Raw genomic sequence first — 70,742 nt, 5'->3', positions numbered from 1 at the left:
CCTAGCTTTCAGAAAGTTCTGGGTTCAAATCTCAGTACCACACAACACACTCATGTATGCATGTATACACGCACAGTCCAAAACTAAAGGATACCAAAGAAAGCTAAGCTCAATGAGTCAAAGAGGTCGTGTTCTGTCTCATGGACTCTGCTTAAGAAAGCAACATAATATCTAATAGCAGCTGAGAAAACAAACACCAGACAAACAGTTCAGGCATCAGGAGAGCTCTGTCCCAGGAGAGCTCTGCTGGGAAAGACAATATATAGGACAGCATCTCAGCTTCCTTTCCAGATGCCAGGAGACCCGGGTATGCATGGTAATGACTCAGAAACTCAACTCTTTTCTGCTTTTAGAAGAGATTTTAATGATGAAGATGAGAAACTTGGAATTCATTACATAGGTCTTCTTCCACCACCAAAGATGGCGTCCTCGTATTCTCCAGAACACAGTAGGTGTTCAATAATTGCTTTCTGACTAAGTGCATGAAATGACTAATTTATCATAATCCACAACTGAGGCTGTCTCTCTGTCTCTGTCTCTGTCTCTCTGGCAAAACTTTTATTGGCACTAAATGGAACAAATGTGTGTAAATATTCATTATCCCCTCCCCCTCCCCCAATGGCCCAATAAATGAACATTATCTAAAGTCACAACTGACTGGCCTACTTAATACATTTCACTTAAGGAACACGGATGATGACAAATGGACATTATGATTATATATCAGGAAAAACAACAGTAAAGGGTCACAGTTCAGCACAAGACCCCCCAAGTAAGCAAAATGAAAAGGTTGGAACTTCTACTGGCAGTCAGTCAATAGATTATCCACTAAAACACCAATTAGCTAGTATCTTTTTCACTACCTGTTACAAAGATATGCAAAGCTTGTGTTTTTAAAGCTACATTGTTCCAAATACGAGGCAGTGGCTCTTTACCCATCTTCCTCTGGAGGAGTGAACCAGCCCGTCTTCTCATGCACCCGCCTTGCACTTTGATAGACCCACTGGGCTGTTCTTAGACGACATTGATTCTTATCTGCTTCGAAGTTCACCCTGGCCTTGCCTTTGACTAAGGTGGTGCTGATCTGCATGATGATCGATTCTACAAAGTAGGCGCTGCTCCAGCCCTTTTCTGTGAGCAGTTCCATACACATCGTACCTCCAACCAAGACATCTCTGTTTCTGTATCTCTCTCTCTGTCTTTCTGTCTCTGTCTGTCTGTCTGTTTGTCTGTCTGTCTTTCTCTCTTTGGATTTCCAAGACAGTTTCTCCTTGTAGCCCTGGCTGTCCTGGAACTCATTCTGTAGACCAGGCTGGCCTTGAACTCAGAGATCTCCTTGCCTCTGCCTCCTGAGTGGTGGGATTAAAAGTGTTCACTACCACTACTCGGCCTCAGTTTCTCATGAAGGTAGAAGTGATTATACAACATAGTAATGACAATCTGATGGGGGCTGTTAGAAAAACTGTGTGTGCGTGTGTGTTCCCGATGTGAGATATGCGAGTTCCCGATGTGAGGTATGCACATGCTTCTGTATGTGTACCCATGTGGAGGCCAGGGGCCAATGTGGGGGTCTCTCTTCCTTCATTCTCCATGCTAGTTTTGAGACAGGGTCTCTCATGGAGGCTGGAGCTCAGTGATTGGCTAAGCTCAACAATGAACTGCAAGACCCACCTCCTCAAACACTTCCCAAGCCCCACCACACTTCACCCCACCCCGCAATGCTTGGGTTACAGGTGTGTACTGGCGTGCTTGGATTTGAGGGGGGCAGAGGATCTGAACTTAGGCATCCATGCTCAAGTGGCAGATGTTTTATCGCAGGGGCTATCTCCCTAGCACCCTCTCATTGGTATGTTTGTACTGAACTGACTACTACTTACACTTAGGAAATGTGCTTTCCCTGATCTTCCTCCTGCCTAGTGCCAGAGTTGGCCACGAAAGCAAGGCTAACAGAGCCACACGGCAGCCGGCACCATGCAGACCTATGGTGCCCGCATCATGCAGAGCTATGGTGCCTGTGCCAGCAGTTTCTATCTTAAGATTTGTCCTTATTTGATGGAGATGAACATCTAACTGGACCACTGTTGGGTGGATTTTCTGTTGTTTGCAGCTGACAGCTTGCCTGATACAATCTCTCACTGGATTGCCTTGGGGTATTGGGAGTGATAACAGAAAAACAATCTATTTTTTTGATTTGCCAAAGAAGGACACTATGTCTTGAGCACCTGTGAGTTCCTGGATACTTTGTAAGCAAGGCACAATTAACATGCAGGTCTGCCCAAGTGGAATTGACCTGTCATGACACAGACAGATACTTGAGGCCTGACTGGATAGCAGTAGGTATACACCTAACAGAGGCAGGCTGGGTAAGCCTTGCTCTACCTGAAATGGACAGGATTCATCAAGCGCAGCGCCTGCTACGCTAGCATTATGAATTACCTTTATTTATTGGCAGATCAATTGACAGGCACAGTTTTTGTTTGCTTGTTTCAAAAAGGATCTCACTCTATAGCTCAGGCTGGCCTAGAAGAACCAGGTAGCCCAGGCTAACCTTGAATTTGTGGCCATTCTCCTGCTTTAGCCTCCCTAGTGCTGGGATCACAAGTGTGGACCACTATGCCAGGCTTTATAGATGGGATCTTGTGTAGCCTTGAGTGACCTCAAACTTGATCTTCCTGTCTCAAGCTCCTAAGAGCTGAGATTACAGGTATATTCCAAACAGGACCCCAAGGATAGTTTTGCATGCCAAAGCTCATACCAAATCAATATGAAAAACTACCCATTGCTACCCTAGAGCCACCCAGCTGGGAAAGCAAGTCCTCTGGGAGTCTCCAGGCTAAGCTGTGACCCTTACAGGGTCCTCACTGTATCTCCTCTCTTCCTGACTGTAAATGCCCGCTATGCCTTCAACATCTGTCTTCCTATTAGGAGGACTCTTCCATCTCTCTCTCTCTCTCTCTTTCTCTCTCGTCTAAGGATAACCACACCCCAAGTATTGGCTCTTAAACATAGTCCTTCTTTCCAGTCTTTCTATAGCTGTCTAATCCTCATAGCCAGACATTGTTTGGTCTAATAAACTCCCCGGCCTCATCCAGATGTCTGAACCAGCCCTGGCTCCTGGTTGGACTCTACTACAGCCTTCTTATCTGGTGCACCAGACTTTGGGTAACATCCATGGGCATTAAGCCTTAGGATCTCATTTTATAGACATGGGGACTGAGGCTTCTACTCAAGGGCACACAGGAGAACCCAGCCTCAGACCTGTTGGACCTTAAACCTGAATTACTTGCAGTCTTTTTTTGGTGAAAAATAAAAACAAAACAAAATAGAATAAAATAAAACTAAGTAGAATAAAATAAAATAAAATAGAATAAAATAAAACTAAGTAGAATAAAATAAAATAAAATAGAATAGAATAAAAGAAAATAAAACAAAATAAAATAAAATTACTTGTCTTGGGCCCTAAAGCCAGCTCCCCGGAGTTTCCCACCACACCTGAAAGTTCCTTCATTAAGAGATTTATTCCTGGGTGAGTGTGGTGGTGGCTCACACCTTCACTCCCAGCACTGGGGAGGCAGAGGCCCACAGATCTGAGTTTGAAGCTAGCCTGGTCTACAGAGGGAGTTCCAGTTACACAGAGAAACCCTGGTTGAGAGAGAGAGAGAGAGAGAGAGAGAGAGAGAGAGAGAATGAGAATTTTTTCTTGCTTAGACAAACATTGAACTTGAAATTCTTCTGATTCAGCCTCAACTCTGATCTTAGAATTTCAACTTACGGAAAGTCTATACTAGGATTCAAAATAGGATTAAACCCCATGCCCTCTCCTGGAAACACCTAAGTGCCGTTGTACAGAGAAGAGTCCTGAGAGAGGACAGTCCAAGGTGGATGAGAAAGAGAGAGCATAAAGATGCTTCACCTTGAGGCCCTTTCCCTGTCTTAGCTTCCTGCCTGGCTCCCAAGGGCCTGAGGGGCTCATTTCCCGGAGCTATTTTTGGGAGGGCAATTACCCAGAGTACTTTCTCCCCTTCAAGCACAGCACAGAAGGCTTCTGGGGAGCCATAAGAAGGCCAGGCAACCACAAGCGCCCTCTTCTACCCAGGGGACCCCAAATGCTGCCGTTCCCAGAGTCAGGCTCTTTACCAGATAAGGCTGAGTGTGTGGCAGACAGACGGGTGGGGGTAGAGGGGGCTTCAGATCCTATCAGCCACTGACTGGCTCCTGGTTGTCATGGTGACCTCTCCCGGAGCAACTCTCACATTGATTTGAGTGTTTCTGAAGATAAATAATGTCCGGGCTGACAGTGTTGATTTCAGCTGGGTGGGAAAAGCCTTCATGAAGGGACCATGTCACCACTAGCTTGGACGCTGCAGGCTTCCAGGGTTCACTATTGTTATTCCTGGCATGGTGCAGACGTCTGTCAGACCCACAGGAACAAACCTGCCCCTCCACATTCCGAAGCTTCCGTGCTGCAGAATCAGCAAGCATCGCAGCCTGGAGGCAAGAGATGCAAGAGATGATGGTTTCCTGTTTGGAGGACCATTGCAGACTCCTCTTCCGTGTCTCCCTCCCTCCTGCCTTGAAAATGGATCTGAATTGACTATTGCATCTCTTGCCTAGGTTCCAGGAGGAGAGGATGTTAGCTAATCATGATAACCGGGGCACAGACATGCCAGGGCATTGTGATTAGTGTCTGGCATGCCCCATTTCCCTCTGATACGATCACATCTCATTTAGAGAAGGGCTCGTTTTACACCTGAGGGCGCTGATGTTTAAGGAAATGAGTGGCTTGGCTAGGGTCACTGAGCAAGGCTGTGATGAAACTTGGATTGGAGCCCAGGTTATCTGAGGGTTGAGCCTGTGCTAGAATTAGAGTCTCTCCATTTTACTCCCATGGTGGAGCTGCCTAGAAATCAAGAGAGGTACAAACTGAGCTGCAGGGATCATGAAGGTGGCCAAGGACAGAGAGCCCACCCCTTCATTGTCACTTTCTGAACTAAATGCCCCAGGGAGAAAACCAACATGTCTAAATGTGGAGAGGCGCCCCTTCCGGGGTTTAATGAGCTGGAATAAATAGTAGCCTTCTAGAAGGTTCACATTGTATTTAAAATAGCAACGGGTGATTTCCAGTATGTGATGTACCGTTGTTTCCTTGTTTGTTTTCCCCTTTTGTTTTTATAATATCTTCTTTGTAAAAGGACCTCGGTCTGTGATGTAAAATTCTATAAGAAATGTCAGCTCTGAAGTCTTCAGTGGAACTCCAGAGACACTAAAATATGTCCCGCAGCCATTGTGATGACATTGGTGTCCAGAAGACATGCAGCACACCCTTGGGAGCTCCATTTGTGTCCCCTCTCCCCACCATCCTCCATCTAAATCCTCACACACACTTTGGTAGCCTTAGGAGGCAGAGGCTTTGAGGGGTGAGGAGGGTGGCTCTCTCACGAATGAGGCTGCGTCCCTTATCAAAGCCCTCACCAGACACCCAATATGATGACACCTTGCCTTTGAATTTCCTAGCTTCCAGCACCATGAGAAATAATCCAATGCTTACCAGCCTGGATCTATGGCATTATGGCGTTCTTTTATAATGGTGGGAAGGGTCCAACACATGGGGTGTTTACTTTGTGAGAATCCACTGAATGGTACAGTGAGCACCTGTGCACTTTTTTGTAGGATACACACACACACACACACACACACATATATGTATATGTGTGTGTATGTATGTATGCATGTATGCATGTATAGAATCTAAAGCTATGTCAGCCAGTCCTGGTATTGTACTTCTGTTATCCCAGTACTTGGTTGGGAGGCTGAGGCAGGAGGATCAGCGTAAGTTCAAGACTAGCCTATTTTATATATCAAATCCCAGTGCTAGCCAGGATTACATAGTAAAGTCTTGTCTGAGAGAAGAGAGAGAGAGACAGAGAGAGACAGAGAGAGAAATCAAAATGAAAAAGAGACAAAAGCCCACGGCACATTTCCTGTAGTCCCTGTCGCCCAGACAATGCTGCCAGCCAAACTCTCTGTGTGGTGTTCACAAAGAGACAAGGTGCAAGGGACCCTCTGCTTTTTGGTGGTGCTGAAGAGCTCTGAACCTTCCCCTCCAGCAGAGCTGTCAGCATCCCACATGGGCTGCCCCTGAGGGCACTCCCCTATGGTGAGCACTGCTTTCTAGAGGTAAGCTCTAGGGGATCTGGCCCTTCCTGCCATCAGCTTCTAGGGCCCTGCCAAATATGGTTTGCCTAGGCTGGTGCAACGACTTGACTTCAGTGTGCAGCTGGGCGTGTCTTTAGTGTGGAAAGCTTGCCTAGCATGCTTGAGACCCTAGGTACAATACCTGGCACCATGAAATGTAAAGTAAAAATCAAAGAAATTGTGGGAGTGTGATGGTTCAAATATGCTTGGCCCAGGGAGTGGGCACTGCTAGGAGGTGTGGCCTTGTTAAAGTGGGTGTGGCCTCATTGGAGGAAGCAGGTCACTGTGAGTGTGAGCTTTGAGACCTTCCTCCTAGCTGACTGCTAACAGTTGGTTCCTGGCTTCCTTTCCTTGAAGACATAGCACTCCTCCAGGGCCATGCCTGTCTAGGCACGGCCATTCTCCTGCCTTAATGGTAATGGACTGAACCTCTGAACCTGTAAGCGAGTCCAATTAAATATTGTCCTTTATAAGAGTTCCCTTGGTCATGGTGACTGTTCATAGCAATGGAACCCTAAGTAAGACAGGGTACAAGAGATATTTCTGGTGTATAAATGTGTGTGCCCACACATATGCAGGGTTCAGGCTAGCCAACAGATCAGAAAGCAATCAAAGTCTCCTTAATGACCTCTTGGCTCTAGCATACATTGGCTTTGTTGACCTTGTGTGACTTCCTTAATCACTCTGAGCTCTGTTTTCTCATTATAGAGTGAGGATGATAACTAGACTTACATCACAGCATGTATGAGGAAGGACTACGTGTCTAAGGGGCTTAGCTGAGGGCCAGGTCCACAGCAAACACAAACACACTGTGAATGCCTGGGGTTCAGGCTCTAGCATCCTGTGGGTGAGGCTAGTGTCCAGCCAAGGCTAAGAATTATAGTCTTCTCTGGCCTTTGCCCCGATGATTGCACCATGGAGGATGTGGAATGCTAATTCGCTTTGTTTTTCTCTCCTACAGACAGGAACAGAGGTCAGAGGTCAGTTTTCTGGAAAGGTCAGAAGAAGGTCACTCTCCTCACCACAGAGATCCACAGATCACATGCTCAGCACTGAGCAGGAGATGGCAGGTGGTCAGGTGTGACTTCTGTCACTGCGAGCCAACTGTCGACAAAGGAACCTAATCATATGCACTATGATGGAGGGAGAGCACAGATCTCTGCCCTGTCTGCATGTATAAAATGGGTGTCTTCTGAAGCTGTACCATCCCCAAGGCTGGGAAACCCTGTGTATCCTTTAAAATGTTGTGCTACAAAACCCAACACCAGGGAAACCAACAACATCATTAGAACCCGGGAAAAGTCAGGTGTGGTGGCACATACTTATGTCCCAGCACTTGGGAGGAAGAAGCGGGAAGGTCACCGAGTATTCAGGGTGGACCAGGGCTTCATAGTGAGACCTTGCTCTAAAAAAACAAAACCAAGCCGGGCAGTGGTGGCCCACGCCTGTAATTCCAGCACTCTGGGAGGCAGAGGCAGGTGGATTTCTGAGTTCGAGGCCAGCCTGGTCTACAGAGTAAGTTTCAGGACAGCCAGGGCTACACAGAGAAACCCTGTCTCGACAAAACCAAATCCAAAAAAAAACAAAAACAAAAACAAAAACAAAACAAAACAAAACAAAACAAAAAAAAAAAACCAAAACCAAAACCAAAACCAAAACCAAAACAAAACCCGGTAGGATTGGAGGGATGGATTGGTGGGTAAGCTTGAGGATCTGAGTTCAGATCCCAGGCCCCGTGTAAAAGATCTGGATTTAGTTGTGCATTCCTATAACCTCAGTACTGTTGGAGACAGGGGTAGCAGGATTGTTGGGACTTGCTGGCTGTCCCTTCAGTTCAGTTCACTGATCCAGGTTCATTGAATAACTCTATCTTAAAGGAACAGGGAGAAGATGATATAACAGGGCACCCAATGTCCTCTGGGCTCCTCATGTGTGTACCTGTGTGCCCCAAACACACACACACAAACACTGACGCTACCTCCACCACCACCAACTACAAAGGCAGAATTCCTAGGTAAGATTCCTACCCAGACAGGACACAGAGAGCAAATATTTGTGTGAGAAGATGTTGACATTAAACTTGAAATCTCAGAAAACAGGAAATTAGAACAACAACGAGATGCTACTAGACGGCAGTAACAAGGGCCAAACTGTAGAACACTGACCGTATCAAATGCTGGTGAGGATGTGGAGCAACCAGAATGCAGATGGGGTTGTAAAATGATACAGACACTCTGGAAGACACCTTAGCAGCTTCTTGTACGTACATAGCTTCCTTCCTCTGTCTTCCTTCCTCTGTCTTCCTGCCTCTGTCTTCCTGCCTCTGTCTTCCTTCCTCTGTCTTCCTGCTCTGTCTTCCTGCCTCTGTCTTCCTGCCTCTGTCTTCCTTCCTCTGTCTTCCTTTGTCTTCCTGCCTCTGTCTTCCTTCCTCTGTCTTCCTTCCTCTGTCTTCCTGCCTCTGTCTTCCTGCCTCTGTCTTCCTGCCTCTGTCTTCCTGCTCTGTTTTCCTGCCCCTGTCTTCCTGCCTCTGTCTTCCTTCCTCTGTCTTCCTGCCTCTGTCTTCCTTCCTCTGTCTTCCTTTGTCTTCCTGCCTCTGTCTTCCTGCCTCTGTCTTCCTTCCTGTGTCTTCCTTTGTCTTCCTTCCTGTGTCTTCCTTTGTCTTCCTGCCTCTGTCTTCCTGCCTCTGTCTTCCTTCCTCTGTCTTCCTGCCTCTGTCTTCCTTCCTCTGTCTTCCTGCCTCTGTCTTCCTTCCTGTCTTCCTGCCTCTGTTTTCCTTCCTCTGTCTTCCTGCCTCTGTCTTCCTTCCTCTGTCTTCCTGCCTCTGTCTTCCTTCCTCTGTCTTCCTTCCTCTGTCTTCCTGCCTCTGTCTTCCTGCCTCTGTCTTCCTGCCTCTGTCTTCCTTCCTCTGTCTTCCTGCCTCTGTCTTCCTTCCTCTGTCTTCCTTCCTCTGTCTTCCTTCCTCTGTCTTCCTGCCTCTGTCTTCCTTCCTCTGTCTTCCTGCCTCTGTCTTCCTTCCTCTGTCTTCCTTCCTCTGTCTTCCTTCCTCATGGGTTGGCAACTGTGCTGCTAGGTATTTAATCAAAGGAGCTGAAAAGTTAAGGTCACACAAAAACCTACCCACAGTCGTTTTGCAGCTGTCACGCATGATGGGCCAACCTCCCAAGCAACAAAGACAGTAAATAAATACGACACCGTGTGTTCAGATGATGGGCTTTTATTCAGTGACCAAAAGGAATGAGCTACCGAGCCAAAGGATCTAGGGAATCCTTCAAGTCACACGTGAGGGTCAGAAGCCATGCCGAATCATTCCACCCATCGGATGCCCCACAGCAGGTAGAGGTCTCTAGACAGTAAAAAGACTCATGTTTGCCAGATGTTGGAGGGGGAAGACACAAGCTGGCAAAGAGCAGAGGGCTGGGCTGGAGGGAGGGCTCCACGGTCAAAAGCACTGCTTTTCCAGAGGTCCTGAGTTCAAATCCCAGCAAGTACATGGTGGCTCACAACCATCTCTAATGGGATCTGATGCCCTCTTTCGGTGTGTCTGAAGAGAGAAATGGTGTACTCATCTACATAAAATAAATAAACAAACAAATAAATAGATAGATAGATAAATCTTTAAAAAAAAAAAGAAAGAGCAGAGGGCGTTGGAGACAGACAAACTATTTGCCATGATGCTCTTATCAAGGCCATGCGCTGTATACATATGCACTGTATATCATTTAACACTTGGAGAAGTTTCATGTGTCCCTGTGAGCCTTGCCATCTCTATAATTTATACCACTCTGCTTGGTGGTGTTTATAGGGTGGAGTTTCAGTAGACTTTAAAAGTTAAGTCTGTTGAAAACCAAACCAAACAATAACACAACAGAACTCCTGTGTCGCGTATGGTTAAGAACGTGGGTTTTGGCTATGGACTCTGAGTTGGAGTTGTGACTCTGACCCCAAGGCTCTGACTATCAGCAACCTAGCCACACTCCAAAGTGAGCATGGGAAGAGTGCCTGCTTTGTGGGTTTCTGTGAAGATTGGAAGAATGAACAAGTCTAAAGCATCTGGTGCAGTGCTTGGCACCTGTGGGAACCCAATCAATATTAGCTACTATGTAAAAATGTTTTAAGGAGCCGATTCCAATCGATTGGCTGCTGCTAGCTTTGGGCACCGCAGTCCTTTGCTGTCTGGATACAGGATCCCAGGCTTGAAAAGAATGACTTCTCCCCACTGTGGCAGAGTGGAAGCCCTCTTTTGGAGGCAGAGACCTCAAGTCCATACATGTTCTGAGGCCCAGAGAAAATGTTCTTGACAGGACCATTCCAACATCCCCAGCAGCAAAACCAGACGGCCTCTGTGCTTGAGAATCTTTTGCCTGAGTGACCTGGCAGAACCCCAGCCTGCATCCTGCCCTTCATCAACCAACCATTGTTCTGTGTCTGCTGTGGCTCTGGGGAGGAAAGCTTGCCTGGAGTTAGGTTCGTGCTCTGTCACAAGGTCTTTTTCTCCTGACCAGAACCTTGAGCACAGTGACAGGGGATGCCCTCCAGCAAGGGATGCTGATATGGCTGATATATGCAGTCTCTTTGGCTCTCACGCTCTCGTGTTCTCATGCTCTCTCTCTCTCTCTCTCTCTCTCTCTCTCTCTCTCTCTCTCTCTCTCTCACACACACACACACACACACACACACACACACACACACACGGCCTTGTTGCTACAATCCTGTAAGTCAATCCGTGGCTGTGGGGGCGCTGAGTCCACTAGGATTCTTAGTCACTGTGAAGTATAATTTGGACCCACTTGGCTGGCTTCAAAGCCATCTTCAATCTATAATGGGTTTGTGTGTGTTGTTGTTGTTGATGTTGGTTGTTTGGGGGCATGGGGTGGAGACAGGGTTTCTCTATGTAACCCTGGCTGTCCTGAAACTTACTCTCTAGATCAGGCTGGTGTTGAACTTACATAGATCCACCTGTCTCTGCCTCCCAAATGCTGGGATTAAAGGTGTGCATCACCACCGCCTGGCTAATCCATAATATTTTAATGTTCTCTTTTGCAAACAAAAAAGAGTCTTTGAGGGCAACGAATGATTAAGAGCCTACTTTCTCCTTCCCCACTGCACAGTGTCTAGGAGGTTCAGGGGTTCAACTTACATTAAGTGACTAGGGTTTGTCCAGAAGTGTGCATGCAACTCCATGCTAGCAGTTGAGATGCAATGGTGGATCCAAGGAAGAGAAAGGAGGGTGATTCTGGAACCAGCATCCCCATTTGCATGACTCTTAGTGGCCTTTGGTCACTTTGACAAAAGTTCCAGTTGTTCCTCCCAAACTAGCAGATAAGAAGAAACTGCCTCCTGCTCAGTGCCCCAGCATCTGTTAAACAGTGCTAGGCTCACTCCCTTGATTCTGGGTCTGGCATCTCAGGATGATGGCACAACCAAATCTGTGGTTAGATGCACTTGGATGCATCTCCACCTTGGCTGGAGGCAGGGAGAGGGTGCCACTGTCCTTGTTATATGGCCTGATCTCTGGACCAGCAGTGACATTTGTGGCCTCAACTGCATTTGCTTTAAAAGGAAAAAAAAAAAAAGGCTGAGAGCCAAGCCTAGGCCTCACCTTAATGTTTCAATCTCACAGTAGAAGTGTGTTGGCAGAGAGACTTCCCATGAGGAACTTTGCCCTGGAGACCATGCTGCTATGCAGAGGCTTGGAAAAGGCTTTTCTTCTCTGATAAGTTCTGTCCTGTGTGTCATCAAGAAGCAGAAACTGAACATTTGTGCATGGACATTAACCCCTTAGTTTCTAGTCCCCTATCTTCCCAAATGGATTCAGTGGATCTCAACTGGACAGTTAATATCAGTGGCACTGAACGGTCGTCATGGTAATTGTATCTTTACAGATCTGTTGTTGCTTAAATTTATTTCTTATCTTATGTGTATATGGGTGTTTTGCCTGCATATATGTCTCTGTACTGTGTGTGTGTGTGTGTGTAGTGACCATAGAAGCCAGGAGAGGGTGTTATATCTCCTGAAACTGGAGGTACAGAGGGTTGTGAGCCACCACGTGGGTGTTAGGAACCAAACCCTAATCCTCTGTAGAGTAGCAATTCCTCTGAACTCCTGCTCTATCACTCCTGGCCCACTATGCCCCGCCCCCCCATTACCTAAAGAAGAAAGGGGCCAGGAAATGTCCTCTTCGAGTACCCTTATAGCTACATGCAGGCCTTGGGGCATGTACACAGCCCATGTGGTCAGCCTGGTTCTCAACGCGACCCAGTGAGTATGGGGTACCCCTAGTTTTACTGGAGCTGCTTCTTCTGAGTCTTGGATCTGGGTCAGGCTGTGACTCTGATCCTTTCTTTCTCCCATTGCGCAAGCGTACTCTCCTGATCCTCAGTACTCTTAGAGGGAAACTTAGGAAGTGTGCAATACAGAATCCCGCAGGTCAATTCTGTTCAATGCCACTGCCCTAAGAGTGTCATTTTCCACTGTGGGATGAGGCACAGGGACTGCATAGGCAGTGATGAACAGGGGCGGCCTGCTCTCAAGGCCCTGTGCTCCCTTCTCACTGCCCGAGGCAATGCATAGGTGAGGTGACTGCCGCTTGTAGAGAATCCCCTTCCTTCTGTGTCTCCTCACCGCCGGTGCACCCTTTATTGCTACCACTGACTGGTCACTGTGATAAATGTTCCAGCTGCTCCTCCCAGACCAGCAGTATCCTGAGACTCGGCTAGTTTTGAGAGGCTAGACGCCACCTTGCTGTGTAGGTCCAAACAGAACCTCCAATAGTTGCCTCCAGCCCTTACTACACAATGAACACCGTTCTAGATGGTGAGTAACTCCTCGCGGCTTTACAATACATCTGCGGGTGGGGCATTATTGAATAGATCCTATTAATAATGGGAGGTACAGCATGCTTAAGTAACTTGCCAAAGGCCACAAAAGTAGCATAGCTCAGAGAGTCATGCAAATGAGGAGCCTCATTCCAGAACCCATTTCCTGCAATGACCTGCTGTCTTGCATTGATCTTGTACTAATCTTAAAAGATGGGGTTATTTGTTAAAATGTGCACACATGGGCTGAGATACTAAGCGTGTTGTTCATACTAAAAACTGCACCCCATCTCCTATTCCCCACACCCTACCCCTCCTTCAACGACTTGGTACCAAGGTGACGTGCTTTCCCCAGTGCTGTAGTTTCCCTATGCACATGCTCAGTGTCCTCTCTTAAGGCCACCATCATAGCCTGGCGCCTTGCTATCTCCTTCCCCACACAGATGCAGTCATTTTGCACACACACACTCTCAATAAATATCTTGTGCGAGGTCTGTTGTGTGGTGTGATTTCTGTGGCATTCCTTGGCCCTCTGTCTCTGAGATACTCTTTTTCCACAAAACCCTTTCAAGGTGGCCAGTAGATCCGGGAGAACCGTGACTGGGTCATAGTGTCTGCAGAGATGTTCCAGAGCATGGAAAATTTAAACTATGGGAGGAGGAAAAAGGAGAAATCTTCCAGGGAAGACCTTTTAAAAGACTCATGCCTAGTGAGCAGCAATCCTGGGGTACCATGCTGGCTTCAATAAGAACTTCTTGGTTTTGTTTTAGCTAAGATCTCTCTAAGAAGTCTAGGCTGTGATAGAACCTACTATAGAGACCAGGCTGGCTTCAAATTCATGATCCTACTGTTCGGGCTTCTTAAGTTCTGGGATTTTAGGTGTGTGCTATCAAGTACGGCTGGATAACAGTATCTGATAAATAGAGGAAATTGGTTGCAGTGGCTTTTCTGTCTTGTGACACCTCTTAATTCTCCCGTTCACTCTTGTAATTATTTAGATAATTGGCCAATTGTTCATTCACCTAAGAACTGGACTAGCCTCGCTCATCAATTTCCAACAATAATGACCTTGCACCTAATCAAATATTTGTGGAATGAATGGTTGATGGATGAAGGGATGAATAAAACCAGACAGAGCCTGTGGTCTGAAACCTGCCTCCAGTCACAACTCTCTGGGGGAAAGCTTGAAGGGGCGAGCACAAAACAACAAGCCCACACTTGGGGGAGCATTGAAAAGGAAAGGCAGGCTTCTAAAAGGAGGAAGGGGAGGATTAAGGATGGTGTTTGGGAGATAGAGGAAGGCTGGCAAGAGCCACCAGGTGGAAGGGCAGAGGAGCTGCGTGGTTGTGAAACCTGAAAAGGAGCCTGAGACCCAGCCTGGGGTACCAAAGAGGCTCTTGTCCCCTGGCCTTCCTAAGGGGGTTGGGACCTCTCTCGTGTGAGATCCTTGAGGCCAGCCAGAGAGGTCCTCTCACAGGAGTGCATTCATTTCAGCCTCCACTATAGGAAGATGACAGTAGATTGTCCTGGTAATACAGGCCGGAAGTGTCTCCTGTCTCTGAGGGTGCTTTCCATCCATGACCCCAATTTGGGGACTCTCTCAACTGAGCTGGAGGAATATTGCTATGGAACGCACACACTGGCTGACTTCAGGCCCTGTGTGCTTAGGGAAAAAAAAAAGGCAGGCAGGCGTCAAACCTGGCTCCCTCGCCTGGAGCGGAAGAGCCTTCCTCGAAGTGGCAATCCTACCCCTCCCCCACTGGAGCCCACACACTAGTCCAGTCACTACCCCTGAGCACCTTCCAACACTTCTCTCCACCACACCGAGGCTGATGAGTGTCAGAGGAAACGCCACCTCACAGCAGAAAACCTGGGGGACTTTCCCCCCTTCCATAAACATTTACTGAAATAACTTTTCTGTTGCTCGTTGTTTTAAGACCTGCAGCAGAAAAGGAGGCCTGAGAATTATTCCCACTGTAACTTTTGTTCCGCTAGATCTGTGTCATCGGTGTGGGCCCTAATTTTGTCCTCAATGAAATACAGCACCTTCTTCCTTGCTTTAATGGGCTAGGTTTTGTGCTCCGTGAGGTGTGATAATTCTGTCTCTGCTCCGTACCTGTCCGGGAAAGATTGTTAGATGCCAGAACCCAGACTGGATTCTGCCTCAGCAGGGATTTAAAAGGAATTGTTTCCAGGGCCCTGCCCATTGTTTATTTAAATGTCTGTCAAGTGCCAATCAGAAGTTTGGCATGTGGTTGGCATTCTGAAATTTTAAAAAATTTAACCTATTGCAACCCCCCCCCCCGCCCCGCCCCAGCAAGTCTAAGCAGATGAGGGTAGCAGTGAATATAAAAGAAGAATCAGAGTTTAAAATCGAAGATCATCAGATATTGGAGGGGAAGAGCTACTCAGCTCAGGAGAGGGAGGGGTCACGGATCTGAGAAGGCCACATAGCAACAGGGTCAGCTTGAACGTCACATCATGTTGATGCATATAATGGGAATGATGATTTTGATGGTTGATCTCAACAGTCAATCTGGTGAGATCTAGAATTGCCCGGGAGATGGGTCTTTTGATAAGCCTGTGGGAGATTGTCTTGATTAGGTTGAGGTCAGAGGAATCACCCACAGCGGGCGGCACCATTCCCTGGGCTGAGATGCTGGGCGGGATGAAAAAGGAAAAAGGAAGCTGAGAACCAGCATTCATTTCTTTCTTCTTCCTGACTGCAGATGCCATGTGACCAGGTGCTCGAGTTCCTGCTGCTGTGCGTTCCCCACCGTGATGGACTGGACCCTTGATCTGTAGCCAATATGAACTCTGTCTCTCTAAAGTTGCTTTTATCAGGGTATTTTATCAAGCAACAAAAAAGTAACTAAGATAATGATGGTGTTCATGAAAATAGCAAAATATATTGATCTCTTAGTACATGGCAGATATTGATGTGAATCTAGATCCTCATTTTACAAACAAAGAGAGTCAGGTCCAGCTGATTTGTTCCTCTGCCTTTTCTTTTCTTTTCTTTTCCTTTCTTTTCTTTTCTTTTCTTTTCTTTTCTTTCCTTTCCTTTTCTTTCCTTTCCTTTTCTTTTCTTTTCCTTCCTCTATCTCTTTCTTTCTTTCTTTCTTTCTTTCTTTCTTTCTTTCTTTCTTTCTTTCTTTCTTTCTTTCTTTCTTTCTTTCTCTCTTTAAAAGGATCTCAGGTGGCCCAGTTTGTCCTCTAACTCAATAAGTAGCCAAGGCTATCCTTGAACTCCTTACCCTTTTGACTCGATTGCCCAAGAGCTAGGATTACAGCTATAATCCATCGAGTCCAGTACCAGGTTCAGACTTCTTACCTTAAAGTCTGGTTGGTGTGCAGCAACACATTCTTGGCATGGGAAGCAGGGATAAAGGAGGAAGGAAAAATGAGAGAAGTTTTAGTATCTCAAGAAGCATCATTGTATGGAGCTAAGTGGAAACATTATTAGACTCCCTCTTGTAAAAACAACCTGACATTTCTTCATAGTAGGTCTCTAAGATTTTAATGTGTGCTCTAGAACTAATCGAATGCCCTGGACTCATCTCAGATCCTATTTCTGTGTTATACTCAATTTTGTTATTATTTCCTTCCTTCCTTCCTTCCTTCCTTCTTTCCTTCCTTCCTTCCTTCCTTCTTTCCTTCCTTCCCTTCCCTTCCTTCTTTTCTTCCTTCCTTCCTCCCCCCCTCTCTTCGTTCTTTCCTTTCTACCTTTCTTCTTTGCTTTTTTCTCTGTTTTGCTTGTTTATTTTTGAGACAAGATCTTACTATGTGGCCCATGTTGGCCCAGAACTCACCATGTATCCCAGGCTCATTTTGAACTCACCCTCATCCTCTCATTCTCTCTCTCTCTCTCTCTCTCTCTCTCTCTCTCTCTCTCTCTCTCTCTCTCTCTCCCTCCCTCCCTCCCTCCCTCCCTCCCTCCTCCTCTCTCTTTTAAAGGTATTTTTTTAAAAGATTCATTTATTTATTATATGTGAGTATACTGTAGCTGTCTTCAGACACTCCCAAGAGGGCATCAGATCACACTACAGATGGTTGGTTGTGAGCCACCATGTGGTTGCTGGGACTTGAACTCAGAACCTTTGGAAGAACAGTCAGTGATCTTAACCCCTGAACCATCTCTCCAGTCCCCTGCCTCAGCCTCTTGAATGCTGGGATTGCAGATGTGTGCTGGACTTGCAGATGAGTGCCGGGATTGCAGATGAGTGCTGGGATTGCAGATGAGTGCTGGGATTGCAGATGAGTGCTGGGATTGCGGATGTATGCTGTCATCCCCAGTTTACAAGCCTTTTCCTGTTTGCTTCATGCTGAATGATATTCAGCATGCTGTAAGTCCAGGTCCTAGTCAGAATCTCTTTATTCATTCATTATTTAGTCAACACTTGTTTGTTGATAACTTATGATTTGGAAGTATGACTGAAACATCATTTTTTATCTAACAGAGTTTAAAGAATCTGCCTACAATCTTAGTATTGCCTTCAGGAACCATTTACCTTGGGCCCTAGTCATTTATTATCTAAATTCTATAAAGAAAACTTGTCTTCCTGGACCCTCGAGGTTGTTTTTCTTGTTGTTGTTCATTTGTTTGCTTTCTTTTGTGTGTGTTCTGTTATTTATTTATTTATCTATTTATATTTTTGAGACAGGGTCTCTATAGCCTAGATTGGCTTCCAACTTGCTATGTGACTGAGAATGACTTTGAATTCCTTATTGTCCTGCCTCCAGCTCTTGAGCGTTGGTACTACAGACAGCCAACACACGTGGTTTCTGTGGTGCTGGGAATCAAATCCAGGGCTTTGTGTGTGGGTGCCAAGCACTCTACCATCTGGCCTGTACTCCCAGTCTATTCTTTATGGGCCAGAAGAAACGATATTTTCTTTTTACTTTGCTTCTTTTATAAGGGTGGTGTCAGCTCCTAGCAGATATTCAAATGAGGTTGCCTGACTAAATTATTTAAATGACTAACTCAACTGTGAACCATGAGAAAGCAGTTCCAACGGTTCTGCATTTAGTCTCAAATCAGGGGTTGAGTGGCATTTGATGGATGAGCCAGAATAGAAGCAGATAAACGTCCACGGAGCCAGTTCAGCATTCCTTTCAAAGCTCGACTTTGGATATCTTCTGCCTAGATCCTTCAGCATTCTTTAGTGATGAGTGCCAAAAACCCCGACCCAAGCTGTGCTTATCAAGACAGGAAGAGGAGGTTGATTTCATCACTACAGTGTCTAAGGCTGATCCAGCATTTGCACGTGCATATTAGACTCAGTGACTCAAACAGTGAACTCGTAGCTAGTTCTCTTCTTATTTGTCTGAACTTTCTTTTCCTCTATACGCTGGTTTCTTTATGGGTCAGACTCTTGTCACGTGATAGGAAAATGGCCACCAACAGCTGCAATCTGTATGTCTACAATGATAGTTTAAAGAAACTCTTCTTCCTTAGTATTCATTTATCAAGTCTCAGGGAAGACTGACTGTTTGGGTCAGGAACCTATCTATGCCTGATAGTTTGGGACATGAACTACTGCAACTGGACTATTCAGGTCATACCCTGAATTTGTTATTCTAGGGTTGCTATGATCACAGTTTGAGGGAGGAGAGATTTGTTTTGGCCCATGGTTTCAGAGTTTCAGTATATTGTGGCAGGGACGGTGAGGTAGCACTAGTGTGTGAGAAAGACTGTTCACATCCCCAAAGTGAATGAAGGAAACAGTGAGGCAGGAAGTAGGCAGGGCTAACACACCCCCAAGGACTCATCCCCAGTCACTTCCTCCAGCTAGCCCCGCAATAGCACTGCCAGCTAGGGATCAAGCTTTCAAACGGTGAGCCTAGGGTGTGGGGGTGGGATGAATATAATTCCATAACTTTAGGGATATACAATAGGTGGATACTGAGATTAGCCTTATCTACATCGAGATTTGCAAAAAACAAACATCTTGAGAGTCTAGGCAGTTCGTGTAAATGACTGAAAGCAGACGGGACTGCCCATCTGCCATACCAAGGGAGTTCCCAGTGATTTCAATCCATCCTTGCCATAAGAGAGGGCATGCTGTGGTAGATGTTACTTGGTCACTAATTCCTGGTTCTCTTCTCTGTGAACTTTGAAATCAAGAACCATCTTACTTTGGCCAACGAAATGAAACTCAAGTGATGATCTCCGAGAGAAGGACTGAACTGCTGCCTGGTCCACTCTCCTCTCTTTGTTATGGTGGCCTTGCTGACGTGAAGGTACAAAACCATGTCCTCACCTGTAGGATAACTGCCCTAGGCAACCACTTAGATCCATAGTTGTCTTGTGTGAGGGTTGTGTAACAGCTTCTTCCCAGATAGAAAACACTATATCCTGCAGGGAAGCTCCTTGAGCAGGAAGGTAAACAACTCAAAGGAGCTTCAGGAAGTCCCTGAAAGTGACCAGATTCACTAGGCCCCACCCTGCCAGAAGTAGGAAATACAAGCCCTCTGAAAAGAGCAGAGCAGAGCAGCAAGGAAGACTGAGAGCACCCCAGCTGCCTTGAAGAAGAAGGAATCAGCAGAGCTGCCTGGAAGAGGTTTAGACCAACTTAAATACCTGGAGAGGAGCCTCTGCAACGTGCCGAGCTGCCTGCAGGCTGGCTAGTGTGCTCCAGGTTCCCAGCACCGTGCTGGGGTGGGCTTTGGTGGTGCAGCTGTCTTTGAGTCATTTCTGCTCCTCTGAGTAAGCTCAGTTAAACTCATGGTTCACCAAGTTGGACTCTGGCGGGCTCTATTTTGGTCTGTCATAACTTCCCGATCTGGGGTGAGCAGATGTGTATGCTGCATCTCCCCAGGAAAGGTTTTGTCCTACAGTGCTGAGGAGTAATCTTTTTTGGGTTAAGTTGGTGGATTGGTGGATGCTTGCTACTTATGTAATTAGCCTGCTTTCACTCCTGGGTGTATACCTAAAGTTGCCTGGCTTTGAGTTTTTTGCTTGTGAGCCTTAGCATTTCATGGTCGGGCCATCTCGCCAGCCTTGGCTTGCTCATTTATTTATTCATTTTTTTTAATTTTGTTTTGTTTTGTTTTTTAAGACAGGATTTCTCTGCGGAGTCCTGGCTGTCCTGGAACTTGCTCTGTGGACCCGGTTGGCCTTGAACTCACAGAGATCCACCTGCCTCTGTCTCTGAATGTTGAGATTAAAGACATGTGCCACCAGCTGGGTTTGACTTTGCTTTTTAAAGAGAAGGGAGAAATGCAGAGCTGAGTGAAATATTTGATACATAGAAGAGAATGAGGAAAAGGCGGCAGAGGAAGAAGAGGAGGAGCAGGAAGAGGAGGATTAACTCAGGGGAGTTTTAACTGAGAAAACAACACCCACCGGGATGTGGGCGGCCCAAGGCCCCATCCCATGCCCAGGGTTCTGGACCAAAAATAAAAAAAAAATAAAAAAATGAAAACAGGAGAAAGCAAGCTAAGAGCAGCATGGCTCCTCTGTTCTCTGCTTCCTGGTGTGCCCAGATGTGCCCAGACTCTGCAGCCACCGTGCCTCCCTCATCAAGATAAACCCTATCCCCTGAGCCATGACGCATAATAACCCTTTCCTGCCTGACAGATATTTATCACAGCAATGAAAACAGTAATACAAAGGCTACTGCAGAAGCTCAGGTACAGCTGCACCCGACCCCTGACTTACGGCAATTTGATATACCATCTTTCAGCTTTATGGTGGTGTTAACATCCCTTCATAAAACCATTCTGTTTCTCCCCTTCAGTCCTGCAGTTGGTAAATTGCATGAAGTATGAACACATGCAATATGTTTGGTGTTAGAGCTCTTTGGCTAGGTGTAGACCAAAACCTGTGCTTTGAGCAAAGCTGGAGGTAGGCTGGGCCAAGCCCCGGTGTTTTGCAAGCCAGATGAATGAAGTGCATCTTTGACTTATGAAATCTTCAGCTCATGGCAGGTTTGCCACAGCATAACTATTCCATCCTATGTGAAGAAGCATCAGTGGTTTATAATTTTGGTGGGCGGAGTTTGAATGGAGACTGAAGCAGGGATCCTGCCTGGACTCCTACAGTGCCTGCGATTTCTGTCAGGGAATCTCCTCTCAGCTACACTGGACCTTGCTGCTCATTTCTTGCTTTGAATCCACTCTTCCTAACAACATGGGAGGTAGGGACAGGTGAGGAACCGCTTCTTTGTGCACGTCACAGGTTACAGGCATAGAACAGATTTTCAGTAAATACTGAGCGTAAAGAAGAGCCAATGGTTGATTAGTCAGAACTATTGCTTCCTCTTTTAATGTTGGAGGGACAGTTCTGGGGAATTGTTTTACTTCATCAATTTACCTTTTCCTCTACAAAAAGCTTGGGACTCATAAATGACCATTAACTTTTAAAACAGGATAATCCAAATAAGAGATAACAACAGCTAATGTATATATATCAACTTAGCTACAGTCTCACGTGTACCAGACTGACCTGAAATTCACTATGAGGCTGGTTTGAACAGGTTTGAAGACTCCTATGTTTCAATGCTTGACCCATAGAGACTGGTACTATTTGGAGGCGTGGCCTTGTTGGAGTGGGTGTGGCCTCGTTGGAGGAAGTTTGGTACTATAGGGGCAGGCTCTGAGGTTTCCTATGCTCAAGGTCTGCCTAGTGAGGAATCAGGTCTCCTTCTGGCTGCCTTTGGATTAAGATGTAGAACTCTCAGCTCCTCCAATATCTGCTCGAATGCTGCCATGGTGATAATGAACTGACCCTCTGAAACAAGAGGCCAGCCCTAGTGAAATGTTTGCTTTCATAAGAGTTGCCTTCTCTGTGGTATCTCCTTAAAGCAGTTACAACCCAAACTAAGGCAGGGATGGAGGGTGACCTTGAACTCCAGAGCCTCCCGGCCCCATCACTGAAACACAGACCTTAGAGGTGTGGACTTCATTATGCCAAGTGTGAGCTGGTGCTGGGGATTGTGTGTGCTAGGAAGCACTCCACTAACTAGGCTCTATCCTTACCCCAACACCCACTCCACTGATGTAGACTTTACTAGCAAGCAATAGGAAATCTAAACCCAGGTTTCAGAAATGAAATCTCCAGAGGTAAGGAGGAGAGTCGGCCTGGCTGGATGCAGGGACTGTGTCACCATTGGTGTTTTGGTTTCTCTCTATTATTATTTGCATTAACATTATTATCAGTAAATATCTTTGCTAAGGTGGCATCTACCAGTTTCAGATCAGCTTCTGGTAGCCTCTCTTCCTGGCCAATCCAGAAAACTCCTAGTTTCATCCACTTTATCTGGGGTTTGTGATAATCTCTGAATCAGCCCACTGGCCACGGATGTGCATCTTAATGGGAACTTTTTTCTTTTTTAGTTGCAAGAGACAAGACACCTAATTCAGGCTGCCTTAGGCTAGACCCTAAAAGCCTAAGGTAGATCAGTTGCATCAGGAGACTGCAAAGCTGCACAAGGAAGCCAGCTGTGGCTTTCCCTCCAGGCGCCCAGAAGCAATGACTACACTGAGAGGTATGGTAGGAAACCTGGTGTGGCTTGGAGGAGGTCTTGAGCTGTATTTGTATAGCATCCTATATAAAACTGGGTAACAACTATATCAAAATGGGGAGCCTAACAGACATTATGGGGGATGAAAGGGAGTAAAGGGCCCTTAGTGCCCCCACCCCAGTGCCTTTCCTGTAGCATATTTATTTTGTGGTGGAAGAAAAGGCCCAGCAGGACTACTGCCACCTAGCCATGATCCAAAGTAGGCCCTGTATTTCTACAGCTTTAAGTAGACATTTTAATTATTAGGCCCTGCACAGAGACAAGTTTAGCGTTTTTTGTTTTTTTATTGATACTTCATTTTCTTTCTTTCTTTCCTTCCTTCCCTCCCTCCCTCCCTCCCTCCCTCCCTCTCTCTCTCTCTCTCTCTCTCTCTCTCTCTCTCTCTCTTTCTTTCTTTCTTTCTTTCTTTCTTTCTTTCTTTCTTTCTTTCTTTCTTTCTTTTCCCAGACAGGGTTTCTCTGTGTAGCCCTGGCTGTCCTGGAACTCACTCTGTAGACCAGGCTGGCCTCGAACTCAGAAATCCACCTGCCTCTGCCTCCCAAGTGCTGGGATTACAGGCGTGTGCCACATTGCCCGGTGAGTTTAGCATTTTTTTTTTCAAAGTCCCAACAGAGGGCACAGAAAGTGATACTCCCCGCCCACATCAGTGTTTTCTTTCACATAAACATCCAGATCCTCATCCTAGGGGCGAAACATCCTGCAAACCAGTTTCTCAGTCTCCAGCTTTGATCTTTGTGTCGTTGTAAAGGTATCGTCGTAAAGGTGTCACTGGCTTTTCTGGGATGGAGAATCATGTTTTACAGGACTCTTACAGTACCACTGAGTTTGCCGTGTGTGCTCCTTTAGAGCCTTTCTCTTTTTCTTTCATCAGAGTTGTGGGGGAAGTTACTAATGGTGACAGGCAGATGGACAGTGATGTCATGAACTTGGCCTGTTTCTATTTAACCTGTTCTCCTCTGCAGGAAGACTTAAGGGTAAAATGGAGACTGATTGCTCCCTGCAGGACGGCAGGCGCGCACGTGGAGACCTGCTTGTCCGGCGATTGCATTTCCTTCCCTCCTGGTTGGTCTTTCGATCTCAGCATTTGTACTCTATGAAGACATGAACTTTTTCTTTCACTTCCTTTCTTCTATGGGTGATGACCTGCTGTCTCTCTGAGAAGGAGGCCGAAGGTCACTAAGTGTCAACATTGCCATTCCTTTCTGGTTTAAGTGGAAAGGGGGGGGGGTGAGGGTGGGGTGGGGGCTGGTCACCCAAGGGTCTGGAGACCTGTGTGTACACACACGTGTGTGAAAATTGTTCTCAGATGCCATACGCATTTCCGCCTGAGGGTTCTGAGTACCTGCCTTCGAAGGACTGTCATATTTTCTCTAGAGTGTTCTTTACCATCTACTTCTGTAGGAGGTTGGGCAGAAGACACCGAGGCTGGCATTGGAGTCCTTTGGAGGTCTGGCAGAAGTCAGATCGGCCCACTGCTGCGTCCTGTCAAAGGGGGGCAAAAGCCTGCTGGAGTTGGGCAAAGAGCCCTGGATCAAACTGGGCCAGCCACTGACAACGAGGGTGGCCTCAGGGTGCTGTTCTACTTCTAGAACTCAGTCCATTCACTGCATGGCCTCAGGACGTCAGGGCGCTTTGGTGGACAGTGGGTAGGGATTGAGGCTTCCAAACGCCTTAAACCCCCGCCCATGCTCCTCCACGGAAAAACAAAACCGGCTTGCGAGATCCTGCAGCGTCCGAAGACACCACTGCGCACGGAACGCCACCCTCGCTCTGGATCTGGAGGAGAGCGCACCGGACAGAGGAGGATGGTTCGGCGTGGGCTGAGATGGAAGGGGTTCTCTGCTCATCCGGCCGCCGCCTTCGCGTCGCTGCCTCCCGGGCTGTGCAGCATTTTGGGGGTGGCAGCTGCGAGGCCGAGTAGGGGATGCGCTTACATAACCGCTCACCGCGTCCTGCTGCCTGGCGCTCTCGGGAGCCGCGGGCGGGGCGGGCCGCCGGACCGCGATGCTGCCGGGACGAGCGCTGCCGGGCCCGGGCCGGGCCGGCAGGCGGAGGAGCGCGAGCATCGGCGGGAGGAGGGCGCCGGCAGCGGGGGAGGTGAAGGTCAGTGGGTGTGAAGCGCGCGATCCACACCCCCCTCCTCCCGGTCCCCTCCTTCTCTTCCTCTCCGTCCCCCCTCTGACGTGTGGAGCTGGCAGCTCGGCCGGTTCCGCATTCCCGACCCCTCCCCGCCACTCAGGGCCCGCTATATAGCCGGGGCTGATGCAACCCGTCCCGCCGCCCGCCACAGCCTGCGGGAGGGACACTCGGCGGCCGCGACGGGGGGCGCTGGCGGCGGCGGACGCTGCAGCGGCGGCGGCGGCGGGGCTGGCGCCGCGGCGGCTCCCGGGCCGGGACGGGCCTGGGCAGCGGGCGGCAGCAGCGCGGAGTGGGCACGGCGCCTGCAGCAGGGTTCTGGGCCCGGGGCCGCCGCCTCCGCCAGCGGCTTCTGCACGGTGGGTGCACTGAGGGGGAGGCGGGGCTGCGGGCACCTGGGGCAGACACCCCCCACCCCCGTAGTAGCTACCGCTGGGGCTCCAGCCACCCCGGGGTGGGAGCACTCTATAGGAGTGCTGCAGCCACTGCCCACTGGTGGTTCCCCCGCTAGGCCGGGTAGTCCTGTCTGTGGCCGGGACAGCGGGGCGCTCCCCCTTTGCTTTTCCTCCCCCAGTGCGCGTGCTGGGAGGTGCTGTGCACAGACGACGGAGAGGGCGGGGTGAGCGGGAGAAAACTGTGTCGGAGACTGTGGGGGGACTCCAGGGGGCATGAACGCCCCAGACCTGCTGACAGGTCGCTCCCCAGCCTCTTCCGCAGCTCCTCAGGACCTGGAGGAGGGTATTAGGAAAGGCATCTAACCAACAGGGCTTAAGAGTATTGCTGCGGGCTCTGGCTGGGTTAGGAGGGAACCACGGGGCAGTCCCCAGTCCCCTTGGGATCCTGTCTGGCACATCAGGTTACATAAGAAGGTAAGCAGGCTTCTTTAGGTAACCTGCCCAGTTTAGAAGGCACTCTTCTGCCCCTCTTCTACAAAAAGGCTAGGCTTCCTGGACCCTTGGAGCGGCAGAGACAGGCTTTGCCTGGGTATCTGGGGGAGCTGGCAAGCCCGGGAAGCCTTGGCTCATTTGCGGAAATGGGGGTAGAGGTGGAGAGGAGGGTGCAAGGAGGGAATCCAGTTTGAGTCAGCTCCAGCTAGAAGATTGTCCAGTCTTTGTGTTTTGGAGTGGCACCTTCCAAGGGACTGTGGCACAGGTCTGTGTATTATTCAATCTTGAGCCACTCTACCTAGGATCTTAATTCAGGCTGCACAAGAAACAGGCTCTGCCCTACTGCTGGGTACCTGTCTGTTCCAAAGGCTGTTAGCAACTGTCTTTCTCATCCCTCCCTGTCCCATCCAAGTCTCCCTTCCCCCAAGGTTTAAACATCACCCCCTCTTGCTTTCACTGCTTTTCAGCAAATCTGGCTTCAGCTGGGATGGCAGCCTTATTACCTCCCTGTGCAGGTTTCTAGGGGAGAGTTTAACCAGGGATCAGGTGTGAGCCAGGCTCTTAATTTTGCAGAAACCTGAGGTCCCGGGAATAGAAACAACTATTCTTGTGCCTCTGGGTGCTAGAGGTTTCGCTTTGCCTAAAGTAGTAGGGAGGATGGATTTTTCAAAGACTCCTCTGTTTCCCTTCCACGTTGGCTTCAGTTCAGAGGAGCTCTAGAATCTTCCTGAAGAGCTGGGTGCTGTGTGGTTTGAAAGGTTGCAGGAAGGACTGGGGGAGAAGGCCTCTGAACCTTTTGTCAATAAGTTGGTTTCAGTCATCTCCAAGGAGCTAGGTCTATCGCGGTGAGCATGTCACTAAGGAAAAGCTTTGGCACGTCTCCTTGGCTCATCCACTGACACCTTTCGCACTACCAGGGAACTCCCCTGTCTCCCTGGTCTGTTTATCAATCCCACCTGTTGGCAGGATGTCCTCTCTCCCACCTTTTCAACTTGCAGAGCTGTGCCTGCTGGGCCTCAGTTTGTTATACAGTTACAACTGGTATTACAATTCACAGTCCATCTCCCTCTCCCCATCTTCCTAACTTCCTCTCTTTCTCTCTCTCCACTCTGGAAAGGAAGAAGCCAACGTAGATGCTAGGCTGGCGCCTGCTTTGTATTCATTCAGCTCTAACCCTCCAGGGCTGAGGACAACTTTATTCTTTTCTTCAGCAGACTGTGGACTTTCTTCCCATGGGAATGAATTACGTTTGAGACCCAAAATGGGAGGAAGAGAAAAGGAGTAACACCGTGCGGGGGTTTGAGTGCAAATACCCCTACAGGCAGGGACAGAGCAACAGGCATGCTATTTTTCCATTTTCCTTTAATTAAGGCTCTGTGGAGGTGTGTTTGAAAACAGAGGGTCTCCTATGCCTTTGAGGAGGGTGAGAACACTCTTTTGGCTGCGTCCAGGGCCATATGCAACGTATGGTGGCCAATGAAACTGGGCCTGGCTCGGCTGGCTCGGTCTGTTGCTTGTCTTGGCAGTCAGTTCCACGGCTTGTGTTACCAGCTCTCTGAGCTCAGGGGCTGCCAAGCTCAGCGTGCCTGTGTGTGTGTGTGCCTGTGTGCCTGTGTGTGTGTGTGGTTTGTTGAGACTCAGCAGAGACAAATGTCTTAGTGACCTGGGCATGGAATTTCTAATCTTTCTTCACACTCACTGGTGGTGGGAGGCCTGGCCAGAGCCCACCATTGAATCTGATTGTTGGATACAGCCCATGGGATTTAGCTGTAGGGCTTCACTTGCAAGACTTAGCAGGCCAATGCCTCTTTTTTTCACGGGCCAAAGCCATCATACACCGTGGTGTCTATACCCTGCATTGTCCCCCTGAGGGACAGGCAGGAGAGGACAGAGGTAGCAGTAGGTCCTTCTTGGTTCCCAGTAGAACTCTCTGGGTTCTGGCAGAAATGATTTGGTGTCATTTATTAAGCCGCTATGGGCAGAGGATAGAGCTGCATTTGCAGGTAGAGCTCTGTGGAAGACATCTTTCTAGTCTCCAGGGAAGAGCTGGAGCCTGTTGGGGAATTGTTGCAGCTTCTTCCATGGCTGGGACAGCTCCCAGAGACCATTTCTGCTAGCTTGCTGTGGCGTCGCCTGACCCCAGCTGCCTCTCTCCATCTTCGCATGACTCTCCAGGGAGTAGCTCCTAACAACCAGCCACCGAAGAGGTAAAAGATCCTGGCACTCTGTTTTTGGATTAGGGCCAGAGCCCTAGCCAGTCAGTGGTGCCCGTGGCCAATAGCGTGTGCCACTGTACTCTGGCCTGCAAGTTTCAGGACACTTTAGGAGAAACCGAGGAAGCTGCAGGTGCCGGACTTCCTTTCTGTCCTGTGGTAGCCAGCCGTGACTCAGCACCTCTCCTTTCTATCCTGTAGTGTACTGTCAGCCATGCTAGGGTCCTGCCATCTTGCCACTTAGCATTGGGAAGAGGGAGGGCAAGGAGGCCTAAGAGGAGACTGTTTGTGACTATGGAAAAAAAAGACCACTGCTAAATAGGAACAGTCTAGAGGTCATCTTGAGGGGTCATCTGGCCCTGGCACCTCCGCAGGAACGGAGACTGCTACCCTGACTCCCCGCTCATCAAGTGAAAGGTTGATCTATGTGCTTTGTGAGAACTAAGTACTTTGATTTTCTCGACTGCCTTACAAGGCAAATGATGTCACTACCACTTTATAGTGTCGAAAGGGATACATAGAGAGGTCATAGAACTGTCTTGGGTCACACAGAGAGCAAAGTTTCACACTCAGCTGTCCATCTCCATTGATTCCCTCTCGCCTGCCTGTAGAGTTCAGGGCAGCCTTGCAAGAGTAGCATTTGTGGTTTGGTTCCTGTCATTCAGGCGCCTTCTCCGCCCTTTGCTCCTTGCCCTCTGGCTCTCTTTGGTTTCAGAGGCTGTTTGGCGGTGCTGTTCAGATCGCAGGAAATAAATCACCGCCTGATTTCGTAGCTCCGAGGAGCAGCTTGGCCTGACTTGCCAGCTGTGTGACTTCGCCCAGATTCCCTAACCCCACCATGTCTAACTCCCTCTGAGAGTCCTAGCTCTTGATCCTGCACTTTGCTGCGGTCACTAGCTTGTCACCTACTGTTCCCCTTCCATGGTGCCTTGCGCGACATCTCCTCCCTCCTGGGAATCTTCCAGAATCCAGCTCCCAAGTCTTCCTGATTCTGGTTCATTGTTCCCTGCCGGTGACTTCGACTCCACTCTTGCTCCTGGGATTATAGGCAGCTTCGCTCATTGCCTGCTCTGTTCTCAGCCTGGAGTCTGAGACCTGAAGTCATCTTGCACACCAATTGCACACCGTCCTCTGTGCCGGTCCAGGCTGCCTTCCTATCTGGAGAACCCTGTCTTCAGAGACCCAAGGAGTTCACTTTTTTTTTCTTCTGATGTTCTAGAAGTTAGGTCCTCTGTTCTTCTCCTTTAGTCTTTTAAATTATTTCTGTTATTCTGGATGAAGATCCTGATTATTTAAGGGAAGACCTTTATGAATGTAGCTTGCCAATAAGACCACGACTTACAGGCATACAGAAAGAGGTATTGTGGGTATTGTGTTGCTTTCCCTATGATAAATGAGAACAGGAGTGGGGAGCTGGGTAAATCACTACCACCTTTATTCTCTTGAGTGGAACTCTTTGTTTTAGTATCTGCCACTGGGTATTTTTGGCCTGGAAAAGCTTTGTGGCTTTTCTTTTCCTGCACATCCAACGCAGCACCCAACTGTGTTCTTCCAAGTCCCCAAGGAAGTCAGCACAAACATATAAATACTAGATACTTCCTCTGCCTCTTTCCCCCTGAGCCCATCTGGCCCATTTTCTTCAAGCTGGCTTTCAGGGGTCTGTGTCAGCTCTCCCGTTAACTTAGCTCCACAACAACCGAAGAGGGTCCCTGTGACTTTCTGAGCCTTCTCTAAAAGTCTTCTTCATACTGGGCTTTGGGATCTCCCAGGTTTTCTTTTTACCTTTTTTTCCATTCTTTTAAAAATTATTTTGGTTTTGCATAGCGAGCAGTGGCTGACGCCTTGATGCGTACCTGCCTTGACTTCTTTCCTTGGGTCACTTCCAATTTATCCCGTTTCCCAAATCACTAAAGACACTTTGCGTTCTAACCTGTATTTTGAGGCAAACCACCCAAATGGGGCATTTTGCCAGTATTTGAAGTTTGGTCTGTACTCATGATCCTAGCTACTCACAGAGACCCGGAGGGTGTCTGTCTTCATTGTAGACATCCTAGGCCCTGAAGGGAAGGAAATCGCGGGTCTTTCTACCTCAGCATCCAGTGTGTACATCTCTCCCTCTAAATAGCTTCCTTCTGGAACTGTGGAGGGTGACTTGGCCTCATGTCATCTTTCCTGTGTCTTCCTTGAAGCCGGAAGTTCCTCCTCGCTGTGAAGCATTCTATCTATCTTCAGTCCTTTCTGCTCTTACACATTTCCTAGATCACGTGGAACTGTCTTGTATTCCAAAACACCAAAGCTGCCTTTTGGCCTCAGATAGCCAACTGATGGCTTTGCAGTTAATGGGTTTCCATTTTGCCGCAGTGCCTCTGCCCTCTTCCCTCCCCCTTGCCTCCCCAGACAGCTGGGATGACTTCTCCCTGGCGAATGTCAGTGCTTCGGCTGTCTCCCAGGAATGGCATGTATTAAGGACTTTGTGGTTTGCCTCTGAGCAGTTAGGGGCTTCCAAGTAGGGGGGAGGAGTGACTGATTTTTGCTTCTACAAAGAAAGCCTGGTGCCTGGGTCCCCCCTGGCCAAAATTTGTCTCTGGGATGGATTCCTAGGGGAACGGCAAGAATTTGGGGGGCAGCTCTTCCCAGGGGGGTTCTTCGGTAGCAGAGAAGTCATTATTCATTGGGAGCATTTGTTAGTGTCTCATGTATATCATCTGTATGAACATAAACAGAAGCTGCGAACAGCCTGCTGTTCCGGGAACAGAAGGAGGTCTGGCTTCCGTCTCTGAGGGATGGCTGAGGCAAGAGAGCGTCAAAGCCCTTGGGGCTTTCTGTCTCCTGGGCTCTTCTATGGGACCGAATGGCCCGGAGGGGAAACTATGGCCTGACAGAGAACCGGAAGATTTCCATCCCCTATATTCTAAAGCCCACTGCCATGAATTTGCTGTTGTTCATCTATTTTCACATTCACTCATTCAACGAGGCTTTCTTCATTGTTCCTTGGCTGCCAGAGATGATAGTAGGCTAGGGGTTGCCTGTAACAACCAGCCACGACCTGTTTCCAGGTGGTAGACTAGCTGGGCACTGGTCTAGCTTTGACATCAAGGAGGAGGACTTGGTACCTGCTCCTTCCCTGTTCTTTTAGGGAGATGGCAGCCTGCCTGAGGGTGCCCTGGATGACCCCTCCAACTCTACCCTCTGAGCCTCTACACCACAGATCCCATCTGTGCTGGATACCATCTTGGGGCTAGGGTGTCTAGCCCCACGTGGGAGAGGCCTCAGGACTGTTTTACATGGCTTCTCCTACTCAAGCTGCTTTGGTGCTCTTAGAGGGACTTCTTAGAATTGGGTCTCCATAGGAAACAGAGGGTCTGATACGATGGCTCCTTCATGAACCTTTGTCACTGGAAGATACTGCCTTCTACTGAAGGCATCAACCCCTCCCGAACCCTTGGAGGGGAAATGAAAAAAGGCAGGGTCCTAAAACTAGGGACCAGAGTCTAGTCTTGGTTCTGCCCTCATCTGGCTGTGTGACCTTCAGCAAATCATTTAGTGTCTCATCTGTGCAAAATGAAGATGTGGTTTAGACCAGTTCAGGGCCCTTCTTCATCTCTGAGACTGTCATTCAATGGGAATTGTCTCAGGTCCTTTTCTGAGGTGGCCCAGGGCACACTGGGTTCTCAGGGGATGGGAAGAGGATATGCTGTTCCCAGGGAGCAGAGGGATCAGATGCTGAGGGTATATTAGGTGGAGCTTAGATGAAAGAACCTAGGTACAAATACAAACCTGAATACAAGGGAGGGACTCTGCATAGGATTTGATGGATAGAGGCCATGTGGGACTGAGAGAATGACCAGCCCACCCATCCATGCAGTTCTCAACCTGTGGGTCATGACCCTTCTGGGGTCAAACAACCCTTGCACAAGGATCATATATCGGTATTTATGTCACAGTTAATAACACTAGCAAAACTGGTTAAGAAGTAGCCACAAAGGTGATTTTATGGTTGGGGGTCACCACGACCAGATGAACTGTGGTAAAGGGTCATAGCACTAGGAAGGTGGGGAACCACTGACTTCATTAGAGTCTGTAGTTTGAAGGTACCAATCACTTGTGTGTTTTTAAGAAACAAGTCCAGGGGACTTGCGAGGCTCAGCAATTAAGAGCTCTGGCTTCTCTTCCAGAGGACCTGGGTTTGAATTCTAGCTTCTCCATGGTAGCTTGCAACAAGGGGTCTGACACTTTCTTCTGGCCTTCAGGGGCACTATGCCCACACAGTACACAGACACACATACAGGCAAGACACTTTTACACATCAAGGAAAATGAAAAATAAAAATAAGTAAGCCCAAAACTTAGGGAAGAAGATTCTATCCTCAGAAGTGAAATGGAGAATGTACTTTGTAGTCATGGATATAAGGCTTCTAGATGTACTCTCGACTTCATTCTAGATCTGAGGAATTGAATGAGGACAGGGTGGGTCACTTTCCGGGGTCACTTTTAAATGAGGACAGATAGCTCTAAACACATGGCCTTATGAGTACTTGAACTCTGACAGCTGAGAAGCCTGGCCCAGAAGATGTCCATTTCTCATGTCCTTACCTATGTCACCTCCACAAAAAGACAGATGGGTCTGGAAGGATAGAACACATGTTCATCAACTGCCCACCAACCTTGATTTCTAAGACTGTAAAGATTGGATTTTATGGACTTGGGAAAACCTTTGGGGAAAAGGGGGAATTATTTCCCTTATAGCAATGGAACATATGAATGGTTTTGTTTTAGAATGTTCCATGCACGGCTGCTTTGAGGCTTTGGATCTCTGACATCTATGTTGTGGTGCCTGCTGGCTCCTGATAGCTGGTCAGTAATTGGATGGATGGAAGGATTATAAGTAGATGGATGCGTGGGCTGGAGGACTAGATATATCTGCATTTATTGAAAGACAGACTTCTTCCGTCATTTTTGTCATTTTTGTGCTTGGAAATGACTGCCTTACCCGTGAGATTCCCTCAGTGAAAGGGAGGAAGAAATAAGGAATCCCTGGGTGTTTATCCTCATTTTATATCCTTTCAAGTTTGCTTCTACCTTGTCTTTTCTTGAAGGAATTTTCTGGTGGTGCCTGGAGAAAGTACTTGCAAATGAATTCCATCTTCTTTACCCCAGACTCTTCCTTGGGCTTCAGACATATACACAGTCACCTTTAACTTTGCTTAGGTTCATCTTGTATTCATGCTGTCTTAACAAGCGTGCAGAGTAGGATGTGTGATTTGAGGGGAGGCACCATGCCAGACCAAAAATAGCTGTCTCTTGAACAGGTGTGAAGGTGCTTCAGATTCCGCAGCTATGCTCTGTCTCTCTGGAGGCTGCCACTGCTGGTTAAATCCAGCCTACTAGCTTTAACGTGCAGCATCCCAAGGAGATCTTTCTATCTTGCAAGGAATTCTGGCCAGGTCTGGTGAGGTGGGTGGGAAGACTACAGGCAGTCTAGGGCCAAGCCAGGGCCAGATAAATGTTGCCCACAGTTGGGTTAAGGATGCCTTTAGGAAGGGCCAACTCTCCTGCAAGCCAGAGATGGATGGCCTTAGTGTGAGTCAATTGGCTGAGTTTCCTAGCATCACAGGGACTTGGAGCTTACAGGCAGGAAGAGCAGGAGGAGAAAGGATTCAGGGGAACCCTGGTGAGAGAGACAATGGGCCCTGGTAGCTCACAGAGCCTTTTCTCCTCAAGCTAACCTTCCTATCCTACCCCCTCCAGGCCGGCCTGCCACTCCTCCTGCTATGATGCCTGGGCAGATCCCAGACCCTTCAGTGACTGCAGGCTCTCTGCCAGGGCTTGGCCCCCTCACCGGACTTCCCAGCTCTGCTCTGACCACAGAGGAGCTGAAATACGCTGACATCCGCAACATTGGGGCGATGATTGCGCCCTTGCACTTCCTGGAGGTGAAACTGGGCAAGAGGCCCCAACCCGTGAAGAGTGAGGTGAGACCTTTGTTCTCCAGAGAAAACGTTTCCAGGTTTGATTCTAAACACACCTTGGGCCTTTAGTCTTGCTCTTCAACGTGTGGTCTGAGAAGGAGCAGGAGAGACAGGGGTTCAGGCTTCACCCCAGCCATGCTGTCAGAACCTGTATTTTTACCAAGCTCTGGGAGATTCATGCATGCATTCAAGTTTGAGCCGCACCGGGCTAGGGCAGGAGGCTTGCCCTACCTGTGGGTCTAGGAGATGAGCGTGATAATTCTGAGCAGGAATACTATACTATCTCAGCAGTCTTTCTGGGGTGCTGGGAGCTCCAACGGCGGTCCTGGAGATGTGCAGTGTTTTTGAAAAGCATAGGGGAGATCGAGTTTTATATAAAAGTCAGTGTCACTGGTCACATCACATCTTCTGCCCTTTTTGGCCCCCATGTGGAGGCTGAACAAAGGAACTTAAGAAAAGGATGGTGTGGCCTTCCTCTTTACCATGCAGAGCTGGGCGTGGTTTCAGTCCCCAGCACCCTCTGCGGGAGATGTGGCTTGCAGAGGACTGACTTAGGAGCAGCCCATCCTGAGGTCTCCAGCACCTGCTGCTCTCAGGACTGCCCTGTGTCGGGCAGCTGTTCCCCAGTGACTAGTGAGAGGCAGCAGTGCCTAGCATGGGTACCAGTGTAGTGCACGCCACAGCCATTTACCCAGAGCTGGCGATTTGTCCAGAGGCCTATCCTGGCTAGGGCTCCTGCAGAGCTGTTTCTTCCAAAAAGCTACCACCTGGAAGGAGCCAGGGGTAGGAGGAAGAGGGAGCTGAAGTGAGCTGGGAGTAGGCAGTGGCCAAGTGTGTGTGTGTGTGTGTGTGTGTGTGTGTGTGTGTGTGTGTGTGTGTGTTTACCTGCAAAGGTGAGCCTCAATGGAGACTCATAGCTTGGAAGGCTGGGAGCTATGGAGACGGGGGCTTCTGGATGGAAGGTGTTAGACTGCACACTGTGTGCGTTTACTGATCTTTGTTCTCCCTGTTCCTTTTCTCAGTGTGAGTGCCTTGCAAGTTGCAGAGAAAGGCGTCTGGGGGGCTTGCCCTGTTAGCGAGCTCTGTCTTTGCACGCTGGATTTGGCTTTCAGATGTGTTTTGGTTTGGCCCACCTGGTATTTTAAAAAGCAACCCAAACTGATATTTCACTTAAATTTTCAACAACAACAATAAAAATTGGAAAATCTGGTCACACGTTGCTTTGGCCAGGCATCATGAAAGCCAAATGAATAGAGAGAGTTGTCTCATTCTTCTGGCTTTCAAGAGAGAGTTTCTTTGTGTAGACCCAGCTGTCCACTCACTCCATAGACCAGGCTGGCCTTGAGTTCACAGAGCTCCTCCTGCCTCTGCCCACCCTCAACCCTCCTACCCCGAGTGCAGGATTAAAGATCTGCGCCTCCACCCTCTGGCTCACTCTTATTTATTGTAGAGCCTGTGGCCTCCCTAGAACGCCGCACTAGCTCTCTTTATTCCCCTCTACTGCATGGACTCTGCTGGAGCCTCTGGGCTTGAGACGCGTGGATTAGAGACATCAGAGGTGTCTACTGATGTGGGAATCGACTGACTATTCCTCTGAGTTCACTGTCAGTGAATGCTGTGCTATTAGTAGCACTTCTGCAGTGGAAGACCCTGTCCTTTTGTCCTCTGCTCCTCACTTTCCTAAGCCCATTGCCTGCAAGTGGTCCTTTCTGGATGGTTCTGTTAGGAGACCGGCTAACTAAACTGTGAGGCCATGATGAAACCAGTAGCCTCTGGTGATCATTGGCCCAGCCGTGACCTGTCTGGGGAGCAACACTCTCCACTTATTGTCTCCCCCAAAGGCCTTGAAGGAGCTTCCTTTTTTTTCGGAGGAAAAAGCCCATTTTGGAGTTGGGTATTTTTACATTTCACAGCCGCCCCCAGACTGGTGGCATATGCCCTGTACCTGATAGTGACGCTCTGTCCTCACAGGCACCCACAGACATGCACCATCCAGGCCGTGAAGATGACAAGCTGTTTTTAGGGCCTATTTGCATGTCCCCTGTCTTACTGTCAGGCTGCAGCATTGTGGGGGCAGAGAGGCGGTCGGACCTGCTGAATTGTGCCTCTGGAACGTATTTCCAGATGTTGTCTAGGTCACACAGAGGGGTTAGAAGCCGTGTTTTGGAACTGGTGGAGAACCTCACAGCTGACAAAGTTCTGTGGAAGACTTATTTGTGTAGGGCAGCCTTTGTGGAGTTTCCCACTGGCATCTGAAGCTTGCACAGCTTTGTGCGGTGATACTAAGGCACCGGCTCACGTCCGTGGACTGGGCCAGGCCCTGTGCGAAGTTCTTACCACACTTGATCTTTCATTCCTTAGCTAGTCCTGTGACCATGTCCTCCCCATAACAGAACAGGACCTTTGAGGTCTAGGATGGCGGTGACGTGACTTAGCTCACGTTGCTGAGTAGGGGCATGCCAGGTCCTAGACATGGTGGCTAAGCTGCCGTCATCACAACTCCATCTCCCTTGCCCTGAGTTAGGCAGCAGGTATAGTTATTCCTTGAGGCTCCTTGTTTGCCTCCCTCAGCTCTCTGTGCATCCATGTGTGCGGATGTAGGTGTGGTCATGCCATGGCTTGTGTGCAGAGGTTAGAGGGCCACCTCAGACCTAAGTCCTCCACGTTCCACCTCTGCTGTTTTTCTCTGCCTCAGAAGCTTGGGAAGATTCTCGAGTCTCCACCTCTCAGCCATCCAGCCCTGAAGTCACGATTGCTATTAGAGTTGTTGCAGGTGAGATCTACTAGGAGAGTGATGGCCAAGGTCACCCACTAGGAGGACAAATAAGCAATGTGACTTTGGAACCAGTGGTTTTATTAACCTTACGCCATGCTGTTCCCTTGTTCCGTGTTTCTGCCAGGCTTCTAACCGAGCCCTCTCTTGACCTGAGGATGCCAGATACACCAAGCCCTAAACACTCATCCATTTGAAGAGGGCCATTGAGTTGTGGCAGTGTCTCGGGCTCCCAAGGAAGCAGGGTCAAGCCCTGTGCATGTAGCTCTGTCAGAATTGGCTTTTGCATCCACCTTGCAAAGACCAGTGCTCTCCTGGGCCACATCCAAACACATACAGAATTCCAGTTAGAGAAAGTCAGAGGGATTGAGCAACAGTGGAGAATTACAGAGCATTTTGTGCTGATGTTGCCAGGATTAGCAGGTGATATGATATTTAAATGGTTTGGGCCGATTACTTGTCTGCAGTCCATCCAATAAGTATCTCCTGCATGCTAAACACTGTGTTATGCACCGAGGCTGGAACTATCAACAAAAGAGAAAGATTCCTTCCTCTCCTGGAGCTATTTATTCCTGTGAGCATCACCAGAAAGGAAGGCAATTAATGCCTTCAGAGTGTGAAAGGCCAGGGAGTGGTCAGTCTTCGTCATCTGGTGAAAGGCAATGTGTTCATTCTGGTGACTGGCGAGGGACGCTGGGGACACTCTGTCCTGTTGTGAAGAGACAATGCTTCTTTCTTGTCTCTCCCTTCATTTCAAGGCTGCATTGCTTTCTAGAAGACTATAGATTTTTTTCCCCTCCTGTTATTTTATGTCCTGCATCCTGTGATGGGGGCACCCCTTGGCCAACGAGTCTTTTCTGACCTGGAAGTGTCAACCCTGCTACAGTGGGTAGCTGTGGCCTGGTGACCTGGAATGTGTTTTTAGTTGGGAGGGGTAGAGGCCAGATGCCTCTTTCTTACACACTCAGCTACACACCAAGCATCCACTCATCCTAAGTTGGACGGGACCTTCCCTCTAGTCCCCCACTGCCCTGCAGTGTCTGGAGGAAGCTTAAGGAGTTAGAAGGAGACTGGACTGGGTGATCTAGAACAGGGGCTGTAAACTATCAACCAGGCTGGCCCGGGGGTCAGCCTGCAGACTGAGTCTTGTTGGTGCTGTGAACTATCTAAACAGCCAGTGGTCTTCTTCCTCCTCTGCCCTCCCCTCCTCTTCCTCCTCCTTCTTTATTTTGTTTTATTTTTTCCTCCCTATGTAGCCCAGGCTCGAACTCATGAACCTCCTCCCATCCTGACCTGAGCATTGATATTATAGTGACTCCCCCTAATGTGGGAAAGCATGCATGTCTGTATCTGTGTGTATATGTGTGTATGTGTGTGTGCACCTGTGTATGTATCTGTATGTATGTATCTGTATCTCTGTGTGTTTATCTGTGTGTACATATCTGTGTACAGTGTGTATCCATATCTGTGTGTGTATCTGTATGTGTATCTGTGCATGTCTGTATCTCTGTGTGTGTGTGTGTATGGGTGTGTGTATGCATGTATCTGTATCTCTGTGTGTGTATCTGTGGGTACATATCTGTGTACAGTGTGTATCTGTATCTGTATCTGTGTGTGTATTTGTATGTGTATCTGTGCATGTATGTATCTCTGTGTGTGTGTGTATGTACCTGTGTGTGTATCTGTGTGTATGTATGTATCTGTATCTCTGTGTATCTGTGTGTACATATCTGTGTACAGTGTGTATTTGTATCTGTGCGTGTATCTGTATGTGTATCTGTATCTGTGCATGTCTGTATCTCTCTGTCTGTTTCTCTGTCTCTCTGTCTCTGTCTCTCTCTGTCTCTCTGTCTATCTGTCTCTCTCTGTCTCTCTGTCTATCTGTCTCTTTCTCTGTGTGTGTGTGTGTGTGTGCTGAATGAGTTGCAATAATTAGGTTTCTTTTTTAAAGTAGGCCTCTTTGGCCACTCCAGGCAGACACCCTTCTGTGAACAGGTACTTTCCATGTCACCATGTCCCACTCTGCACTGCCCCTGTGCTGTGTGTCACCATGTCCCACTCTGCACTGCCCCTGTGCTGTGTCTGTCACCATGTCCCACTCTGCACTGCCCCTGTGCTGTGTGTCACCATGTCCCACTCTGCACTGCCCCTGTGCTGTCTGTCACCATGTCCCAGTCTGCACTGCCCCTGTGTCTGTCACCATGTCCCACTCTGCACTGCCCCTGTGCTGTCTGTCACCATGTCCCACTCTGCACTGCCCCTGTGCTGTGTGTCACCATGTCCCACTCTACACTGCCCCTGTACTGTGTCTGTCACCATGTTCCACTCTGCACTGCCCCTGTGCTGTGTCTGTCACCATGTCCCACTCTGCACTGCCCCTGTGTCTGTCACCATGTCCCACTCTGCACTGCCCCTGTGTCTGTCACCATGTCCCACTCTGCACTGCCCCTGTGCTGTCACCATGTCCCACTCTGCACTGCCCCTGTGCTGTCACCATGTCCCACTCTGCACTGCCCCTGTGCTGTCACCATGTCCCATTCTGCACTGCCCCCTGTGCTGTCTGTCACTGTGTCCCACTCTGCACTGCCCCTGTGCTGTCTGTCACCATGTCCCATTCTGCACTGCCCCTGTGCTGTGTCTGTCACCGTGTCCCACTCTGCACTACCCCTGTGCTGTCTGGCATGGGCCCACTTCCCACTGTGCCCTTAGCAGCAGCAGGGTTGTGAGTGTGTGATGTGGGTTCAGGTGCAGGCTCTGCTCTGACATTTTACATCTTGTCTGGTCCTTTAGCTCCCCTCAGGATTGCAGGTCCCACGCCTTATTGGGATGCACATTACGCACTGTGTGGACTTTCTCTGTGCCGTCTTCTAAGTCTTGCTTTCCTTGATTTTTCCATTTTTTTTTTTTAAAGTTAAATGGGGTGGGGAGAGAAAGTGAAAGAGAGAATTTGAATCAAAATAACCATTCTCAAACTTGGGGGATGATCCACATGGCTTGGGAGGCTTTTCTAAGCTCCACTTTTCCATGCCCTATCCCATCCCCCAGAATGTACCGGGTGTAGAATTTAGGGGCTCTGTATGCTTAGCAGGCTCTGGGTGCCCTCAGATCTTTTGTGGAGTGTGACTCTCAGGCGTCTATACCTCCAGCATCCCCGTCCTTGCCGACTCCAGGGCTGGCTCTATTCCCTTGTTACTTTCTGAGCAAGAGAGGAAATCTGCTGTTGGCAGGTCTCACCTGGTCACTTGCCACCATCTCCAGGACCCTGTGGGACATTTCAAAGCTTTCTTCCATGGGATGGAGGTGAATTGGAGTCTGTGGTCCCGGGGTGACCTCAGAAGACAGTTCCTTCTCCAGCGTAAGTGGGAGTGTTCACAAAAGGAACCAAGACATAATCCTTCTAGCCTGAGCATATGAAGTTGCGTCAAGCCAGCGCTGCGCTGGGTAAACATTGGCCCAAGCTTGCTAGTGTTTTTAGAGGCTTGAAACGTAAAGGCAGTCCGCTGACATTTTTAGCAAGCCTTGCATAATTGGTTTTTAATTTGTGGCTCTTTGGAATAGGCTTGGCCTTCTTCCCCTGGCTCAGGTTTTTTTTTTTTTTTTTGTCTCATACTTGGTTGGCAGAGAAAGCCAGTCTGTCCTTTCTGGGAACAGACACTCCTAGTTCATCTTTGAAATCTTGAGTTTCCACTGTGGCTCCATGGCTTTGTGAACATGTTTTCAAACGTGGTTGATGCTTTAAAATGTGGGTATGTGCAGACGTGTGTGCTTGTGTGCATGCAGGCACGTGTGCGCACATTTTCAAGTGCAGAGGCCGGAGGATACCCTCAGATGTCAAATTTCCTTAGTCATGATTTTTTTCGGGGGGGGGGGGGGCCGCGGCGACCAGGTCTCTTTTTGAGCTGTAGCTCCTCTGCTGCAGCTAGGTTGACTGAGCATTGAGCTCACGGATCTTCTCCTTCTGACACTGGAATTCCGAGTAGTCGCCGATGTGCACAGCTTTTTAGGTATGCTATGGGGGAGTCTATCTCAGGTCCTTGTGACAAGCACTTTACTGACAGAGCTATATCCCCACAGTCCAAGATTTTTTGTTTTTAAACATTTACATTGAAGGCATAAGTGATTCTGACTGGCGATGACGGATCTGTTAGATGTTGGCCTCTGTGATCCTGCGGCTAAGCTGATACCAAACCCTGAGCATGTACAAAGTTCATGGGGTTTTGTTTTTGTTTTCTTGAGAATGGCGTTTGGGGATGGAGAGTACCTCAGTGGTAGAGTGCTCAGGGTCCTGGGTTCAGCCCTTGGTACAAACACTTTGGTTGTACCTGTTGTCCTGACACGCGGTCCTGTGGAGAGATGATGGAAGATACAGACGAATCTGTCTTTTCTTGGGGAAAATAAAATCAGTCACTTTTGAAACGTTTGTTGTGGTGGTTCGTGTAGCGTCTTCATGCCTTCAGAGGGGCAGGGTTACATCATCCTCTTAAGGTTGATATGATCCACTGAATTCATATAGGTAATGATTTCCCAGGATGCCTAGCATGCAGTAGAAGACACACAGCTGAAGTGTTGGTTGTGCAAGTTTATTTATTGATTAAGCTTGTTCTGTGGACTCTCATTTCCTCGAAAGTCCTTGGTCCCTGGAATTCCTGATCAGCCTGAATGTTTGGAGTTGCCCAGGAGTCAAGGGAGCGGACACTGTCCTGGCTTCCTGACCACAGGGGCCATTCCTGGGATCTTGGAAGAGCACGTGGCTTGAGTTTAGGTTTCTGGGTTTAAAGTGGAATGCTCACTCATTCCCAGTGTTACTTTGGGCAAGTCATTGGTCAGACTGAGCGGTAGGTAGATCGGGGAAACAGACTCAGAAATGTGAATGCGAAGGTTAAGTGAGACACTATACAAAGATGACCACAGAGTACACTGTGCTGGGGAGTGACCTCTCCTGGGAATGAATGCATTTGCTCTGACTCAACTGTCTTGGCGGTGCTGGTCTCATGATGTGCGGAGCTTGTGACCTGGGCTGCAGGGAAGCAGCAGACCTTCCTGTTTCTGGTTGTTCCTGCCCTAGAGATGCAGCTGGAGTCTGTCATCCTCAGGCGCTGTGGGTGGGGAGGTGCTCTAGCCCTTTGCCACCTGTGTGGCCTGTCGTCTTTCCTCCTGTGGTGTTTGTTCAGCTCACTGCTGAATGCCTACCATCCACGTTTTGCTTGTGTTTTTGTTGTTGTTAGTTTGTTTTTTGTTTTTTTGTTTTTTTCGTTTTTTTTTTTAAAGCAGCCTCGTAAAGTGGCCTCCATCCCTTTGCTGTCCCCAGATCCACAGCACCGTGGATGCTAGGCTGGGAAACTGATGTACTTTCCAGGTAAAATTCATCTGGCTGGACAATGTGGAGCAACCCAAGGCTTTCTCCCTTCTACTGTTTTAAATGGCACAGAGCAACTTGGTTTCAGGTTAGAGCAGAGATCCCGGGGAGGCTGTGTGGACGGATTAAGATGGATGGGCACCCAGGGTGGGTTTACTGCCCTGGACGGTTGCTGTTCTCTGCAGTGCCAGTGCCCCACTTTATTGAGCCCAGGGTATGGACTCGCTGTGGGTGGCAGAACCTCTCCAGCCTTCTTCCCTGCCTGCCGCCCAATCTCAGTGAAGAGCCTAGTTCTGTGGCAACGGTGCAGTGCAGGCCACGGTGCAGTGCAGGCCACAGTACAGTGCAGCCCACGCTGCTACTGCAGCTGCTCAGGGACTGAGCTCTAGCGAGGTCATGAGACACCCTTGGAAGTGAAAATGAAGAATGTGGCGAGAAGCAAATAGTCAGCAAGAGCTGGAAAAGCAACCGGATCTGGTTGGTGCCACTGGGTCTAGGGAGGAGATGACGACCCAAGTGCATTTGTCATGGTAACTGGGCTCTCCCACCGGTTGTAAGCCTGATGTCTTATTCACCAACCTGGACTCATTTTATACGGAAGTACTAACAAGATTTTTAAAAGGAAAAGATAAGCCAGGCGGTGTTGGCGCATGCCTTTTAATCCCAGCACCTGGGAGGCAGAGGCAGGCGGATCTCTGAGTTCGAGGCCAGCCTGGTCTACAGAGTTCCAGGTCAGCCAGGGCTACACAGAGAAACACTGTCTTGAAAACAAACAAACAAAACAAACAAACAAACAAAAATAAAAAAAAACCCAACCCCCCCCAAAAAGGAAAAGATAATTATATTATTGGAAGAAGCAAGATACACATTTTTATTTCCTTGAACTAGTTAGTAGTTGCTTAGATACACACACACACACACACACACACCCTGCTAGCATCGAAATAAGAAGAAAATTAGACCTCTCACTCACAGATGAGAGCCTTTCCAAATCCTAGGTCTAGTAAGGCATGGCTGTCCAATGTATAAAGAATAGTTATGGAACTGCAGAGATGGCTCTGTGGTTAAGGGCACTGGCTGCTCTTCCAGAAGATCTGGGTTCGATTCCCAGCACCCACATGGCAGCTCACAACTATCTGTAACTCCAATTCAGGGTTTCTGACATGCTCAGACAGACACACACACAGGCAAAACATCAGTGAACAACAACAAAAACATGTTTTAAAAGAATGGTCGTGGGGCTGGGAGACGGCTCAGCTAGTAAAGAGCTAAGCTTGCGGACCCGAGTTCGAGCCTAAAGTCCAGGCACCACGGCCCGGCTCGCGTCTGTAGCCCGACAGTGGAAGCAGAGAGAGACTGAGGAAGACACCTGCTGTCAGCCTTGACCTCTACATGTCAACATGTGTGTGCGTGCGCGTGTGCGCGTGCACACACACACACACCTATACACAGGCACATGCACACATGAGCATATGAACACACGCACAAAGAATGATTGATTACACCTCAATATTAAAAAGAAATCACCCAGTTTAAAGAAACAAACAGGGATCTCAGTGTACATTTCTTCCAAAAAAATTTTTTTCTTGATTTTTAAAATTGTTTGAGTTGGAATACAGGAACAATTGGTTTCATTATGACATTTTCCCACATTTGTATAATTTTCTACGCTCACACTTACCCCTGCGGTCACCCTGTACTGTTCCCTTCTGGTGGCTCTGTCCTTTTTCCTCAGTCCAGACCCCTTTACCTTTATATCATATTTATGTTTAAATTGAGATTTTTTTGCATGTGAAAGAAAATAATGTGATATTAGTCAAAGAAAAAATTAAATGACTAATAAATCTGAGTAGACATTCAACAACCAAACCTACAGTCACATCACCTGTCACATCACACCCAGTCATCACAAAGTGACTGAAATTTAAAAGATAATACAAGGTTGCAGAACAGTGGCCATCAGAAACTTCTATTGGGAGTGCAAATGGTGCAGCCTCTTTGGAGAACAGTCTGGTACTTTCTAACAGACGCATAACAGTTATCAGAAGACCGGAGGTCCCAATCCTATACCCATTAGAAAGGAAACCATGTGAGGCTGGGGGAACCACTAGGTAGGTAAAGTGGAATTCCCAGGCAGGGTAGAGGTTGCTTGTACTGGGAGACAGACTTGAGGTCACCAGGTCAAGGGGCTAACTAGACCAGCCAGAGTCGGTGAGCTCTGTGTTCAGTGGAGAGTCTGCCTCAATGAAAGAAGTGGAGAGCGATCCAGGGGACATCTTATGTCCACTCTGTGCCTTCTCACACACATGCACACCCTTGAGCAAACCATGCCATGCAGCAGAATGACGTTTGAATACAAAAAAAAGGCTGAGGGGCTGTAAATCAGTGTACTGAGAAGCAGCCAGTCACACAGGATCAAGTGTCCCGTGACGTGTGATGTTTAGAATAGACAAATAGACGGAGAACCGTTCTCTTAATTGCCTTGGAGAGATAGGAGGAATGGGGATGTGGCAGGGTTGGGGGTGTGGGGTAGTACAGAGGGAGTATAGAATGTTTTAAAGTTGGCTATGGTTATTCAAGTACATGACTCAGTACACTAAAAGCTACTAATCACCTAGTTTGGTGAGATAGTTCTATATGTGAGTTTTATCTCAATAATACAAATTGGAAAGTAGTGTCTGTCTCACAGGGTTCTGGGGAGGTGTAATATGACAGTTCTCCCAGCATGCATCAGTGTTCTGGAATTCACATCCATGACTTAAATCCTCTGGGGCTGGGGGGGAGAGCTAAGTGGTTAAGAGTACTTGTTTTTTGTTGTTAAGATTTATTTATTGTTATATGTAAGCACACTTTAACTGCCTTCAGACACACCAGAAGAGGGGATCAGATATCATTAATGATGGTTGTGAGCCATCATGTGGTTGCTGGGATTTGAACTCAGGACCTTTGGAAGAGCAGTCAGTGTTCTTAACCTCTGAGTCATCTCTCCAGCCCAGAAGTACTTGTTTTGCAGAGGTCCAAAATCGATTTCCAGCATCCACATGGTGGGCCACAGCCATTTGTATGTAGTTCCAGTTCCAGGCACACACATGATGCATGCAGGCAAAACATCCATATACATAAAAGATAAATAAATAAGACAATCAAATAAATAAATAATAAGACAATCAAATAAGTCCTCCTTTGGTTCCAACAGCAGTTAAAAAAAGCCCAGAGCTGGTGAGAGTCAATGTTCCCTCCTTCCTTTCTATTGCCAATAGCCATCTGGGGGGCAGGCAGCATGGACAGGATTTTATGCAGAATTCCAGGACGTAGGGTATGCCAGGGTGACCGCTAACTCCTGGATCTCCATTCTGATTCCTTCAGTCCAAGTAGGAGGGGCAGGTGCCCCTAACTGCTGTCTATTGGTTGAAACCCTCAGCACGTAGACAGCAGCCCAGGTCTCTGTGTTTAGGGCTTGAGGCTTATTGAATATTATTGCCCTTGGTGATCATCAAGCTGCTTTTGCAGTCATCAACACTTGTCTGCTCCAACCTCAATGTGAGGTAAGTGAAAGGACCATTAGCTGTCCAGGAATGGAGACCCAAAAAGACCAAGCCACCAGCCAGAGCCTCACTTGTAAGCATGACTTTATCCTACTTAAAAGATAGCTGTCCTTTGGTATCAGATTTGTCTATACAGTTCTCATGCCTACTAGTTACCTAACCTAAGGATTTCTGGTGCCAGGATGATCTATTTTGCATACATTTCAGAATAGCCTTCCCGAGACTTGTCTTTAATGCATGAGTACCCGGAGAGGCAGGAAAGGCTTTTCTTTTTAATCTGTCTACTCATCTGCTTGGCTCCTTAGCTACTAGCTGACTGATCTGCTGTTGTAAGTAAATTCGAAGTCCAACCCTGCCACTGCCTCGGCTAATTCTGAGTTTGGAACTTTGCATCAATCATAGCCTATCCTGTCATTTCCACTGATTAACTACAAGTATTGATAGAGTTAGGGGCCCTTGAATGAAATTCTGCCATTTTCTAGATTTAGCTTTTGGGGTATCAATCGGACAAAAGGCTTTTGTCGCTAAAACTGGCCTGGAATCCATTAGTTGGTCCTGATGCTCTTCACTGTGGGGCCCACAGGCTGTGTGCGGGCAGCCAGGAGCGTGCTACAAGTGCCATGTTGGGTTTCTTCCAAGCTGACTTTGTGAAGGGTGGGGTCCAGGGCTCCTTCAGGCAATAAGCCATCGGGATTTGGATGCTGTTAGGTGAATTTGTCTTCCAGCCCTGCCTGGCAAGATCCTATCTGAGAAATGACTGACAAGAATCTAAAACCACATTTTTCTTCCAATATTCGTCCAGCTTCTTGCAAGGATCCGCCTGCTCTTGGGCACTTATTAAAGTGTGTGGAACCTGGATCTGTCCAGCCAGAGGTTGGTCTGACTCAGCAGTTCCAAACCACTTATTTCCATGTCCTGAGATCTCTGGCCTGACATCAGTAGTGTCCACACCCTGAGGACTTTATCCAATTCATTAAGTTGGCTCCTTTGGTTGTTATAGGAGGGACAATCAGATAAACTGTTCCCATGCCTAAGGAGCCTGCATTTGCTGTGGCTGTCCTTGAGTTAACTATTCTAGGACTAGGGAGGGAGTCACTCCATCAGGGACAGCTGTCTGCCATTCTTCATCTGAGTAGCGTGCCCAAGCCCTTCCTTGCCCATCTGAACTGCCATTCTCATGTTATAATCTTTCCATCCTCCAGGCCAGACACCCCTGACTGTGACCTCATCTGACCTTGTCACGTGCAGGATTTTTATTAGCCAGCATTCAGTTCCCTCGATGGAGAGGTGGCCGTTCTGCTGAGTGATTTGTCAGTGATCTATTTCTTGTGCCTGGGAGAAATTGGCTGAAATCTGTGGTTTGGCTGCATGGCCTGCATACAGATGAAACGGAACTGCCTTGGTGGAGAATAATTAAGCTTGGGACCTTGTTTTTCACCTTCACAGTGAAAGACAAATGACTTCCAAAGGCTTTAATGGGCTGGCACTTGAAAAGGGCGACTTTGGCCAACTCGGGCTTTCAGAGCCTCCCTGTTCATAAATATTCTGTGCAGTGCCTGAGCCTTCCTCTAATGGTATAGAGAGTCAGTGTGCGAGGGCTTGTCCCTCAGTTTGTAGACCACTGGCTTCCAGACATTTCACACCATATGCGATTGCTAGAGAACCCATTTTTGGAACTGGGGAGATATACTTCAATCAATAGGGTGCTTGCTGCATAAGCATGGAGACCTGAATTTGATCTCTGGCCCCCATAAAAAAATCCAAATGTGGCACATGCCTGTTATCCCAGTGCTGATGTGGCAGACTAAAGGGTCCTTCCTCAGTGGTCAGTCAGTCTAGACAAGCTTCAGGTTATGTGAGAGGCTCTGCCTATAAATAAATATGTAGGTAAGTAGATAGATAGACAGACAGATAGATAGATAGATAGATAGATAGATAGATAGATAGATAGATAGATAGATAGATAGAAAGAAAGAAAGATAGATAGATAGATAGATAGATAGATAGATAGATAGATAGATAGATAGATAGATAAGGAGCTATTGAGGAAGACAATCTCAACTTCTGGCCTGCACACATGCGCATGTGCACACACACACACACACACACACACACACACACAAATAAGTTTCACCTGGATCATTAACTTTTGAGAAGAAAAAAAAATTTTCCCTTACCATTTGTTTTCTATTTCTTGTTTGCTTTTGGGGGGTATTAAGATTCATCTCATCTTTTGAAGTAATTGTCAACCGGGGAAAAATAGATTGACGGACCTAGGGGTGGGAAAGCAGACCCCACTAAATCCTAAGTGTGGACCAAGCCAGAAATAGACTCACTCCAACAAAAGCCTCCACTCTCCTAACACTCTTCCTTCACAGGAGGTCAGAGCCGGCTCTCCTCTCCGGTGTTAGCAGTGTTAGCATATTAGCTGATCCCTGTCATCCCTGTCTGTGCAGAGATGGCTTCCAACACCCTCCCCCCCCCCCATCTCCTCCATTCTCATTCCCGGTAGCCATGTTTGCTCTTTTCCTAACAGCGAACGGGTGTCACCCTGCTCAGCCTGGTTTTGCAGGCTTTGTTCCAAACACAATGCTGTCTTTTCTTAGCCTTGGAAACAGGCTGTTCTGCATGGCTTTTTTTTTTCTTTCCCCAAAATGGCCCTTCCTTGTGTGTGTGCTGTAAACCGCCCACGCCTAGCAGTCTTTTGTTTTACAGGTTCTCTCTTGACCCAGCTGAGATTTTTTTCCCCCCTGTGGGTGGAGGGCCAAGGACAGAGTTAGGCATTACTTCTTGGTGAGGGGTAGTAGAAAGACCATTTGGTTTAATGGGTGAGCCTGTGGCACTGGTCTAACAATTCATGAAGGACTACTAGTTTATATATATATATATATAAATAAAACATCTATACTATACTTCTTCCCAGGAGCCAGTGGCCCTCTGCAGGCATGTTTGCTCCCCTCCGTGAGCATGTGGCCTCATGATGCATGGGGATATAGACTCTTAGGGGTTTGTCTGTTCCAGAACCTCAAGCTGGGGTTTGGTGTTCAGCCCTGTTCCTCTCTACCGTGGCCAGCAGGTACCAGCTGCTCCTGGGTGCTGGGGAATTACTGCAGGGGAGTGGCGCCTCCATCAGCGCTCCCATAGAGCCTTCTCCCAGGGTTGCCAAGGGGCCTTGCTCCCTCAAGGCCTGGTGCTTGCATTTGTCATGGTTACAACCTGGCCCTGCAGGCAGCTAAGAGCAGTAGCAAAACACTGGCGCAGGAATCAGACACCTTAGGATCTCCAGCAGTGTAAAAGGAAAAAAAAAAAGGCCCAGGTTCTTGTCTAGATTGAATTTCCTCTCCTTTTAGCAAATGTTTAGTAATCTACTGGGCACGCAAAAAGTCAACAAGACATGGGCTTTGTCTTCATGAAACGCCCAGTGTGGTGGAGAGCGCCTCAGAGGGTAGAAAGCAGCACAGCAGGGCCGAGGGAAAGTTCAGGGATGAATGGGAGCTCTGTGCAGAGGGACGCTTCTCAGCCTGAGGGCTCAGAGTCGAGGAGGACTTCCTGGTGGAGATGATAGTTCCCCTGAGTGCACAAGAGGCAGAGGTCAGATCTGCGAGGGATGCTTCAGGAGCAGATTGATAGAGTGGTAAGCGCAGTCAGTGGGACCACAGGCAGGTGGGAGGTCAGGCACAGGAACCTTGTATGACAGAGCAAGCAGCTTGGTCTTTAGAGCAAGGAAAGCCACTACTGACAGAAGAGTCAGCCGCTGGTTAGGTTTGCGTTTGAGAATTCAATGGCTGGCCTGGAGTGAAGAAAGGTCAAGGCAGGACCCCGAGCCCTCCTAGGAGGCCTTTGCAGTGGTGAGCTGTGAAGTAGGGTCCAGGAGAACGGCAGTGGAGATGTAAGATGGAGACCAAATCTGAAAGTCAGGGCAGGGTGAGCATGTCCATTGCAGGGGCTACGTGCATCTCAGGGTAGCTGTGGGAGACACCCAACACATCTGTAGATGACAGTGTCATATCACAACTGCAGAAGGTTGGACACTCCTGAGGTAGGGTGTGGAATTGGGTGTCCGGTAGGATCAAAATTGGAGATAATGAGAGGAAGATAGGAGAGGATGAGGCTGGAGTCTGTAGCTCTAGGAAACGGTTGGGTGGTGATGCCAGCCAGAATGGAAACAGAGATGAAGCAACCAGTAGCTCCGTGGTCCTCAACCTTCCTTTTTTGGTTTTTCGAGACAGGGTTTCTCTGTGGAGCCCTGACTATCCTGGAACTCACTCTGTAGACCAGGCTGGCCTCGAACTCAGAAATCTGCCTGCCTCTGCCTCTGTCTCTGCCTCCCAAGTGCTGGGATTAAAGGCATGCGCCACCACTGCCCGGCACATCCTCAACCTTCCTAATGCTGCAACCTTTTTACAGCTCCTCATGTTGTGGTGACCCTCAACCCTAAAGTTATTTTCATTGCTACTTCATAACTGTAGTTTTGTGAATTGTGGTGTAAGCACCTGATATGCAACCTTTGGGAAAGGGTTGTTTGTTCCCCAAAAAGGGGTTGTGACCCACAGGTTGAGAAACAGTGTAGTAGATGATACAGTCTTTGGGGGCTGAGACACATCACAGCGAGGCCCCAGTGGGTCAGTTGGCTACCTGGGTGTGGAAATAAAGATGTGGTTAGTTGTTGTATACTGAAGGTGAGACCATAGGAACAGATGGCATAGTACCTGCAGGTGTGTGGGTGGTGTGACAAGTTGATAAGTCAGAGTGTGCTGCGGAAAGACCAAGAGGAGGCTCCCAGCAGAGTCCGACAGGGTCAGGGGACAGGTAGGTACAGTGGCTTGAACTGAGGTCAGGGAATTCAAGATGGCACAGAGCAGTCAAGTAGCAGAAGAGGATGAACCCAGCAGTGTCCTTTCGACTGGTCCTCTAGGACCCAGTTCCTGTCCCCAAGTGTCAACCTGGAATCAGCCTCAGTTTCCCATCTGTAGACTCTAGAGGTGGATTTAGGTGTTTGCCATTTAGTCTTTGAATATAAACACCTCTTAAAAGGGATCTGGGGAATGTCAGTGTCCTTCCTGCCATGTGACCACGACTGCCACAAGGACAGAATGAATGACCCCAGGGATCATAGAGGAGGGTCTAGCCCAGTCAACCACGCCAGAGACAGCCTGCCATCAGAATCCAGTACTTTCCCTGCCTGTAGAGATACAGGCCGACCTTTCCCTTTCCAGACTGAGGTTTGTCCACTGGTAAAATGAGACCCCCTCAGGATCCCTTGAAGATGCTCTTGAAGGTCAGAGAGAAGTGGGAACTCTTGCATTGGTTAAGACAGTGTTTTCATGGTCCAAAGAGGCGAGCTGATTGGCTCAGGGTCTCAGTAAAGAGTTGATGGTGGTGATGAAACCCCAGGCGTCTGGGGGCAGACTCCACTGGAGTCAGATGCTAGCAGGAGGCTGTGCAACCCACAGATTTGTTTGTTGGTTTGTTTCATTTGTTTGTTTGGCTCAAGTAGTATTGGGTTCAAAGTGGAATTAGTCAGTAACATTAAGAATTGAGAGGTTTTACTTCTTAAAAAAATATCTATCTTTTTTAAATTTTATGTACATTGGTTTTTGCTTGCATGTATGCCTGTGTGAGGGTGTCAGGTCCACCTGGAACTGAAAACAGTTGTGTCCCCACACAGGTGTTGGGAATTGAACCCACGTCCTCTGGAGGAGCAGTCAGTGCTCCTAACCACTAAACCATCTCTCCAGCTCTAAAAGGTTCTACTTTTAAACATTCGTATTTTCATCTAGTCTTGAAAAAGCACTGCCTGCAAAATGAACCGGAATAGGTGATGACTGAGGAGATAATGGAGGGAGGGGCCCCACCTACTCTCCAGTTTAGTCCTCACCTTTGGTCATGTTCCTTGGGCCATACACTTTGCTTCCGTGGCCACAGGAGACTGATGTGTGACATCTGACATTTCCAACGCAGTTTCAAAATTATGTCTTTTGAAGGCTGGGGCTATGACTCAGTAACAGTGCTTGCCTATGGTGCAGAAGGCCCCCTCAGCACTGCAGGCACTGGGTGCGGTGGTGCACACCTATAACGTGGAGGCAGGGGGATCAGAAGTTCAGTCACCACTGAACTATCTAGGTCAAGGCCAGCTTAGACTAGGTGAGACTCTATCTCAATTTTTTTCTTTTTTTCTTTCTTTTTTCTTTCTTTCTTTCTAATTTTTTTTTTTTTTTGAGAACAAGAAAGAAAATGACATGTTTAACCCAAGGTATGGGAAACACAGAGACTCTCTCACACAAGGTAACAAGGATAAAGCAAGAACCGTAAGAGCAGCCAGGCAGGCAGACAGGAAACAGCAGAACCAAGCGGTATTGCTAGAATGGAGATCTGAAGGGCCTGGCAGGAACTAAGAACGGTAGCACACACAGAGAGCCAGGTCTGGGTATGTGGGCATGGTGTAAGCTGTACCGTTCTTCAAGGTCAGAGTTCCTCAGACACTCTGCTAGAAAGGCTGTGGGCTCCTGGGCAAGTCACCTGGCCTCTCTGAGCCTCAACTCCTCAGTGCATACGGATGGCACAGAGTGGGTTTGGAAGGACACGGCTCCATCCAGCCCAGAGCCTGGCACTTAGGAAGGGCTCTGCAAGCATCCTTCTCTGCATGCAACAAGGTACTGCTCTAGAGGCACAGTCAACCTCCCTGCTTGGCATGGAAAGGAGAGAGATGGCAGGGTGGTGGTGGTGGGGGGGGGGGCGGAGAAGACAGCCTTGCAGTATCCAAGTATCCAAATGTAGCTCTGGGCTTAAAGTCACTAGCCAGGCCCACCCCCCCTAACACAGAGAAGCCACATTTCAACACCAGGGACCTAAGAGCACCCTGGGAAGTAAACACCCAAATGCCAAACATACCAGACATTCCCCCACATAGCTGCACTGAGCTAGGGGTTCCCCTGCCCCTGACCAACAAAGCAGGACAGTCCAGAGGTGAAACCTTGGCCAGCCCACCTCTCCTGCAGAGATGAGGAAACCCCAGAGTCTCCCTGAAGCCTTCAGGGGCCAAGCCTCTGGCCCTCCAAAGCACTTCCAAAGGCCGGAAACTGCCGTTGGTTGGCCGCCTTTCTTCCCTAGCCAAGCCCATCTGATTCACATGGCTAAGGACTGGACCTCTGCTGCTTCTGGGCAGGGCCTCATGTGCCAGTTCACATGAATGGCACTCGAAGGCAGAGGAGGCAAACCCAAGCCACCTTTGAGAGTTAGGCCGGTTAATTAATGGTTAATAAAGGAGAAGGGCTCGGCAGGGCTGGGTCTGCAGAGGGAAACCCAGATTAGCATCAGCAAAACAGTTTCTTTTCTTTCTTTTTCTTTTTTTTTTAATTTATTTTCTATATTCTTTGTTTACATTCCAAATGCTTTCCCCTTTCCCAGTTCCCCCCTCCCCATATGTCCCATAAGCCCTCTTCTCTCCACCCATTCCCCAATCACCCTCCCATTTCTCTGTCCTGGTACTTCCCTACAATGCTGGATCAAGCCTTTCCAGGACCAGGGCCCTCTCCTTCCTTTTTCATGGGAATCATTTGATATGCTAATTGTGTCTTGAGTATTCAGAGCTTCTGGGCTAATTAATATCCACTTATCAGTGATTGCATTCCATGTGTATTCTTTTGTGATTGGGTTACCTCACTTAGGATGATATTTTCCAGTTCCAACCATTTGCCTAAAAATTTCATGAATTCATTGTTTTTAATTGCTGAGTAGTATTCCATTGTGTAAATATACCACATTTTCGGTATCCATTCCTCCATTGAGGGACATCTGGGCTCTTTCCAGCTTCTGGCTATTATAAATAGGGCTGCTATAAACATAGCAGTTCAATGCAAGAAACATAGCAAGGCAGTTTCAATACTGCCCGACCCTTAATTTTGAAACCGCTTTGAAAATGTCACACACCAGTCTCATGTGGCCCGAGGAATATGACCAAAGGTAAAGACCAAACTGAACAAACTGAAGAGAGTAGGCGGGGCCCCTCCCTCCACTAGCTCCACAGCCGTCACCCATTCCTGCTCATTGTGCTGTAGACAGTGCTTTTTTTTTTTTTTTTTTTTTTTTAATTTAAAAAGACCCAAAGAGGAGAAAGCAAAATGAACATTTCTCTCTGAACTAGAAGCTTCTGTTGTGGCTAAATGTTCACATTGTGAGAGGGCATGGCTGAAAAGGCTGTGTGTGTGTGTGTGTGTGTGTGTGTGTTGCACATATAGACCATAGGCCTTTCCATAAAGCATGATTGCTTGGGCCTCGGGGGCAAAAGACCTAGATTTGAACTCTGAACTGTCACGGATCATACCAACAGCTTTATCTATAAAGTGGGGGTGGGGAGGGCTAAGAGAGAACTGTGCTAGAGAACTCCAAAGATGGAGAAGTAAATATTGTTTGTTTGTTGTTTGAGATAGGTCTCAACCCCGGCTGGGCTGTTCCGGAACTTACTCTGTACACTAGGCTGGCCTTGAACTCACAGAGATCCTCCTGCCTCTGCCTCCCGAGTGCTGGGATTAAAAGCCTGTGCCATCAACGACTGGCAAGAAATAAACGTTCTTGATTTAGTTCATGACTATCCACTGAAGGCCCTTTCCTTCCACTTGGTGCTTGTCTGGCGATGGCAGTGGAGAGAGGCTAAGATATTTATGTAGATAGAGTAACTATCAATAGATTGATAACCTCAGGGGAAAGTGACAAGAAAGAGAAACATACGTGCAAGAGGTAGGCAAACACAAGCTGTCAAAAGCCTCTGGAAAGAAACAGATGGGAAGATGACAAAAAGAAAGGCACTTTCCATCGAGGTGGCAGCGAAATCTAGAACAAGGAGTCCCAGCAGAGGGAACAGCATGCGCATGCGGAGAGCCTGGGGACAGGGAAGAGCATGGCATTCTGATGATGAGACAGGAGGCGCCAGTTTCTGAAGTTACCGATAAAGAAAAGACAGGCTATGTCAGGAACCACCAGTCTCCTCCCACTGAGCCCTGCTCAACAGATGAGGGTTTGTGCTTTAAGTGGTGGAGGCTGCTGTGGAAGGCTGAAACCAGAGATGACTGACATTTTAGCCAGGAGAGCCTCCCGGAGCCTTTGCGGTGGTGCAGGGCTCTGCAGGGAGGGTCTGATTGGGAGAGGCTGTGGTGTTGGTGATGTGATGGGCTGTTGTGTGTGTGGGGGGGGGGAGGGGGGTTGGGACTAAGGTGATTTCAGGTTTGCATATGGTTGAACCATCAGGCAGATGGCAGTACTTACAAACAGAGCATAACCAGAGGATAAATGTGTTTGTAGAGACTGGCCAAGGGCTCGTCCTGGCCTTCTGAGCAAACTCCTGTACCCACAAGTCCCCCAGGAATCAGATTACAGACAGATTCCAGTCCAGCAGGTCTGGGGTGGAGTTCAGGAAGGAAGCTGATAGGTAGACGACTGTCCACAGACCTGCTCTCTGAGTCTTAGGGTACTGGAGTCCCCACCCTTACCACCTGCCTCACAGTGCCTGGTGGCAACTGTCCAGAAAGAGCTGAGTGAGGGTGACCCCATCCCTGCCTTGTGTCCTGCCTGACAGCTCTGGGTGGGGCTGCTTGTGGTGGGCTTTGGGGGCAGGGGGTTATAGAACTATGTCTGGGATCTTTTTACTCATCCAGCAGATCTGTGTCTATCTTACCTGCTTGTGACCTATCATAACAAGGATAGGAAGTTGGTGACCCTGCACACCTCTTGTGTCTGGCACTCAGGGTCTTCAAACCACAGCTCATATCAGCCATCCTTACCTTGTCCCTGTTGGCTGTGTGGGATCTGGGGCCTGCCTGTTCCTCAGCAAGGACTTGAGAACAAAGATGGGACAGGGTGAGGAGGGACACTTAAGATTGCCAGTTCCCTGAAGAATCTGTCCCTTGATGCAGAGTGCAGTTTAGGGGGAGCATTTGTCACGGAGCACAGGTGTCTTTCCCTTGGAGCTTCTGGGAATTGGGGAGAACAGGGAGCTAAGGGCAATCGCTGGGAAGTACAGGCTCCCAACCCCCAACTCCATCACACCATTCCCTAAATACCTCTGCCTCCTCCTCAGACACCCCAGTTCTTCCAGCTGCGTCTGTAAGGAGCCCCACTAGTCCCCATTTGGGGTTCTGGTTTTTGGCGGCTGTTCTGTGTGTGGTGAGAACATTCTGTCAGATGCCCTCTAGAACTCAGGAAGTTATCAGGGAAGGAGAAACCCAGCTTCCTCTGGAGGAAAGCAGGAGGCTGGGGGAGGGCAGGAGAGTAGAGCCTGTGTCCAGTCAGGGCCACGGACAGTTCAGGCACTGACACAGTGTGACAAGCTCAGTGGCTGTGTGGTGCAGAAGGCAGAGACCCCATGAGCCCCTGGCCTGTTTCTGGAAGAGCTTTGCCAGCTATATCTCCCCTGGACTCCTCCAAAGCAACAGTTGTGGGTAGGACGCTTTGAAGAGATGCATCCCCATTCTAATGGGGAAGATGTGGTAAGTCTTGGGCCACATCTCAGCTTGGTGAGATGTCATTTAATGAGAAGGGTTGCTCAGGCTGTGCATGGATGGAGGAATGGCTAGGGGTGGGCAAATGTGGCAGGAACAGAATGGGGACCCTAGACCCAAATGCACACCCCAGAACTTCATAGGGTCTGAACAGACCTGGCACAGTTATTAGTACCCTGCACCCCAAATCTAGATACTACCCTTAGTCGCTCTGTTTCTGGAGGAGACAGGTCCCAGACTTCCATCTCCCTGCAGACAGGCAGGAGGCATCCTGGTAGTGTGTATTTCCTGAGTGCAGGGCAGAGGCCCCACGGATTCCAGGTTAGCTGTGACATCTCTGTATAGTTGGAATCCATGCAGCTGCACAGTTCTCTACAGTCTTGTATTCCATGACTACGTGCTCATTCCATGGGATACTCAGCTTCCCTCCAGCTACCTAGCCTGCTGGATGGGGTGGAATTCTGTAGTAGCCCAGGGGTTTCATCAGGGACATCAAAGGGGCCTTCCTAGAGGAGGTGACATTTACTCTTGAAGGATGAGAGAAAGTAGGAAAGGAACGTGGTCTTGACTGGGGTGGAAAAGGATGTGGCCTTCAGACTTAAAAATATTGACGGAAGGGTTTGATGGGCTCAGAGGGCAGATGGAACAGTTCAGTGATCTGGGTGTCAAACTGACCCCGGGGGACTTGTTAAACGGCAGCCACGGCCCCTGAATGTGCTACTTCCAGCCCTCTGGGCCCAGGCCTTGTGCAGGGATTGATAGATAGGGTCTGGTTTGGGGGACAGGGGCTGTACCTCATTTGGTTGCATAGGGCAAGGCCCAGCAGGGGCAGGCTGCACCCATCACTGTGGCAGTTTGTGGGCAGAGCCTCTTGGCAGAGGGGAGATTGCGCTGCCAGCCACTTCCTCCGGTTCCTTCCCTTTGCCTGATGTCACGGTTACCTCGGCCTGCTGTGGGGTGAGGCCGAGGTCGGGCGGAATCAGTGTCAGCCAGGTTTCTGTATCCCAGATGCGGGTCAGCCAGAGGAGCTGCCACTTCTGGTTCGGTTTCAAAGAAGGCCACGGGCATGGGAGGTGTCGGTATGGAGGCATTGATGGGGCACCTGTCCAGCAGCCTCCCAGAGGGCCAGTGTGGCTTAAGGAGGAGTCTTAAGGTGGTGGGGAGGGAGGGAGGAGGCTGCTCTGCCAAAATCGGAGGCCAGAGTGCTGCTGTGAGTCCCGAGCTGGACCTTCGCTCTGTGCTCCTGACCATGCCAGAAGCGAACGGAAAGAGGATGCTTACTTTCCTGGCTGATGTCCCTTTGGACTGAGACTTTGTCACAGGCTGTGGACTGCCAGAGTCACCCCTTAACCTTACCCCACTCAAGAAGTGACAGAATTGGCAAGCCCAGAGAGTGCAGCATCACAGCTCGTGGCCTCTGAGACTTGGAGCTGTCCCCAGCCCAGCTGGCCCTCTGAGGCCTCCAGACTTCCCTAGTTGGCAAGGACAGCACAAGGCACCCCGGCAGAAAACTTGAAAGAATTTGGTTCAGTTGGCAAAGTATTTGCCTAGCATGCACAGGCCCTAGGTTCAATTAATAAACTGAGTGTGAGTGTCTGCTGCTCTCACCTTAGCACTCAGGAAGCTGGGGAGGATGCTTGTCACTCAAGGCCATCTCTGACTACAGTAGGAGTTGGAGAACAATCTTAGCCACTTGTTTTTTTTTTTGGTTCTCATTTGTTTGTTTTTCAGAGTAGAAAGTTTAGAACTTACAAGACCTGAGTTCAAAATCCAGCTCAGCCATGTCGAATGGCTATAGATAAAGTGAACTTTGAAGCCTCAGATTTACTACCTGAAAAATGGGACAGTAATAGCATCTTCCCATGAGACTTGGTCTCGAGGATGGAGTGGTGTGTGTTGAAAGGATTTGTAAAAGTAGGCAAGAGGCAGCCCTTGTTATTACCGATATCGAAAACTTAGCAACTGTCTGGCAGAGTGGGAGGGTGGGTGGGTGGTGAATTGTTGCCCCAGCTGGGTTATGGGCCTTGCTTTATGAGTCCTGAGTTTCTTCAAGGAGACAGGCTATCTTGCAGTCTCAGGGAATCCTGGGATGTGTCCAGCCAAGTGAGGAGGCAGGGTTGCTGTGACAGTCCAGGGAAGTAGGTCAGCAGTTTGGGGGACGGAGAGAAGAGCCATGCTGGTAAGAAGGTGTGGTTGAGGGCTTGAAAAACCAACAGAAGAGGTGGGGTGACGAGAGTTTGGGAGAAGTAGGTGCAGAATGAGAACCTGGGTCCCTGCCCAAGGTGTTTTTAAAGGAAGTGCCTGGGAGCTGCTGGCCTGGAAAAAAAATCACACCCAGAGGGCTTGAACCAGGCGGAACAGGTTGCCCCACCCACTTGCAAGGAGCCGCCTCAAAGACTGGCCAGGCTCCCAGCCCCAGAAACTCTGGCTGAGCCAGGTAGCCCTGCCCTTAGGGGATGGGGGGGGGAGGAGAGAGGGGGAGCTCCCCCCTACCCCAGGATGCCCGCCTGCCTGCTCTGAGGAGTGAGTATCCTCCTCTGACCAGGAGACAACTCCGTCTCAGCCTCTACAGGTGCTTGCTGAGATGCGGGTGGGCAAGGGGGCTCTGTCCCCCTGTCTGTCCATGTGTCAGGTGGGAAGCTGTGCTCAGGACTGCCCGTGGGGTCTAATCGGTGGCTCTGTGCCCTCACAGCTAGACGAGGAGGAAGAGCGAAGGAAAAGGCGCCGGGAGAAGAACAAAGTGGCTGCAGCCAGATGCCGGAACAAGAAGAAGGAACGCACGGAGTTCCTGCAGAGGGTGAGTGGGGCGGCTGCGGCGGGTGGCGCTGCATCCTTCACAGGGGCTGATGTGCTCCTCAGTCCGCTGTGAAACCCAGAGAACGTAGAAGGACCTATGTTTTCCTCCACTGAGCTTAGATCCCGGTACCGATTGACCCAGTGGCCCAGACCTGGAACTATCCATTTTGGCCCCTTGTGTCTACCACAGTGCTCTGCAGTACATGCTAATAGAATGTTGGCGCAATGTCATATATGTGGGCAGTGGGTTTAGCTCCTGGGCTGGTTACCAGGAAAAACTCCCTGTATTGCAACACTTCATCCACACTGCATACCCCACTGGCCTGCCCTTAGCCACACTGTGGATGACCTTTGACTCTTTGCTGCTGTTCCCAGGAATCTGGGGTCCCACCAGTATGTGAAGTTCAGCCTCCGGGAGCTGTCATTTGCCTCCTGATGTCATCAGCCATCAAGAGCAGGGTGCTTGCTCTTTCTTATCCCTGGGTCCTGTCCCTTAGCCCTCCCCCTCTCCACCCCCACCGACTTTGCTTCAAAAAATGGTGGCAGGGGAGGGGAGGGAGTGGAAAGCTGACTCGTCCCCCGTAGTCAGCAATACCCCACCCCAGTCATTGGTTTGTTCCTGAACAGTCATAGCGGTGCTGTGTACTAACACAACAGTCAGGCAGGAGTGTTCTCAAGCCACAATGGTGAGCAGTGGTTGTGAGCATTGCACTATACTAAGTGCTGGCTGTGATCTCATTCCATTGCCAGAGTAGCTGGTGAGGACAGGGATCTTCGTGGCTCCCTTTCTGCAAGTGAGGAAGGCACGGTGATGATGTGACCTGTGCAGATCTCAGGGCCACCAAAGGATAGGACTGATGTCAGTGCCTGCTGCTAACCTCAGGTCTCCATGCTATTCCCGATCTGACCCTAAGTTCCTTAGCTGGTTCATTCATTAATTCATTTATTAATTGAACGAGTGCAGGAAATGTTCAGCTGTGCACTAAGCACACTGTCCGAGGGACATAGCAAGAGTGGCGGTCGTCGTTCTGCGGAAGATGAAGAGGTAAGGCCAGATGGCATGATGCTCTCTGGCCCCGTGGCTTATGTCCTCTTCTCAGGTCTACCACAAGCAGAGCGCTGTTCTGGATTACAAGTGGGCATCTGTAGACCCTTCGCCATGGGCAACTGGGGCCGGGCAGTACTTAGCAACAGGACTGAGTTGCCTGAGGCTGAGAGGTCTTATCAGTGGTATGCAATGCAGACTGGATTGTTCAGCAGGTTCTAAGATAAAGGCCTTAAAAGTGAGGGGCATGTCCCATGCTAAAAGCCCAGCATCAGGTACCCGATGGACAGAACCAGGAAGTGCAGGCAGGCTTCTCAGGAGGAATGTCCCATATGATTCCAGCTTCCTGGAGCTTGTCAGACAGTTAGTAGACAAGATGTGCCCACACCAGAGGCTCCCAATTACACACCAGTTCAAGCACCTACTGTGCTCCTAGATGTTAGTAACAGATGAAGTTGTCAAATGGCTAGTGTGTGCCGGGCATTTCACATGATTACAACACTTCAATAAGGTAACCCGAGTTCTTCCCATTTTAGAAAGTGATCCGTGGCTCAGAGAGACCAAGTCATTTGCCCAAGCAACCCTGCTGGCAAGCACAGGGCAGGAACTTGTCCATCTCTTTTTTAGTTGATAACCAAGGGCCTGTCCTCTCAGTGGACACACTATGGGCCAGTGAGTCCTATCCCCTCAGTGGACAACAGATAGCAAGTAAGAGCCAGTAGCCAGCCAGGAGTGTTGTTTCAGAAGCCGGAGTGCGGCTGAGGAGAGGCTCTTCCATTTGTGAGATAAATAGGGGAAGACAGTAAGAGATGAAGGATATGAAGGACAGAGGGGCAGGCAGACACTGAGTCTACAAGCCCGGGGTTCAGAATGGACCAGTGTAAACAGACCAGTGTGTCCTCACTGTCCAGGTTTCCAAGACCTCGGTCCACTCTCCCCAGTGTCCCCATTCTATGATAACCTCTATGGTCATGGGAGCCATGAAGGGTTCAGGACGAGGAGGGCACCAGCCAGAGGGCACCTGCAAGGCAGGCCTTGGGTTAGGGCAGCTCAAGTAGTGCTGTGTTATCCCAGTAGGAGATGTGGCTGCCAAGATGGAGAGATGTGACCTTGGGACTGGGAAGCAACCCCTTGTGGGTTCCAGCCCAGTCCTTTTCCCTTGACGTCTCTCCCCATCTGATAACCTGGGAAGCAGAAATCAGGGTGTGAAGGCAGACCCTTCACACTGTGCTGTCAGTGCCTGAGGACCTGGGCCCCACTCGCACCGCACCTGGACCTCTGTACCCTCACATGCAACTCAAAGAAAGACTACCTCCCAGAGAGTTCGTCTCTCTAGACCAGTCAAGGCCAACTTGGGTGGGCCTTTGGGTAGACTAGTTCACACACCACAGACCTTGGGCCTGCCCCAAAGCCTCTGTCTGCAGTCAGGAACATCAGCCTGGGGTGTCTCTCTGCTATGACGCTTGCTCCTGCCACACCACTGTGCCCAAAATAGGTTCTCTGGGCCCTGGGGGCACTGAGGCCATTTTTCATTCCCAAGACACTCTGCGCTCTTCCCCTGGTGCCCTGAGAGGATGAGCGGTCCCCCTCTGCTGGCAGGATCCTGATGAGGGCTGATTGCTTGGACTTCCTCAGCTGCCCAGAACTCTCTTCAGTTTACCCAGACTCCCAGAACCGGGGAAAGCTGCTCACAGTGGTGTAGCTGGCAAACAGGATTTAGCACAGACACGAGCTGCTTCCCAACCCTTAGAAAAAGTTGATGGAACCAATGCCCCCCAGGGCATTTGAAAATATAAAGTCAGGGCAGGGTGGTGGTGCCACATGCCTTTAATCCCAGTACTTGGAAGACTGAGGCCAGTGGAGCTTTGTGAGTTTGAGGCCAGCTTGGTCTTCAGAACAATTTCCAGGACCTGTCTTGGAATGGTGTGTGTGTGTGTGTGTATGTGTGTGTGTGTGTGTGTGTGTGTTTATGATGTAATAGCCGGGGAGTGGTGGCGCACGCCTTTAATCCCAGAATTTGGGAGGCAGAGGTAAGCCGATTTCTGATTTCGAGGCCAGCCTGGTCTACAGAGTGAGTTCCAGGCAGTCAGGGCTACACAGAGAAACCCTGTCTCAAAAAACCAAAAAAAAAAAAAAAAAAAAAAAAAAAAAAAAGAAAGAAAGAAAAAAAGAAAAAAAGATAAAAGAAGAAAGAAAGAAAGATGTAATATATTTTAGGGAATCTTAGTGCTTATACTTTCCTGGACTAATCATTTTGTGTGTGGTGCATATGTGTAAACTGAGGCCTCTGGAATTAGTAATTTGGGCAGTCACACACCAGGATGAAACAACAGAGTGCCCTTCTCTGTAGCATCTCTCTACTGTGCTGGCGACAGTGCAGGAGACAAAATCTTTTTAAAAAATATTTTATGCATGTGAGTACACTGTCGCTGTCTTCAGACACACTAGCAGAGGCCATCATATCCTATTACAGATGGTTGTGAGCTACCCTATGGTTGCTACGAATTGAAAACTCAGGACCTCTGGAAGAGCAGTCAGTGCTCTTAACCACTGAGCCATCTCTCCAGCCCCAACAATATTCTTCTGAGCACAGGTTCTATACCATGGAGCACCAGCCAGTAATTCCTTGACCACAGGAGAGAGTCACATAGTAAGAAGAGGTTAGTGGGCCTCTGACAGGCAGACTGAGTTGCTCCAAACCTCGTGTGTGTGTGTGTGTGTGTGTGTGTGTGTGTGTGTGTGTGTGTGTTTTGGAGGTAGGTCTGCGTGCTGTGTGGTTCACATAGACCAAGATGGCTTCAAGCTCAGTATGTAGCCAAGGCTGGTCTTGAACACCTAACTTCCTGCCTCCAATTTCTGAGGGCCCAATCACAGGCTCCTGCACTGTGTTTATGTTCAGCTAGCCGTGCCCAGCTTGAGCTTCAGACACTGTGCCCAAGCCCAAACTCCTTCCAGACTCCATTTAGCACTGTCTAGCCCAACTCCCCTCTCAGGCAATAGCCATGCAGCCACCCCTCTCTGCCCTGCCTCCTTCATCCTCCAAAGCCAGGTGGTGCCCAAGTCTCACTGCGTTGTCTCTGAAGCATCCATTCTTTTCCCCCACTCTGCCTGCTCAGAGGTGAAAGAAGGGGTCCCTTGAGCCCCTCTAGCCCTTCAGTTTTACCTAGCACTCTCCCAGTGGGAACTCTTCCAATCCTGGGGATTGTGACCTCTTCACAGACAAGATAAGCCGCTTTAGACTCAGACTCTAAGCATGGCTGCCATGTGGCTCTATCCTGCTTTCTCTATCTTGTACCCGACTGTGTCCTAGAGAGCAGTGATCCCTGCTATGTCTTCACACAGGACAGCTCCCCACCCCACCCCCTTTTCATGGAGAGTTCCTTACCCAGAGTTCCTTATCTCCTACACTCAGAATGGCGGTCCTTAGCTGGGCCTTGCTGTGTGCTGAGTGACCTCTCCTCTGGAGCCCTGGGGGGTGAGTGGGGTTAGGGATCGTCATAGGCTTCCGATTCCCCAAAGCGTTCATCTCCTTTGCAGGCTGAGGCACATCCAGGGTAGATGGCCCTGGGGCTTCTCAGTACAAAGGCTGAGGACAATCTGAAGATTGTGTTAGCAGCCTGGGCTGGGGGAGGTGAGGAGGATGGAGGAAACACTAGCCCCCTCTCAGAATTCTGAGAACTGTAGACCAGGCCAGCATTCCAGTCTTGTCTTGGCCTGTCCCATTAAAAGCCACCAAGGATGCTTTTTTAAATATTTCCTCCTCTCTCTCTGCATTTCTTTTTTCCTTTTTGAAGCTGTTGCTCTGGGTGTCTGATCCTAACACCTGCATCCCTCAAATGTCCTGAGCTCCCTGAGAGCCCATGCAGCCACCTCAGAGAAGGTGCACAAGGGAAACTCTGGCAGGCTTGCAGCACAAGGAGGAGAGCTTCCCCTGCCCCGTCCCCTCCCCCTTCTCTCCCCCACCCAGCCCCAAGGTGTGGGGAGAACCAAAGTTCTCACTCTCAGAGGGAGGCTGTCCCCAACTGCACCCCTCTGAGCAGAAAGAGCTGCAAGCTTCACCTGCTCTGGGACTAACACTGGTCCCTCAGCATCTGACATTGGTGTCTGGGATGGAAGGTCCTGTGAGGGTTGTCTCCTGTGTCGCAAGCAATCCTTCATCTGCCAGTCACTGATCCATGACAGCCAAACCCTTCCCTAGACCCTGGGACAAAATTATTCCCAGCGAACAGCTCACTGGCCCGAGGTGCCTCAGTGCACACGTGAGCTTGCAGTTCCGGGCTGTTAGAAGAGCAGGATGACCCCATCACTGAGTTCTTCCGGCCTGCTGTGTGAGCCCCAGGCCTTGAGCAGACATGCTTGTCACCTGTCCTTACTGTGAACACACAACTTCATACCCCATCACATCCTCGACATCCCTCCTTCTGCCCAGGGCATTGGGAGTTTCATCTGACATCAGTTTGAAACCTCATTTCCGGTCCAGCAGGTTGATTGCTTGTCTGGGGTCGAAGCTCCTAGAGGACGGGCAACTGGAGGGAAGAGGAAACATTCTAAACAGTACGAGCTAATGGCCAGGAGGCACAGGCTTTAGGAGGGATGACTCACACCAAGTTTATCAATCCCACCATACCTTTGCCGCATACCAATGCACTTGGTCTTGTGTCGCCCCCTGTGGGCCACCTTGGACCCTCTGTCTGCTCTTCATAGAGCAAGAACGCTGTGGGGCTGGAGAGAAGGGAGTGAGAAGGGATATGAACTGGATAGCATATCATAACCCCACATATCATCTGGTCCCATCCTGCTGTGACAGGGGTCATTACTGTGTGACATGGTGCTGCCTGTCACCCCAGATGCTCAGCCTTCAGAGAAACCTGGCAGGCAGAAAACCAAGCCAGCAGCACAGGTGCCAGCCAGAATGGCCGGACACCTCTCAGGAGCAGGCTGGCAGTGACAGCTGATGGTGTGTCTCTGTCTGTGCAGGAGTCAGAGCGGCTGGAGCTCATGAACGCGGAGCTGAAGACCCAGATAGAGGAGCTGAAACTGGAGAGGCAACAGCTCATCCTGATGCTCAACCGCCACCGCCCCACTTGTATCGTGCGCACCGACAGCGTCAGGACGCCAGAGTCGGAAGGCAACCCACTGCTGGAACAGCTGGACAAGAAGTGACTGAAGGCCTGGAGGCCTCAGAGGAAGAGGAGGAAGGTGACAGAGGGCCCCTCCGGGGCACGTGACAAACTCTATGATGAGGCTTAGCATAACTAGCCTCCAGCTGGCTTTTTTTTTTGAAATTCACAGCCCAGCCTCACAAGAGCAAGAGCGGACTGAAGAAACCAGAGGGACCAGGCGCTGAGACCAAGGCTGACCCGCAGATAGGGGCTGTCCCACTCCAGGGCCCAGCTTGAAGGGCACCTGAGCCAGAGAGGTGCCAAACCAGGTAGCCGCCGCCTCGGGCGCACTCCTTTGGCCTCTCTGCCAAGACCCCCCCCCCCCCCCACCCAGGGGACTACGGAGCAGCCAAGAAAAGCCATGCCTTGCAAACACAGTGTGGCCGTGGATGGAACTCAGCAGAGACTGAAATCTACCTTCCCCAGCCCTGCCCAAGCCCGGTGGAAAGCGGGGTGCACTGTGGGGCTGCGATGACCCAGCTGGAGTTTGCTGCAGCACAGAGGCGCGGGCGCCCTTCCAAAGCACACACTCAGTCAATGAATGTTTACAGACTGGCTGTCCTGGCGGGGCTTCCAACTGCACACAGTTTTTATACTTTCTTTCTTTTTTTTTTTTTTAATATTTTTTACAAAAAAAAAAAGATTTTATACGAGCAATATATATATATGGATTTCTATAATCACTCGATGTGACACAGTACAAATATGCTATGGTCTGTTGTTACGGACATCCACCTACCAGTTACGGCCATTGTAATTCCTAAGTACTGTAGGCTCTGGGTGTTGGGGGGGTGGCCAGGCGGGTGGGGTACATTTCCATCCTTGTAACCCCTTCCTAGTACCCAGTCCTGTATCTCTCAGTAAACATTGCTCTTAATTACCCAGCTGCCTCGAGTGGTGTCTGCCCAGGGCAGATGTTGGAATAGTTTCCATACCTGCTCTGTCAGGTAAGCCTGAATATGCCCATTTCACAGATGAGGAGCCTGAGGCCTGGAGATGTTAAAGAACTCTGCACATACCATTTTGAGAGTACTTGCTTCATTTACTTAGGCCAAGTTTTTTTTTTTTTTTTAATAGTTTGTGTGTGCGTGGTGGGGTGTGTGTCTTTGTGTAGATATGTGCAGAGGTTAGAGAATTTGGATTCCTATGAGAGCCACTTGATGTGCTTGCTGGGGACTGGGGTCCTCTCTCACCAGCTTCCTTGAGTGTATCAGGCACTGCAATGAACTGAACCTTTGTTGGGGAGTAAACCAGCGAATCTTGCACCGTGGATCCTGTAATAGGTTTACCTTGCTCTTGCTTGCTTCAAACCTGTCTCCCTTCGTCTGTTGTGGCAGCCTTGTCACAGGGCAGCTATTGTCTCCAGTTTGTGGGTGGGGAATTGTAGACTCGGGGAGACAAAATGAAGCCACTACTTGTTGAAGTCGTAACTGATAAATTCGAGGTCCCATTCGCTACCCACACTAGCACAGAGCAGACCTTCTCTTGGACAAGTAGCTTAATTAAAGCTCAGAGAGCATGCGACTTACCCAAGGTCACTCAGTTGGCAAGAAGCAGAGCTGGTATTTGAATTCCACCTTCAGAGGCACATGGCTTCCCCATCACCCGCTGTCTCTGATCACCCTTATAGATGAATGTTGCATCCCTGAGAACAGGAAGTTTAAAGGCCATCACTATAAATTTAATGTGGGAGAAAGCTGCAGACTCTAGAGCAGTGGTTCTCAATGTGTGGTTATGTCCTCTTTTGGGGGGGGTCGCATATCAGATATCCTTTATATTAGATTTATACATTACAACATATACATTACGATTCATGAGAGTAGCAGAGTTGTGCTTATGAAGTAGCATCGGGAATAACTTTATAGTTGGTCACCATGATACTTGGAACTGTAGTAAAGGGTCGCAGCATCAGGAAGGTTGAGAACCATTGCTCTAGAGAGCTCTAGGTTGGCCCCTGATGATGCGGTGAACCCGCTCTCCCAGCCAAAGAGAACGTGGCCTGGGGACGAATATATCTCTTATCTCCACAGTGAGATTTCCTGCTCTGCAGATCTGGAGTTCACACAGTCACACAGTAACCAGCCTTTACTCAGCAAGCTAGGTGTGCTATCTCCGCTTCTGTTAGGGCTCTGTGTGACAGGCAAGACAGTTGTCATTAGCTTACCCAGAGGCTAACCCAGCTTAAAGTTTACCTGGCTGCAGAGAAGCAGGATGGGAACAGACTTGAAAACGCTGCTTCCTGGGAATGTGCTTCTTCCGGGGTTGGGTAACTTCCATGTTGAATCTTTGTTCCAGTGATCTCAATCACAGATGAAGCCTGGCTGGGGGCCCCCGGGGATGCATCAGATGGGGAAAATAGGTCACTGATAAACAGTTGGTCCCTCTCTTCTTCTTGAGTTCCCCCGATCCAATTGGCTTGGTGTGGTCTTATCTACGCAGAGTCCCAGCCTGGAGATGGAGCCTGGCCAGCTTACAGTCTGCCATGGAAACACACAGTAATAACCTGTCTCCTGTGTCCCTTCAGCTCTGTACAACCAGGAGAAAGAGGAAAGGGAGAATCAGTAAAAATGCCTGTGGATGCTCCTGCAGGGCTACTGTTCACTGCAGGCTGTGGCTCTTCTAGTTCCCTGCTGGGGTGCCAAGAGTTACCCTCACTGGATTCACCATCAGAGAGCCAGCTCAGGGGTGTTTCCTGTGTGTTGCATAATTTCAGCTTGCTGACGTGGCCTTTTGGGGAGGTCCATGCTACAATTGTAGAAAGACAGGCAGAGAGAGGAGGACCCCACCCTAGGTCACAGACCTGCTAGGTGGCCGTGCCAGGATGCTACTATCAACTAGATAACAGCCGGGCCTACCCCTCCCTGGGAAAGGAAAGGCTCCCTCAGTTTGGTTTGTCTGTCATGAGGCCTCAGCTGCCAGAGGATGATTGCAGAAGCCCTTGCACAGAGCCTCGTGCGCTCACAGCACACCCTGAGTCCCCAGGGAGAGGTTATTTCTCTGCTGCTAAAATGAGCCAGTTTAAACCAGATTAGATTATATTAAAGGGAGGTTTATTGGGAAGCGTCACTGGGGTGAGTTCACTGGCCCCAAGGACCAAGGCCAGGGAAGTTGCCATGGGAAGGGGGTGGGATAGGGGAGGAAGAGAAAGAAGAGGGAAAGAAGAAAAGAGAGAGACTGAAAAGTCCTAGATTAGCCGGGCGGGCAGTGGTGTAATCCCAGCACTCTGGGAGGCAGAGGCAGGCGGATTTCTGAGTTCGAGGCCAGCCTGGTCTACAGAGCGAGTTCCAGGCCAGCCAGGGCTATACAGAGAAACACTGTCTCGAAAAAAAAAGCAACCCCCCCCCCCGCCCCGGAAAAAAAAGAAAAAAGAAAGAAATGTCTGGATTATATAGGGTGAAGCCTCTGGGGGAGGGGCTGAACTGCCCCTGGTTGGAAAGTTCAGGGTTGGGGGCAGGGTATACCAGGTAGGGACTGAGGGATGCTGGGAGAACCTGGAGCCCAGGTCTGCTTTGGTATGTAAAATATGAACCTCAGTCCCTTGTCCTGCGATCCGAAACCAAACACCCAGCTCTAATGCCCATCCACAAATGAGAGATTAAAGTGAATCTATGTCTCAGTCAGGGTTTCTACCCTACATAAACAGCATGACTAAGAAGAGGAAAGGGTTTATTCAGCTTATGCTTCCACATTGCTGTTCATCACCAAAGGAAGTCAGGACTGGACCTCAAGCAGGTCAGGAAGCAGGAGCTGATGCAGAGGCCATGGAGGGAATGTTCCTTACTGGCTTGCTTCCCCTGACCCGCTCAGCCTGCTCTCTTATAGAACCCAAGACTACCAGCCCAGGGATGGCACCACCCACAAGGGGCCCTCCCCCTTGATCACTAATTGAGAAAATGTCTTACAGCTGGATCTCATGGAGGCACTTCCTCAAGGGAGACTCCTTTCTCTGTGATAACTCCAGTTTGTGTAAAGTTGACACAAAACCAACCAGTACAATTGACCCATTGTCAACTTGACACACAAACACATCACTATTAATCCTCAACCCTTACTTTCTTATTCATCCCCCAAATCTAAATAACTTTAAAAGTCCCACAGTCTTTGCAAATTTTAAAAATTTCAATCCCTTTAAAATATCCCATCTCTTTTAAAATTCAAAGTCTTTTTACATTTAAAAGTCTCTTAACTGTGGGCTCCACTAAAATACTTTCTTCCTTCAAGAGGGAAAAAAATCAGGACACAGTCACAATCAAAAGCAAAATCAAACTCCATCTGTCCAGTGTCTGGGATCCACTCATGATCTTCTGGATTCAACCAAGGGCTTGGGTCACTTCTCCAGCTCTGCCCTTTGTAGCACATACCTTGTCTTCTAGGCTCCAGCTTCCTGTACTCCACTGCTGCAGCTGTTCTTGGTGGTCATTCATGATACTGGCATCTAAAAACACTGCTGTCTTTTGCTGTAACTAGACTTCACCAATAGCCTCTCATAGGCTCTCTTATGGTGCCAAGCTTCAACTCCTTTGCATGACCCCTTCAAGTTCTGGGCCATCAACTACAACTGAGGCTGCACCTTCACCAATGGCCTTCTGTGGCCTCTCACAGTGCCGAGCCTCAGCTGCTCTTCATGACTCTTTCATGCTTTCAAAACCAGTACCACCTGGGTGACTCTTACACAGTCCCAAGTCCAGCCACAGCACAAAATACAACCGTGGCTACCTCTGGAACACAGCCTCTGTGCTTTCAGAAAACACTTCCCAGAAGATGTCACCTCAGTGATGCTGGTCTCTTCTTAATTACCACTAATTTCTTAGCTCCTTCTAACCAGCATCAATACTCCCAGTAATGCAAAGGTTTTGCTTTAGTAGTTCTGGTATCTTATTAATCACAGATGATTCTTTAGCCCCAGTTAACGAAAACTACAGAATCTTCACAATTAAAACAGCAATGACCTTGATAAGAATCTTTAATCTTCCCTCTGAAATTTCACAAGCCAGGCTCCATCGTCTGCACTGTTCTCAACATTATTCCAAGCTCCTACAGGACATCCCCCAGAGCTCTTAACATCCCAATGGCTCCTCTAGCTCAACGTTCCAAAGTCCTTCCACAGTCCTCTCCAAAACATGGTCAGGTTGTCACAGAAATACCGCACTGTGCTGGTATCAATTTGTTTTGGGTTCTATAAGAGAGCAGGCTGAGCAAGCCAGAGGAAACAAGCCAGTAAGTAATATCCCTCCATGGCCTCTGCATCAGCTCCTGCTTCGTGACCTGCTTGAGTTCCAGTCCTGACTTCCTTTGGTGATGAACAACAATGTGGAAGGTGTAAACTGAATAAACCCTTTCCTCCCCAACTTGCTTCTTGGTCATAATGTTTTGTGCAAGAATAGAAACCCTGACTAAGACTATATATGTGTGTGTGTGTGTTTGTGTACATATACATATACATATACATACACACACACACACACACACAATCTGTAAAGTGGGATAGTAGGATCCTAGTCTTAGGGATGTTGTCAGGATCAAAGAAGGAATGGAAGTGGGTATTATCTTACCTTCTGTTAGTGTGAGGCTAGCTGGTATTTATCACATAACATTATTTGAACACCTTTTTGTCTTCTAAAGGCAGGCTGCACAGAGTTTGTATTCTGACCACATCTTGTCCCCATGATGTTATAGATGCGAAGACCCAAGACTCCAGCTGTGTCATATTCATCATTCCTGGATGTCCAGGACAAAGCAACTGAGTTCTTTGCAGTCACCTCCTGAAAGAGGAAACGAAGACACATTCACCATCACCAGCATAGGGCGGTCAGGGTGTCGGCTGCAGGAAG

At 48.9% G+C, this 70,742-nt stretch overlaps 1 protein-coding gene and 1 long non-coding RNA gene across 2 annotated transcripts; both read left to right on the top strand.

Moving 5' to 3' along the window:
• Positions 1-18,795: 18,795 nt before the first annotated feature.
• LOC127688031 (uncharacterized) lies at positions 18,796-20,285 on the top strand. The gene is made up of 3 exons (XR_007978518.1): positions 18,796-18,847; positions 19,138-19,253; positions 20,072-20,285. It is a non-coding gene; the product is annotated as an uncharacterized LOC127688031 (long non-coding RNA).
• A 3,583-nt stretch (positions 20,286-23,868) lies between these two features.
• Jdp2 (Jun dimerization protein 2) lies at positions 23,869-65,791 on the top strand. The gene is made up of 4 exons (XM_052185387.1): positions 23,869-24,640; positions 33,521-33,744; positions 58,601-58,705; positions 64,727-65,791. Exons 1-4 carry the CDS (start codon positions 24,223-24,225, stop codon positions 64,910-64,912), a joined length of 933 nt encoding a protein of 310 aa, XP_052041347.1. The 5' UTR covers positions 23,869-24,222; the 3' UTR covers positions 64,913-65,791.
• Positions 65,792-70,742: the final 4,951 nt, after the last annotated feature.

This window comes from Apodemus sylvaticus, chromosome 6 (genome assembly GCF_947179515.1).
Source record: "Apodemus sylvaticus chromosome 6, mApoSyl1.1, whole genome shotgun sequence".
NCBI classification, from domain to species: domain Eukaryota; kingdom Metazoa; phylum Chordata; class Mammalia; order Rodentia; family Muridae; genus Apodemus; species Apodemus sylvaticus.
This window is presented reverse-complemented; position numbering and strand designations above follow the sequence as displayed.

Bases quoted from the DNA above. Each gene is read 5' to 3' on its own strand.
- Jdp2 (XM_052185387.1), top strand. From the start codon at position 24,223: ATGCTCCTCCACGGAAAAACAAAACCGGCTTGCGAGATCCTGCAGCGT. The intron at 24,641-33,520 runs GTCAGTGGGTGT...TACCCCCTCCAG, and splicing joins CGGCAGCGGGGGAGGTGAAG to GCCGGCCTGCCACTCCTCCT. The intron at 33,745-58,600 runs GTGAGACCTTTG...GTGCCCTCACAG, and splicing joins CCCAACCCGTGAAGAGTGAG to CTAGACGAGGAGGAAGAGCG.